General features: G+C 34.1%; 1 protein-coding gene across 1 annotated transcript; it reads left to right on the top strand.

The window, feature by feature from the left end:
* Positions 1–40,030: 40,030 nt before the first annotated feature.
* Positions 40,031–46,468, top strand: LOC139893368 (protein SGT1 homolog B-like). The gene is made up of 10 exons (XM_071876525.1): positions 40,031–40,273; positions 41,177–41,246; positions 42,257–42,381; positions 43,352–43,496; positions 44,063–44,159; positions 44,332–44,397; positions 44,906–45,044; positions 45,416–45,495; positions 45,584–45,688; positions 46,130–46,468. The coding sequence occupies exons 1-10, from the start codon at positions 40,114–40,116 to the stop codon at positions 46,235–46,237; spliced, it is 1,095 nt and encodes a 364-aa protein (XP_071732626.1). The 5' UTR covers positions 40,031–40,113; the 3' UTR covers positions 46,238–46,468.
* Positions 46,469–72,089: the final 25,621 nt, after the last annotated feature.

Raw genomic sequence — 72,089 nt, 5'->3', positions numbered from 1 at the left:
GTAAGATTTTCACTCGAAATAAGATTGTTATAGTTGTAGAAATTGAATCAAAGTTTGAATATGAATACTAACTTGAATTAGAAAGATAACCTACTGTAAATAACAAAGGTTCCTTGATCTTAGATGATTACTTGGAATGGATTAGAAAGCTTGGAAGTAGACTTGCAAACTTGGAAGTATTCTTGATTTTTATGAAACTATACTTATGGAATTTATGAAGAACACTTAGAACTTGAAGATGGAACTTGAGAGAGATCAATTAGATAAAGAAAATTGAAGAATGAAAGTTTTTGTAGGTATCTTTGGTAGTTGGTATATGGATTAGATATAAAGGATATGTAATTTTGTTTTCATGTAAATAAGTCATGAATGATTACTAATATTTTTGTAATTTTATGAGATATTTCATGCTAGTTGCCAAATGATGATTCCCACATGTGTTAGGTGATTCACATGGGCTGCTAAGAGCTGATCATTGGAGTGTATATACCAATAGTATATACATCTAAAAGCTGTGTATTGTACGAGTACGAATACTGGTGCATACGAGTAGAATTGTTGATGAAACTGAACGAGGATGAAATTGTAAGCATTTTTGTTAAGTAGAAGTACTTTGATATGTGTCTTGAGGTCTTTCAAAAGTGTAAGAATACATATCAAAACACAACATGTATATACATTCTAATGGAGTCGTTAAGTCTTCGTTAGTCGTTACATGTAAGTGTTGTTTTGAAACCTTTAAGTTAACGATCTCAATTAATGTTGTTAACCCAATGTTTATTATATCAAATGAGATGTTAAATTATTATATTATCATGATATTATGATGCATGAATATCTCTTAATATGATATATACATTAAAATATCGTTACAACGATAATCGTTACATATAAGTCTCGTTTCGTAATTCTTGAGTTAGTAGTCTTGTTTTTACATATGTAGTTCATTGTTAATACACTTAATGATATATTTAAATATCATTTTATCATGTTAAATATAGTGTATCAATATCTTAATATGATACATATATATTTAGTAGACGTTATCATAACGATAATCGTTATATATATCATTTCGAGTTTCTTAACTTAGTAATCTCATTTCTTATGTATATCACACATTGTTAATATACTTAGTGAGATACTTACTCATCATAATCTCATTTCAACCATATATATATGTCTATATATACCACAACATGTAGTTTTTACAATTTTGTAACGTTCGTGAATCGCCGGTCAACTTGGGTGATCAATTGTCTATATGAAACTTATTTCATTTAATCAAGTCTTAACAATTTTGATTGCTTAACACATTGGAAACATTTAGTCATGTAAATATCAATCTCAATTAATATATATAAACATGGAAAAGTTCGGGTCACTACAGTACCTACCCGTTAAATAAATTTCGTCCCGAAATTTTAAGCTGTTGAAGGTGTTGACGAATCTTCTGGAAATAGATGCGGGTATTTCTTCTTCATCTGATCTTCACACTCCCAGGTGAACTCGAGTCCTCTACGAGCATTCCATCAAACCTTAACAATCGGTATCTTGTTTTGCTTAAGTCTATTAACCTCATGATCCATTATTTTGACGGGTTCTTCAATGAATTGAAGTTTTTCATTGATTTGGATTTTGTCCAACGGAATAGTGAGATCTTCTTTAGCAAAATATTTCTTCAAATTCGAGACGTGGAAAGTGTTATGTACATCCGTGAGTTGTTGAGGTAGCTCCAGTTGGTAAGCTACTGGTCCGACACGATCTATAATCTTGAATGGTCCAATGTACCTTGAATTTAGTTTCCCCCGTTTACCAAATCGAATAACGCCTTTCCAAGGTGAAACCTTAAGCATGACCATTTCTCCAATTTCAAACTCTATATCTTTTCTTTTACTGTCCGCGTAGCTCTTTTGTCGACTCTGGGCGGTTTTCAATCGTTGTTGAATTTGGATGATTTTCTCGGTAGTTTCTTATATTATCTCCGAACCCGTAATCTGTCTATCCCCCACTTCATTCCAAAAAATCGAAGACCTGCACTTTCTACCATAAAGTGCCTCAAACAACGCCATCTCAATACTAGAATGATAACTGTTGTTGTAGGAAAATTTTGCTAACGGTAGGTGTCGATCCCAACTATTTCCGAAATCAATAACACATGCTCGTAGCATGTCTTCAAGCGTTTGTATCGTCCTTTCGCTCTGCCCATCAGTTTGTGGATGATAGGCAGTACTCATGTCTAGACGACTCCCCAATGCTTATTGCAACATCTTCCAGAACCTTGAAACAAATCTACCATCCCTATCAGAGATAATAGAGACGGGTATTCCATGTCTGGAGACAACCTCCTTCAAATACAATCGCGCCAACTTCTCCATTTTGTCATCTTCTCTCATTGGCAGGAAGTGTGCTAATGTCATAACCCGTCCTTAACCATAAGAACGCGTTAGATAACGTATGATTTCATTGCGAGGTATTGACCTCTATATGAGACATTTTTGAAAGAAAACTGCATATATTATACATTACAAACCATAACCATTATTTTTGTTACAAGCTTAAGACAATAAAAAGAAAATTAACGTTTAGCGATAATCTTCGACTTACAAACTTTACAAATGATGACAACAACACGGTTTCTAGCATATTTTACAATACAACATCTCGGATATGCAGTTTTATTTTTGACACAAACATGCGTACGCAAGATCCTGGTTAGATCCAACATGATGCAGCGGAAGCTTTAGAAATCACCTGAGAATAGACATGTTTTAAAAAGGTCAACATAAAGTTGGTGAGATATAGGTTTAATGCCGGCAGCAATATATATATAGACCACAAGATTTCGTATATAAACAGTTTAATAAAAGTATTCTAAGTGGTTGAGCACTTGGTAACCATACTTAACATTTTCACGTCGCATATTCCCTTTAATATGAAATCTTACTACACCGTACCAAGTGTAGTCACAAAACGAAGTACTGTGCAACCGTTGAATACTGGTCGTCCAGTCCGGTTGGGGTTGTCAGGCCCGATAGATCTATCAACAGGATTCGCGTTTACAATACCGCTGTAAATATTAGTTACCAAGCTACAGGGAAGTATGCCAGTGGTACAACTCAACGTAGAACATATTTTTCAGTTACTTGTGTCCATATCGTAAAACATAAAATACATGTATTCTCATCCCGAAATATTTAGAGTTTAAAAGTGGGACTATATACTCACCCTTGTCTTGATGATATATATATTTTGACTCGGTCTTCCGGTTGATATCACGAACCTATCCATATATAATATATCAATATGTTTTCATTTTAAAACAAACGTTATATATATATATACTTGTTATACTTTTAATATTTTGAATATTTCCTTAGTCCGTAGTTAGCATTCCGATGTTAGTAATTCAATTTTAATGGTTCATTTTTAGATGTTTAATATACCCGCAATAAACAAAACCCCCAACGAAATAAATAAAACCCCATCGTATATGTATTGGTCGAGATTAATCTTGACCCACGGTACCGGTGTTGTCAAATGACGTATTGCGTACATAAAGTACCGGTGTTGTCAAATGACGTATTGCGTACAAACATGGGATCTTATGATTAATCTTCTCGTGTTGCTTACGGGTGATCCTGAACCATATGAAATTGAATTATGAGTACATATATATAAAATATCATGTTATCTTAGAAGTATGTGATTTTATGTAAATTTTTCCAATGAATCCCGAAGTTGAAAATGTCTAGGATAGCCAATTTTGTTTCGGTCATAGTTTCTTCGTTACAAGTCCGTTTTCGTTGATTCAAATTGCCATCTTCTTGGATCGAGTTCTTCTTTAAGACTATGAACTGTAAATACCTTGGTTTGTATTCAAAATCATACGGCATAAGTGAAAGTTTAGTGAAACATATGAAGTTAAACATTTTGTTACAACAAAATCATTTAATGACCATTTTTCCAAAAATACTTATACTTTGAAAAACCAAGTTTTACCTTGTTAAATTAACATATAAATAAGTTATGTTACATGTCTTGAAGTATTTTAAAAGTTAAGTTAGAAGGATCTATTTAGTTTGCAAACAAGTTTGAAAACATTCAAACTATGTTCTTGTTGTTAAACTTTTGTACCACAAAATAAGATAGCTATATATATATGAATCGAATAAGGTTATGAACATAGATTCTACCTCAAGTTCCTTGGATAAGTTTGCTGTAAAAGAGGAGTAAGAAGCTAGAATCAAAAGGGTGATAGAAGTGGATGAAAGTTTGGAAGTAAGTTGGTGTTCTTGGAGGGTTTTCTTGAAGTGTTTTTGTATGGTTTTCTTATGGTGTTTTAGTATGGTTTTTGAAGCTAGATCTTCAAGGTTTCTTGCTGGATGATTATGGAGGTTAAGAGTGAAGAGAGAGTGTGTGTTTATCTTAAGAAATTTGGAGTTAAAATGAAAGAAAATGGTGATACATATATAGCAAAAAAAACGTGAATGGGGGGGGTATGGAGACAAAAATTCAAGCTATCATTTTATGTATCTAGTCTTATTTGCATCCAAGTTCAATTACCTAGCTCTAAGGGCAGTAACAAGAGTAGGTTTGGTGGTGATTTGATGTGTATTTACTATTAGTAAATACGTATAAAAGCTAGGTATGATACGAGTATAAATACTCTAGGTATACGTATAGAAATTTTGTGAAAAATGGAATGAGGATTCAAATATAGCTATCTTTTGTGAATACACTTATATGGTTTTATGTATTTAAGTCTTTAAAAGTGATTAAATACATTACTTATACAATATATGTATAAACATTATATGTCTTAAGTATTTATGTCAAATAACGTTACGTATAGTTATCGTTTTGAAAACTTAAGTTAGTAGTTTCAAAATACACATATAACTTGTTGTTATTAATATAAAATGAGGTATTAAAACATTCTTTAATCATGTTAAATATGTATATATACATATATATACACAAACGTATAATTATCATATATTGTATAGTTCGTGATATCATCGGTCAAACTAGACGGTCAAACGTTGTGTAAAACTCTTTTCGGAAATATAAGTCTCGACAATTTGGATTGCTTATCATGTTGGCAAGGTTTAATTTATGTAAATATTAATCTTATAAGTATAGAATGATCGAAAAAGTGCGGGTCGTTACATTACCTCCCCGTTAAATAAATTTCGTCCCGAAATTTTAAAATTGTACCTATTTTGCGTCATCGAGAAACAAATGCGGATACTTTCGTTTCATCTGATCCTCTCGTTCCCAAGTAAACTCGGGACCTCTTCTAGCATTCCAACGAACCTTAACAATCGGTATATTGCTCTGTTTGAGCTGTTTAACTTCACGGTCCATGATTTCAATTGGTTCTTCGACGAATTGTAGTTTCTCGTCGACATGGATTTCTTCAAGAGGAATGGTGAGGTCTTCCTTTGCAAGACACTTCTTAAGGTTTGAGACGTGAAAGGTATTATGTACTCCGGCGAGTTGTTGCGGTAACTCGAGTCGATAAGCTACCGGTCCAATGCGTTCGATGATCTTGAACGGGCCTACGTACCTTGGGTTTAGTTTACCCCTTTTGCCGAAACGTATCATACCTTTCCAAGGTGACACCTTTAGCATAACCATGTCCCCGACCTGAAACTCTAATGGTTTCCTTCGGACATCGGCGTAGCTCTTTTGGCGACTACGGGCTGTTTTCAATCTCTCCTTGATTTGTACTATCTTCTCGGTCGTTTCGTGTATGATCTCGGGACCAGTTAAATGTCGATCTCCTACTTCATTCCAACAGATAGGAGATCTACACTTCCTTCCGTACAATGCTTCGAATGGCGCAGCTCCAATGCTCGCATGATAACTATTATTATACGAGAATTCTGCTAACGGTAGATATTTATCCCATCCGTTTCCAAAATCGATCACACATGCCCTGAGCATGTCTTCGAGAGTCTGAATCGTTCTCTCACTCTGTCCATCGGTTTGTGGATGATATGCGGTACTCATATCCAAACGAGTTCCTAGTGCCTCCTGTAGTGATTGCCAAAACTTTGAGGTAAATCTACTATCACGATCGGATATAATGGAAATAGGTATCCCATGCCTTGAAACAACTTCCTTTATATACAATCGTAATAGTTTCTCCATTCTATCCGTTTCCTTTATAGGCAAGAAATGTGCAGACTTGGTGAGACGATCAACAATCACCCAAATGGTGTCGTATCCCCAGGCAGTCTTTGGTAACTTCGTGATGAAATCCATGGTAATACCATCCCATTTCCATTCTGGGATTTCTGGTTGTTGAAGTAACCCTGACGGCTTTTGGTGTTCTGCTTTAACCTTGGAACAAGTTAAACACTCCCCAACATATGTTACAACGTCTGTTTTTAAATTAGGCCACCAATAACGTGTCTTAAGATCTTGATACATCTTTCCAACTCCAGGATGTATCGAGTATCTTGTCTTATGTGCCTCGTTCAATATCAACTTCCTTAATCCACCCAACTTCGGTACCCAAATACGATTTGCAAAATACCGAATTCCATCTTCCCGTACAACAAGTTGTTTCTCGTACTTTTTCATTATTTCATTCTTTATGTTTTCTTCATTGAGTGCTTCTCGTTGAACTTCTTTGATTTGTGAGTTGAGATTCATACGAATTTTTATGTTCATTGCTCGAACTCGAATTGGTTCTCGTTCTTTTCTGCTTAAAGCATCAGCCACCACGTTTGCCTTCCCGGGATGATAACGAATTTCACAATCATAGTCGTTTATTAACTCGACCCACCTACGTTGCCTCATGTTCAATTGTTTCTGATCAAAAATATGTTGAAGGCTTTTATGATCAGTAAACACAGTGAATTTAACCCCATACAAGTAGTGTCTCCACATCTTCAATGCAAACACGACTGCTCCCAATTCTAGATCATGCGTCGTATAATTTCGCTCGTGAATCTTCAATTGTCGGGATGCGAATGCAATAACTTTCTTCCGTTGCATAAGAACACAACCAAAACCTTGTCGCGAAGCGTCACAATATATTTCAAAATCATCGTTCCCTTCTGGTAACGATAAAATAGGCGCCGTAGTTAACTTCTTCTTCAGTATTTGAAATGCGTTCTCCTGCTCCGAGGTCCATTCATATTTCTTCCCTTTTTGCGTTAACGCTGTCAACGGCTTAGCTATTCGGGAAAAATCTTGAATAAACCTTCTATAATAACCGGCTAAACCCAAAAATTGGCGTATCTGCGTTGGTGTCTTAGGAGTCTCCCATTTTTCAATAGCTTCAGTTTTTGCTGGATCAACCTGAATTCCTTCGTTATTAACAACGTGACCAAGAAATTGCACTTCTTTCAACCAGAAAGCACACTTAGAAAATTTAGCATAAAGTTGTTCTTTTCTCAACAACTCCAGTATCAACCTTAAATGCTCTTCATGCTCTTGCTCACTCTTGGAATAGATAAGAATATCATCAATGAAAACGATAACAAACTTATCTAAATACGGACTACAAACTCGATTCATGAGGTCCATGAATACAGCTGGCGCATTCGTCAATCCAAACGGCATAACCAAAAATTCGTAATGACCATAACGTGTCCGAAAAGCAGTTTTCGGAATGTCCTCTTCTTTGACGCGTAGTTGATGATAGCCCGATCTTAAGTCGATTTTTGAATAAACACATGATCCTTGCAATTGATCAAATAAGTCATCAATTCTCGGTAGTGGATACCGATTCTTGATAGTTAACTTATTTAATTCACGATAGTCTATACACATCCTAAAAGATCCATCTTTCTTCTTAACAAACAAAATTGGAGCTCCCCACGGTGAAGTACTCGGTCGTATGAATCCATGGTCCAGTAATTCTTTTAACTGACTTTGAAGTTCTTTTAACTCGGACGGTGCAAGTCTATATGGAGCACGAGCCACTGGTGCAGCTCCTGGTACTAAATCTATTTGAAATTCTACCGATCTAAATGGAGGTAATCCCGGCAATTCTTCCTGAAAAACTTCAGGAAAATCTCTTGCCACAGGCACGTCGTTGATGCACTTTTCTTTCTTTTCGACTTTATTAACATGTGCTAAAATAGCGTAACATCCCTTTTCTAAACACTTCTTGGCTTTCAAACAGCTAATGAGTTTTAGCTTTGAATTACCCTTCTCTCCATAAATCATCACCGGTATTTTATCCTTACCAGGAATACGAATTGCCTTCTTGGCACAAACAACTTCCGCTCCTATTTTGGACATCCAGTCCATGCCGACTATTACATCAAAACCTCCTAATTCTACGGGTATTAAGTCGATTTTAAACGTTTCTCCGGCTAGATTTATTTCACAATCACGACAAATTTTATCGGCTTTAATTAGTTTACCATTAGCTAACTCAATCAAGTACTTAGCATCTAGAGGTAATGATGAACAATTCAATTTAGTGTAAAAATTTATACACACGTAACTTCTATCGGCGCCAGTATCAAATAAAATAGATGCTGATAAGTTATTAATGGTAAACATACCCGTAACAAGCTCCGGGTCTTCTCGTGCCTCTCTAGCATTAATAACAAACGCTCTTCCACGTGCAGGTCCGCCATTCTGATTCGGGCACTGGCTCTTATAGTGACCTTGTTTTCCACACCCAAAACAAGTAATGTTAGCCAAAGCAGTTCTATTTGCGTTGGTGGCAGGAGTCTTGTTACCATTTGCATTTGTAACGAGAGCCTTACAATCTTCAGCAAGATGTCCCTGTCTATTGCATTTAGTGCACAACACACTACAGTAACCAAAATGATGTTTGTGACAACGGTTGCATAAAGGACTTTGTCCTTTGTAACCAAAGCCTGAACCGCTACCCGCACCTTTCGGGGTTTCTGGTTTCTTAAAAGATTGCTGTTGGTAACCTCGATCATAATTTCCGTTCCACTTCCTTTTGTTACTCGATACCTTCACCTCAGTAGTGAATGCTTTCTTATCCAGAATGACCTGATCCATTAACTCGTTCGCCATGGTTATAGCTTCATGAATTGTCTTAGGTTTCGACGCCGTAACATTTGCCTTGACCTTGCTGGGCAAACCACCTTTGTACATTTCAATCTTCCGTGCTTCGGTTGGAACCAATTCAGGACATAGTAAAACCAATTCCATGAATCGCTGATTGTAGTTGGTGATTTCAGTACCAACCACCTTCAAACTTCGTAACTCATCTTCTAACTTAATAACCTCATTCCTTGGACAATACTCGGTGATTATCATTGCTTTGAATTCTTCCCATGGAGTATCATAAGCTACATCTCCTCCTACCGCCTTCACATAATTCTTCCACCATGTGAGTGCACTATCTTGTAAAGTGCACGATGCAAACTTGGTCATGTCTTTTTCATCACAACCACTGATTTTAAACACCGTCTCCATCTTTTCTATCCATCGGGTTAAACCGATCGGTCCTTCCGTTCCACTGAATGATGATGGCTTGCAAGCTTGGAACGTCTTGTAGGAGCATCCTACACTAGGATTTGGATTAACTGCAGCAGCTCTTGCAGCCTCAACCCATAACATTCTGTCGTTCACTCGCTGGTTGATGAGTTCCTCGAGTTCTTGTTCCGTCATTCGATTCAATCGCGCCATTTCCTAATGAAAGAAAATAATTATTCACATGGAATATTATAGATGTAGTGTGTATTTATAGTACATTTATAGCTTGTTAATAATATGAACCAGGTATTATTATAAAAGCCTTTTCTTCTTATTAGCGTTTTATAATTATATCTTGGGTAGTACCTACCCGTTAATGTTCATACTTAATAGCTTAGTACAGAATCAATTACTACAATCTAAATAATACTTAACCATGGAAAATTATTGCATTTCATACTTCGCTATTTTACATATGCTTACATCAAACTTTAAACAAACCACACTAATAATATTATACAAAACATTATGTGATTCCATGGTTTAATACGGTAGCGCATCATTTGGTCTATTTCCCAAAACATTTATGTCCAGGGAATCCCCCAACGCGAATCCTAGCTGTCTCCCTACGTTTTGGCTGAGGTGCCGAAGAACTAGATGCGGGGATAGCACTAATAGGAATAGCGGGGATAGGGGTGGTAGTGTTGAGTGGAATTGGTGCCACATCATTCTCATTAAACTCGGGATTTGGATTTTCTAATTCACTAGCTTTTCGTTTCTTTCCTTGATTATATTTTTCTTTCGTAATTTCCTCGGGTTCACTTTCCTCTTCGGGTTCACTTTCCTCCTCGGGTTCACTTTCCGATATTTCTATAGTTGGTTCATCCGGAATTTGTGAGTCTTCCCCAAAAATACCACTTTCGTCATCGGATATGTTAATGACTGAAACACAATCTGAAGGTTCTGATTCGGAGTCGCTGAATGTGATAATAAGTTTCGAGCCCGACATCTATCACACAACAACTAACCCATTAGTACTTACATAATATTTACACATAAATTTTAACCAACAGTGATAAGCAATGGTTTTTTTTTTTTTTTTTAAATCAGACCCGGTCAAAGTCCAGACTTTACTAATGTATCCTAACGACTTCTCGGTTAGACACACTAATGCAAACCTGGTTCGCTAAGACCAACGCTCTGATACCACATGTCATAACCCGTCCTTAACCATAAGAACGCGTTAGATAACGTATGATTTCATTGCGAGGTATTGACCTCTATATGAGACATTTTTGAAAGAAAACTGCATATATTATACATTACAAACCATAACCATTATTTTTGTTACAAGCTTAAGACAATAAAAAGAAAATTAACGTTTAGCGATAATCTTCGACTTACAAACTTTACAAATGATGACAACAACACGGTTTCTAGCATATTTTACAATACAACATCTCGGATATGCAGTTTTATTTTTGACACAAACATGCGTACGCAAGATCCTGGTTAGATCCAACATGATGCAGCGGAAGCTTTAGAAATCACCTGAGGATAGACATGTTTTAAAAAGGTCAACATAAAGTTGGTGAGATATAGGTTTAATGCCGGCAGCAATATATATATAGACCACAAGATTTCGTATATAAACAGTTTAATAAAAGTATTCTAAGTGGTTGAGCACTTGGTAACCATACTTAACATTTTCACGTCGCATATTCCCTTTAATATGAAATCTTACTACACCGTACCAAGTGTAGTCACAAAACGAAGTACTGTGCAACCGTTGAATACTGGTCGTCCAGTCCGGTTGGGGTTGTCAGGCCCGATAGATCTATCAACAGGATTCGCGTTTACAATACCGCTGTAAATATTAGTTACCAAGCTACAGGGAAGTATGCCAGTGGTACAACTCAACGTAGAACATATTTTTCAGTTACTTGTGTCCATATCGTAAAACATAAAATACATGTATTCTCATCCCGAAATATTTAGAGTTTAAAAGTGGGACTATATACTCACCCTTGTCTTGATGATATATATATTTTGACTCGGTCTTCCGGTTGATATCACGAACCTATCCATATATAATATATCAATATGTTTTCATTTTAAAACAAACGTTATATATATATATATACTTGTTATACTTTTAATATTTTGAATATTTCCTTAGTCCGTAGTTAGCATTCCGATGTTAGTAATTCAATTTTAATGGTTCATTTTTAGATGTTTAATATACCCGCAATAAACAAAACCCCCAACGAAATAAATAAAACCCCATCGTATATGTATTGGTCGAGATTAATCTTGACCCACGGTACCGGTGTTGTCAAATGACGTATTGCGTACATAAAGTACCGGTGTTGTCAAATGACGTATTGCGTACAAACATGGGATCTTATGATTAATCTTCTCGTGTTGCTTACGGGTGATCCTGAACCATATGAAATTGAATTATGAGTACATATATATAAAATATCATGTTATCTTAGAAGTATGTGATTTTATGTAAATTTTTCCAATGAATCCCGAAGTTGAAAATGTCTAGGATAGCCAATTTTGTTTCGGTCATAGTTTCTTCGTTACAAGTCCGTTTTCGTTGATTCAAATTGCCATCTTCTTGGATCGAGTTCTTCTTTAAGACTATGAACTGTAAATACCTTGGTTTGTATTCAAAATCATACGGCATAAGTGAAAGTTTAGTGAAACATATGAAGTTAAACATTTTGTTACAACAAAATCATTTAATGACCATTTTTCCAAAAATACTTATACTTTGAAAAACCAAGTTTTACCTTGTTAAATTAACATATAAATAAGTTATGTTACATGTCTTGAAGTATTTTAAAAGTTAAGTTAGAAGGATCTATTTAGTTTGCAAACAAGTTTGAAAACATTCAAACTATGTTCTTGTTGTTAAACTTTTGTACCACAAAATAAGATAGCTATATATATATGAATCGAATAAGGTTATGAACATAGATTCTACCTCAAGTTCCTTGGATAAGTTTGCTGTAAAAGAGGAGTAAGAAGCTAGAATCAAAAGGGTGATAGAAGTGGATGAAAGTTTGGAAGTAAGTTGGTGTTCTTGGAGGGTTTTCTTGAAGTGTTTTTGTATGGTTTTCTTATGGTGTTTTAGTATGGTTTTTGAAGCTAGATCTTCAAGGTTTCTTGCTGGATGATTATAGAGGTTAAGAGTGAAGAGAGAGTGTGTGTTTATCTTAAGAAATTTGGAGTTAAAATGAAAGAAAATGGTGATACATATATAGCAAAAAAAACGTGAATGGGGGGGGTATGGAGACAAAAATTCAAGCTATCATTTTATGTATCTAGTCTTATTTGCATCCAAGTTCAATTACCTAGCTCTAAGGGCAGTAACAAGAGTAGGTTTGGTGGTGATTTGATGTGTATTTACTATTAGTAAATACGTATAAAAGCTAGGTATGATACGAGTATAAATACTCTAGGTATACGTATAGAAATTTTGTGAAAAATGGAATGAGGATTCAAATATAGCTATCTTTTGTGAATACACTTATATGGTTTTATGTATTTAAGTCTTTAAAAGTGATTAAATACATTACTTATACAATATATGTATAAACATTATATGTCTTAAGTATTTATGTCAAATAACGTTACGTATAGTTATCGTTTTGAAAACTTAAGTTAGTAGTTTCAAAATACACATATAACTTGTTGTTATTAATATAAAATGAGGTATTAAAACATTCTTTAATCATGTTAAATATGTATATATACATATATATACACAAACGTATAATTATCATATATTGTATAGTTCGTGATATCATCGGTCAAACTAGACGGTCAAACGTTGTGTAAAACTCTTTTCGGAAATATAAGTCTCGACAATTTGGATTGCTTATCATGTTGGCAAGGTTTAATTTATGTAAATATTAATCTTATAAGTATAGAATGATCGAAAAAGTGCGGGTCGTTACAGCTAACTTGGTGAGACGATCAACTATTACCCAAATAGTATCATAACCACTTGAAGTCCTTGGCAATTTAGTAATAAAATCCATGGTAATGTTTTCCCATTTCCATTCCAGGATTTCAGGTTGTTGTAGTAGACCTGATGGTTTCTGATGTTCAGCTTTGACCTTAGAACACGTCAAACATTCTCCTACATATTTAGCAATATCGGCTTTCATACCCGGCCACCAAAAGTGTTTCTTGAGATCTTTATACATCTTCCCCGCTCCGGGATGTATTGAATATCTGGTTTTATGTGCTTCTTTAAGTACCATTTCTCTTACATCTCCAAACCTTGGTACCCAAATTCTATCAGCCCTATATCGGGTTCTGTCTTCCTGAATATTAAGATGTTTCTCTGATCCTTTGGGTATGTCATTCTTCAACTTTCCTTCTTTTACAACCCCCTGTTGCGCCTCCTTTATTTGAGTAGTAAGGTTAGTACGAATAATTATATTCATAGCTTTTACCCGTATAGGTTCTCTATCCTTTCTACTCAAAGCGTCGGCTACCACATTCGCCTTCCCCGGGTGGTATCGAATATCAAAATCATAATCATTCAACAGTTCAATCCACCTGCGTTGTCTCATATTCAGTTGCTTCTGATTAAATATATGTTGGAGACTTTTGTGGTCGGTATATATAATACTTTTGACTCCATATAAATAATGCCTCCAAGTCTTTAATGCAAAAACAACAGCACCCAATTCCAAATCGTGAGTTGTATAATTTTGCTCGTGAATCTTCAATTGTCTAGACGCATAAGTAATCACCTTCGTTCGTTGCATTAATACACAACTGAGACCTTGCTTTGATGCGTCACAATAAATCACAAAATCATCATTCCCTTCAGGCAATGACAATATAGGTGTCGTAGTTAGCTTTTTCTTCAATAACTGAAACGCCTTCTCTTGTTCATCCTTCCATTCAAATTTCTTCCCTTTATGCGTTAATGCAGTCAAGGGTTTTGCTATTTTGGAGAAATCTTGGATGAAGAATCTTCTGTAGAAACCAGCCAATCCTAAAAATTGACGTATATGCTTCGGAGTTTTTGGGGTTTTCCACTTTTCAACGGTTTCGATCTTTGCCGGGTCCACCTGGATACCTTCTTTGTTCACTATGTGACCGAGGAATTGAAATTCTTCCAACCAAAATGCACACTTTAAAAGCTTAGCGCACAGTTTTTCTTTCCTCAATACTTCTAGCACTTTTCTCAAATGTTCTTCGTGCTCTTGATCATTCTTTGAGTAAATAAGTATGTCATCGATGAAAACAATGACAAACTTGTCAAGATATGGCCCACACACTCGGTTCATAAGGTCCATGAACACAGCTGGTGTAACGTCCTCCCAATAGGGTCTGGAAGGAACGTCACTATTATCAAAACATACCAACATATTATAATAAACGAGAACAATACTAAATGATGAATTTAACTTTAATGAGTACGCAGCGGAAAATGAAATGTCGTTTCAATGACAGGAATAACAATATCGTAAATGTTCACATGCAGAAGTAATAAATGCGATATCTCTTGATCCTATGTCCAAGTAGCATCACATAAGCAGTAAGTATAAGAGCTTGAATCAAACAGCACCTGAGACAAAACATGCTAAACTGTCAACCAAAAAGGTTGAGTGAAGTTCATAGGTTTGACAAAAAGTTTGTCGTTGTTTTAGACCACAAGATTTAGTTTGTAAAGTTGATCTCCCACAGGATCAAAAAGTTATGCCAATGCGTGATATTTAGACTAAACGTTTAAGTTTGCCCCATGATAAGTTGTGTCTGTCCTTGTCGGTTTAATTTCATTATTAAGTAATACAAAGACTTAGTCAAATGTATCGGGGACGTTACTCCCGATAGGCCTACCCCCAATAATTAAGCATGCCGCAGCAATTAAAAATATCACTGTAGGGACTTAGTCGGACATAGCCGGGTATAGCATAGTTTAACAGTTTGGTACTTGTGTCTAAAGTGTAAAAAGTAAAAACAGCATGTGTCTCACCCCAAGTAAAAGTAAGTAAGTTTGCTAGCAATTAAAGAGGGGCTATGAATTCACCTTAGTAAGTAGAGAGAGAGAGTTATTCCTCGGAATAAAGAGTTGAACGAGTGAGCAGGAAAGTCAACCTATTGACATTTAAGAGTAGTTAAGTGTTTTGCCCATGTTTAAGTTTAAGTATGTGTTTAAGTATAGTTTGTTTTACTAAGTTTCTATTCCTAGTAAGTTACTATTTTTATAAAGTTTCCATTTTTATAAAGTTTCTTATTTTACTAAGTTCCTATGACTAGAGAGTTTCTACTTTTATCAGTGTTTTCCATTTTAGGATACTTGCCGTATTAGATAAGCTTCCAATCACCCCTTTCCCTTCGAATGGCTAATTTAGATCTAGGGGCTTGAGCCATAGGACCCTTTAAATCGGAAATCCAAACCCTCTGCCTAGAATCTCATAGAAACCATTCGTCAAGAAAGTTCGAAGATCTATACATCTCTAATACATATCCCAAAATGTTTTTATGTTACAATATAAGTAGTAGGTTATAGGTGCTAGTAATAGTAATAGTGTATACATGTTATTTATTTTATTTTTAATTGCATATAATTTATAACATTATTTACATATTTCGGTAAAAATAATAACCGAAGTAAAAAGTAAAAAGTAAAAAGTAAAAAAAATAAAAAGTAAGAAAAGAATACTTACTAGTAGTAATTCTTCAAAGAGAGAATGGGAGAAATTTTGGTGTGAGTTTGAATGAGAAATGAGGGGTATTTATACTTGAAAAAATTAGGTAAAAAGAATAAAATAATTAAAAGAAAAAGAAATATTTAATTCTTAATGGGATTTTAAAATTAAAAAGTATTAAATGTTAGGTCATGGGATAATGCACAAAATAAAATAATAAAAGTAGTTTTTCCATTAAAATTTTTAATTAAAAAGTAATTTATTTATTTATTTATTTATTTATTTATTTTTTATTTATTTTAAGGATTTTTTTTATGTAAATAAACAAATTTATTTAATGTTTTTCCAAGAATATTTGTCAATAATATTTTTTTTTATTTTTTTTTTATTTTTGTTTTATTTAATTAATAAATACAAATTTTGCATAAAAATAATAAATAATTCGGTATTTTGTATTTTTAATAATAATTATGATTTTAATTATTAACTATAGTTTTAGTAAGTTTGTAAATATTATTACATTTATATATAATTGGATTTATTATATAGTTAAATATATAATACATTAACTAAATAATAAAAGTGATACAAAGTTTATATACTTAGTTAAATTATGTCAAATTATATAAATTAATAATATATTATTTATTTAAGCGTACATTGTTGACTAAAATTACTATTCGGTCAATATTTAATTGTATATAACAACCCTTAATACATATAGTCAGACATATAACCCTAGGGTTAATTCAGTAATTTAGAAGTCGAAAAGTGAGGTTGTTACAGTACCTCCCCGTTAATAAAAACTTCGTCTCGAAGTTTTAGGTAGACTTCTCGGATGCATCAGCGGTTGAGAAGAGATGGGGATATTTCTGTTTCATTTGGTCTTCACGTTCCCAGGTATGTTCGGGGCCTTGCGTGTTTTCCAAAGGATAGAATATTGTTTTGTTTCAAGCGTTTAAGTCATACAAACCATAATCTCTATAGGTTCTTCTACGAAGTGCATTTTATCATTAATGCAGAGATCATTCAAAATGATGATGTTATGCAAGTCATTTCAGTAAATTGGATACATGAAATGTGTTATGAATAATATTGAGCTCATTTAAAACCTTGAGCGTTTATGCTGCAATATTAGGCAGACAAAACAGAGAGGAGTTCATGAAAATCATAGTCATGAAATTTGATAGAGATCGTCATTCTTTATAACAAGAATGATGAATTAGAGTTTTATCGACATTAAATAATATGGATAAAGTAATTCGATTATAGAAAGAGTATAAACGAAGCTATCGTAAAAGAGTAAATGAGAAAATTAAATGTTTGCCTTAACTTTTGATGTAGTTACGATTGATTTTCGGATTTCAAGGAATTAAAGAAATCTTCGAAATCTTTATAAGATTTGATTTTCCGGTAATTACAGAAATTAGGATTTTCTTTAATTAAAGGCGGTGAATTGCCTCGATTGCTGTGTCTGGAATTTTTGCAATAAATTAGCTTCTTCCGTTTCATTATCTTCACCACTTATATACTTTCTTTCTCAATTCATATTTCCAAAAGTTTTGTTAATATGCTCAATCCAGTTCTTGTCTTTGACATTATATTGGTTATCGCCACAATCATCCTTCTTTTCCAACTCCCACCAGAGGAGTCTGTTTACTTCTACTATGCTCTAGAATTTATTGTGTTTTTAGTTCTCCCGTGTCTTTATATTGCTATACGCATTGATATACACGGTTTGTAATTTCAGTGTTGTTATCGGGATTTATATTTTCCCTTATATGTCGAAGCTTCATGCTTTTGTAAAGCAAGTAACGGTCCAGAATTCGTAGGTATGAAGTTTCGAATGATCATGATATTCAAAGCAGAAGGAAAGGTAATAGCACGATTTGATTTGTCATATTACCAGAATATCCGGAAAAGACCGAATTATCAAGAAAAATATTTTCTTGATATGTTTAGAGTTTAAATAGATAAGAGTCGTGTAACATGGCAAATGATGATTATAAAGTCTATGAATCATCATCTTCCATTAAAAATTTAGCATGACTTACTGTAATATAATCACGTTGGCCTGACGTCATTATATTATACTAACTCATGCTTCAATTCCCAACACTACTTCAAATCATTCATAATTTAAACTTGAACTTTACAGAATATAGAAACTAAAACAGTTTCCTTTATGATGTGATAAAGATATCGCAAAGAGATAATTAATTGCTGACAAGAATCGTTATAAAGATATCTTCAGAAATATAGAGGATATTTATAACGAAATATACAGTGATATCTCAGAATTTCTAAGTTCCAATGACGAGAAAAATTCTTTTGTTTCCTCTGCATTTAATGCTACCATATCTGAATCATTGGTTATCAATCCGAGATGGTTTCAAGAAATTTTATTTTTTTTAGATGATTAAACGCTGATTGTAATCGTCAACGGATCTAATGGTTAACGAATAGGCATTGTTGATGATAATTTCGGTGGTTTGATGTGATAATTCATCATAGAATACGAATGAATATAATTCATGAATGTAGTGATCTTTAGGAAGATAACACCTGCTAAAGCTTTACTTGAATTCTGGTTTGTTAATTTCAGAATGTGTAATTAAATTTGTATGAAAATGATTGTGTATCACAGTGAAGGCAGTGAGTATAATTAATGATTTATGAATCGAAATTGAATAATGTACAGTGTATTTATGTGAGATGTAAATATTTCTCGGGTATTACCTACCCGTTAAAATATTTTCACAATTAACATTTTTTACAATCTTTATGAAGATATACGTTCATATATGTATTCTTCAGATATAATCATGGATTTAATGAGTTAATATATATTAAACTCATTTGATTTGCGGTTTGGAACGAGAGTAAATAATCTCCAAAATCTTAGAGATTTCATAATTGTTGCGAAATATTTCGTTAATGAAGTTATGAATCAATACATTCATCGTTATACTTGATTTATTATGAAATGGAGTTTATTGTGCTGAAGCAGTGATTAACAATTTTTAAGTCATTAGCGAAGGGTGTACATCATAGCATATTAGTGATATGAATTAACCAAGTAGTACATACTAGTTGAGATTCTCACGTAATTGCTTAGTACGACAAGATTTATTATTGTTCCAAATCATATATATATATATAAGGTATACATATATAATTCTTCACGAAGAATGAGTCAATACATCTTAACTCTTTATTGCTAATATTCCTTGGTATCTATGGGGCGTATCATGTTGATCTTTGAGGTACTGAGTGTGTTGTTGAGGTGGGGGATGTGAATGTTGTTGTTGATGAAGCTGATGCTATTAGTGGTGATGTTGATGGTACTGGTGGTGATGCTGGTTATGCTGCTGGTGCTGCTGCTGGTGTTCGTAGGTTTCGCACCAGATTTTCCAGAGCCACTACTCGAGCGCGAAGCTCGTTGACTTCTTCTATTATTTTGGGATGATTGGTGGTTGGAACAAGGGGGTGAATATGATCTAGAATCTTCGATATTATATATTCGTGACGGGATACCCTGGAAAGAAGAGAGAAAATGGTGTTTCGGACTGGTTCACCGGTAAGCGCTTCAGGTTCTTCGCCAAGAGGTGAATTCGGTTGGTGGAAGGGATCACCTTCTTCTTGTCTCCATTGATTGAGTTGGCTACGAACCCATCCCCAATTCATCCAGAATAGATGATGGTTGATTGGTTCGTTTGTTCCGGTTACGCTGCCATGGGAGCTTGAAGAGTTTGAGAAATTCATATTATATGTTTGGAATAGGGTTTGATATGAAATGGGTATTGAATACCGAATGATATATTCGTCTCCTTGAATACGTATTTATAGCAAAAAGATTTCCGTAATTTACGGAGGAAATTTAGGATAAGTGGTAGACAAAGTTTATAGACATGATAATATATGATAAGATATGATGTGTCATCCATTTATGTAATAATGGTGGTATGACGTGTTGAGATTTGTAACCAGATATTGATTAAAGAATTTCAATTCGTATACTGTGATAACCCAATAATATTTTCCGGTTCGCAAACCGATGCATAAAGGCATAAGATATGTGAGTGTTTGAAGTAGTAGCAGGAGCTTGTGGACGAACCGTTATCTTCAATAACATATAGAAGTTTGATAAACTTGATAGGTCATAAGTTTGAAAAAAAAATTAAGTGGAATAAAGATGAATATGATATAAACGAAACACTTTATTTTATTAAGAACAAGGCTTTAAACAAGCCTTCTTATTACACGATTCGGGGATAGAAATAGTTTAAGGCATAGCCTTTACATAGACAAGGAATTGGAAAAATAATCTAGGAAATATTAAGATTGAAGTAATCTTCATATTTCTTCTTCTCATCCTCCACCTTCTTCATAAACTCACCAACTTTCTCGTTCCTCGCCTTTTGTTTCTCATGCAGGAACTCGAGATTATCATAAAGGTTAGAAACTTCATTGTTGATTACATGGTACTTGTGGTCCCTTATAGAAAGTTGATTATTCACGCGGTTTTCCTCCATCTTCAATCTAAGGTGAACATCTTCTCTTAGGCAAGAGAGAGATTGCTTCCCCCATCGGGTATTTCTATCACCTTCATACTTCACCAACTTTATCTCTTTCTTTAGTTCAGCATTTTTTTCCATGAGCTTCTTGATCGCTAGGTCTTTTTCCTTCATTTGAAAATCGATCCTTGCAATATGGCGAATTAGGTCATCGGTAGTTTTTCGCAGATTCATGAGCTCGTACTTGGCATCAACTTCATCGTAGAAAGAAGATCGGGATCTTTTCTTTGACGGCCCAGTTTCTTCAAAATATTTCCTCTTGTCTTTATTCCTCGGGGTTGGATAGTATTCAGGAGACCCATGTAACTTTAGAGTAGTATTTGGGCTATAATTTGGTGAGGGAGGACCACCAAAGCCATAAGGTGGACTTTGGACTGGTCTTTCTGTGGAATACCTTTCAGTATCTTTTTCGGTTGGCTTGAAAAGATTCATTTTGGTCGTTTGATGATAATTAGACATCCTAACATTAGGAAGGATATTTTGATTAGAATCTTTAAGTCAAGTTTATTAAAGCATAATCGTTAAGATTATGGGGCAATCCTAAGTGCTTTAATTCTAAGGCAGGAAAGGTTATGGTTTCCTAGATTGCTAAGGCACCCTAGCTAACAAGTAAGGCACACATAAAAATGCAATCCTGGTTCTCTATAACAGCCTGGTTATGCTCTGATACCAATCTGTAACGTCCTCCCAATAGGGTCTGGAAGGAACGTCACTATTATCAAAACATACCAACATATTATAATAAACGAGAACAATACTAAATGATGAATTTAACTTTAATGAGTACGCAGCGGAAAATGAAATGTCGTTACAATGACAGGAATAACAATATCGTAAATGTTCACATGTAGAAGTAATAAATGCGATATCTCTTGATCCTATGTCCAAGTAGCATCACATAAGCAGTAAGTATAAGAGCTTGAATCAAACAGCACCTGAGACAAAACATGCTAAACTGTCAACCAAAAAGGTTGAGTGAAGTTCATAGGTTTAACAAAAAGTTTGTCGTTGTTTTAGACCACAAGATTTAGTTTGTAAAGTTGATCTCCCGCAGGATCAAAAAGTTATGCCAATGCGTGATATTTAGACTAAACGTTTAAGTTTGCCCCATGACAAGTTGTGTCTCTCCTTGTCGGTTTAATTTCATTATTAAGTAATACAAAGACTTAGTCAAATGTATCGGGGACGTTACTCCCGATAGGCCTACCCCCAATAATTAAGCATGCCGCAGCAATTAAAAATATCACTGTAGGGACTTAGTCGGACATAGCCGGGTATAGCATAGTTTAACAGTTTGGTACTTGTGTCTAAAGTGTAAAAAGTAAAAACAGCATGTGTCTCACCCCAAGTAAAAGTAAGTAAGTTTGCTAGCAATTAAAGAGGGGCTATGAATTCACCTTAGTAAGTAGAGAGAGAGTTATTCCTCGGAATAAAGAGTTGAACGAGTGAGCAGGAAAGTCAACCTATTGACATTTAAGAGTAGTTAAGTGTTTTGCCCATGTTTAAGTTTAAGTATGTGTTTAAGTATAGTTTGTTTTACTAAGTTTCTATTCCTAGTAAGTTACTATTTTTATAAAGTTTCCATTTTTAGAAAGTTTCTTATTTTACTAAGTTCCTATGACTAGAGAGTTTCTACTTTTATCAGTGTTTTCCATTTTAGGATACTTGCCGTATTAGATAAGCTTCCAATCACCCCTTTCCCTTCGAATGGCTAATTTAGATCTAGGGGCTTGAGCCATAGGACCCTTTAAATCGGAAATCCAAACCCTCTGCCTAGAATCTCATAGAAACCATTCGTCAAGAAAGTTCGAAGATCTATACATCTCTAATACATATCCCAAAATGTTTTTATGTTACAATATAAGTAGTAGGTTATAGGTGCTAGTAATAGTAATAGTGTATACATGTTATTTATTTTATTTTTAATTGCATATAATTTATAACATTATTTACATATTTCGGTAAAAATAATAACCGAAGTAAAAAGTAAAAAGTAAAAAGTAAAAAGTAAAAAAAAATAAAAAGTAAGAAAAGAATACTTACTAGTAGTAATTCTTCAAAGAGAGAATGAGAGAAATTTTGGTGTGAGTTTGAATGAGAAATGAGGGGTATTTATACTTGAAAAAATTAGGTAAAAAGAATAAAATAATTAAAAGAAAAAGAAATATTTAATTCTTAATGGGATTTTAAAATTAAAAAGTATTAAATGTTAGGTCATGGGATAATGCACAAAATAAAATAATAAAAGTAGTTTTTCCATTAAAATTTTTAATTAAAAAGTAATTTATTTATTTATTTATTTATTATTTATTTTAAGGATTTTTTTTATGTAAGTAAACAAATTTATTTAATATTTTTCCAAGAATATTTGTCAATAATATTTTATTTTTATTTTTTTTTATTTTTGTTTTATTTAATTAATAAATACAAATTTTGCATAAAAATAATAAATAATTCGGTATTTTGTATTTTTAATAATAATTATGATTTTAATTATTAAACTATAGTTTTAGTAAGTTTGTAAATATTATTACATTTATATATAATTGGATTTATTATATAGTTAAATATATAATACATTAACTAAATAATAAAAGTGATACAAAGTTTATATACTTAGTTAAATTATGTCAAATTATATAAATTAATAATATATTATTTATTTAAGCGTACATTGTTGACTAAAAATTACTATTCGGTCAATATTTAATTGTATATAACAACCCTTAATACATATAGTCAGACATATAACCCTAGGGTTAATTCAGTAATTTAGAAGTCGAAAAGTGAGGGTTGTTACAGCTGGTGTGTTAGTCAATCCAAACGGCATAACCATAAACTCGTAATGACCATAACGCGTCCTAAAAGCAGTTTTTGGAATATCATCCTCCTTTACTCGCATTTGATGATATCCAGAACGTAAATCAATTTTCGAATAAACCGACGAGCCTTGTAGTTGATCAAATAAGTCATCAATTCTCGGCAGTGGATAACGGTTTTTGATGGTAAGTTTATTCAACTCTTTGTAGTTAATACACAACCTAAATGTACCATTCTTCTTCTTGACAAACAAAACAGGAGCTCCCCATGGTGATGTGCTTGGTCGAATGAAACCACGTTCTAATAGTTCTTGCAGTTGGCTTTGCAGTTCTTACATCTCACTGGGTGCGAGTCTGTAAGGAGCACGAGCTATTGGTGCAGCTCCTGGTACAAGATCTATTTGAAATTCAACAGATCGATGTGGAGGTAGTCCCGGTAATTCTTTTGAAAATACATCGGGAAATTCTTTTGCGACGGGAACATCATTGATGCTCTTTTCTTCAGTTTGTACTTTCTCGACGTGTGCTAGAACAGCATAGCAACCTTTTCTTATTAGTTTTTGTGCCTTCAAATTACTAATAAGATGTAGCTTCGTGTTGCCCTTTTCTCCGTACACCATTAAGGGTTCTCCTTCTTCTCGTACAATGCAAATTGCATTTTTGTAACATACGATCTCTGCTCTCATCTCCTTCAGCCAGTCCATGCCAACTATTACATCAAAACTCCCTAACTCTACTGGTATCAAATCAATCTTAAATATTTCGCTACCCAGTTTAATTTCTCGATTCCGGCATATATAATCTACTGAAATTAATTTACCATTTGCTAATTCGAGTAAAAATTTACTATCCAACGGCGTCAATGGACAACTTAATTTAGCACAAAAATCTCTACTCATATAGCTTCTATCCGCACCCGAATCAAATAAAACGTAAGCAGATTTATTGTCAATAAGAAACGTACCCGTAACAAGCTCCGGGTCTTCCTGTGCCTCTGCCGCATTAATATTGAAAACTCTTTCGCGGCCTTGTCCATTCGTGTTCTCCTGGTTCGGGCAATTTCTAATAATGTGGCCTGGTTTTCCACATTTATAACAAACTACATTGGCATAACTTGCTCCGACACTACTTGCTCCGCCATTACTCGTTCCGACACCATTTGTTCCTTTCGTTCTGTTAACCCCTGGTCTGTAGACCTCACACTTCGCCGCGCTATGACCATTTCTTTTACACTTGTTGCAAAATTTGGTGCAGAACCCCGAGTGATACTTTTCACACATTTGGCATAGCTGCTTCTGATTGTTGTTTTGTTACGGTTGTTATTGTTGTTGGCATGATTGTTGTAGTTGTTGTTGTTGTTGTTGTGCCGTTTGTTGTAGTTGCGATTGATGTTGCGATTGTTGGGATAGTTTTTGTTGTTTTGGTGACTCTTATCACCATTTTCCTCCCACTTTCTTTTGACTAGCTTCACGTTGGCCTCTTCGGCCGCATGTTCTTTAATTCTTCCCTCAATCTGGTTCACTAGTTTGTGAGCCATTCTACATGCCTTTTGTATGGAGGCAGGCTCATGTGAACTTATATCTTCTTGGATTCTCTCCGGCAACCCTTTCACAAACGCGTCGATCTTCTCTTCCTCATCTTCGAACGCTCTCGGACACAATAGGCACAATTCTGTGAATCGTCTTTCGTACGAAGTAATATCGAATCCCTGTGTTTGTAACCCTCTAAGTTCTGACTTGAGCTTATTGACCTCGGTTCTGGGACGGTACTTCTCATTCATCAAGTGCTTGAATGCTGACCACGGTAGCGTGTAAGTAGCATCTTGTCCCACTTGCCCTAGATAGGTATTCCACTATGTTAACGCAATACCTGTGAAGGTATGCGTAGCGTACTTTACTTTGTCTCCTTCAGCACACTTACTTATGGCAAACACCGATTCAACTTTCTCGGTCCACCGTTTCAATCCGATTGGTCCTTAGGTCCCATCAAATTCTGAAGGTTTGCAGGCAGTGAATTCCTTGTAGGAGCATCCTACACGATTTCTTGCGCCGTTAGCTGTATTGCTAGATTCAGAGTTATTGTTGGTATGTAGCACGGCCTGTACTGCGACTATGTTTGAAGCAAGAAAGGCACGAAATTCCTCTTCGCTTATATTCAAGGTGTGTCGAGTAGTCGGTGCCATTTCCTTCAAAATAGTCAAATGAAACAAGTTAATCATACAGAATATTAAGAGTAGTCAATAGTATCTCGTAGCATAATATGAACTCATTTATAAAAGCTTTTTCATCATATTAGCGTTTTATAAGTTTAAATTCGGGTACTACCTACCCGTTAAGTTCATACTTAGTAGCTAATATACAATTCAACTACTACAATTCCATATAAAAAACTGATTATAATAATATATCACATACAAATATTCTTCAAACTTACAACTTCGCTATATTACATATAACATGAAATATAGTACACTATGATACAGGACAGTTTTGAAGATACATCTAGTTAATACGCAAGTTGTTCAGCAAAGGAAATAAAGACACGTAATTCATAAGTCCAGAAACAAGTCATGCATTCTGATTTTACTAAGACGACTTCCCATCCTTGGTCTTGTGAAAAATAACCGTTATGACCATTGGCTAGGCAGCATGTTGTAATGTCGTCAAAAGGACGAGGGTTTCGTAATGTCCAACAGCCCCGTAATAATCTAAAAACCTTGTTTCTCACCCCAACTACTGAATCCGTCACTTGTAGGAAAGTTTTATTTAAAAGCTGCAATCCGATGTTCTTTTTCTCACTTTGGTAAGAAGCGAACATCACTAACCCGTAAGCATAACATGCTTCTTTATGTTGCATGTTAGAAGCTCTTTCTAATTCACGAAATCCTATGTTAGGATATGTTGAGTCAAAATAGGTTCTTAACCCGTAGCGTAAAATTTCATTTGGGTTCCCCGCATTTAACGCTTTAAAGAAAACACGGCGTAACTTAAAGTCTCCCCAATGTGATATACCCCACCTATCAAAGGAAAGCCTTTTATAAACTAAGGCATTTCTGGAAAGTCTTTCAAATGTTTGACAAGTTAATTTCGCCATAACTAAATGTGCTGATGAATTCTGACCGACTCTAGACAAGATTTCCTCAATCATATCTTCTGGCAGGTCTTCTAAAATATTCGGTTGTCTACCCTTAACGTCCATTTTGTTTTTATACTGTAAAATAGACAAGGATTAGATTCATAATAACAAACAATACAAGCAATTTTTACATAAAACATAAAAGTACAAGCACACTACAATACATTTATTACACAACATGCTCACACCCCTCTAATCTGAATCACTGGTTTCTACTTCTTCGGACTTGGTTCTTTTTCCTAATCTTCTAGGGATATATGATGTTCCTCTAATACGAGTCGTTGTTTTCCACATTCGTTTAGAAAAACCTGGTGGTTTAGAGGTTCCTGGGTTATTGTCACGATATTGAAAATACGGATGTTGACGGTACATATAAAGTTCATCGGGGTCGGAATCAGATTTCTCTATTTTGATGTCTTTTCCCTTATTATTTTTTTTTGCCTCATTAAATTGGGTCGGGGTAATTTCTATAACATCATCGGAATCCTCATCAGGATCCGATTCAATGGAAAATTGGTAATTTTCCCAATATTTTGCTTCCTTAGCGGAAACACCATTGACCATTATTAACTTTGGTCCATTGGTTAAGGATTTTCTTTTATTTGACCGGTTTTCTGTGGTTCCTACTATTCCCCCCTCCGGAACCTCTTCTTCTTCTTCCAGTTCCTCTTCTTTTGGTTCCTCTTCTTCTGGTTCCTCTTCTTCCAGTTCCGTTTTCTCTTCTTCCGGTTCTTCGGGAACTTGTGAATCTTGCCAATATATATTCGACTCTTCGTTATTATTAGGTGAGTCAATGGGATTTGTGCTAGAGGTAGACATCTATCACACAATATCAAACATGTTAAAAGATTAATATATCACATAATATTTACATGTTAATAATATATAGTTTTCAACAAAAATGTTAAGCAATCATTTTTAAAGAAAACACGGTCGAAGTCCAGACTCACTAATGCATCCTAACAAACTCGATAAGACACACTAATGCAAATTTTCTGATTCTCTAAGACCAACGCTCGGATACCAACTAAAATGTCCCGTTCATATTGATTATAAACGTTCCATATTAATTGATTTCGTTGCGAGGTTTTGACCTCTATATGAGACGTTTTTCAAAGACTGCATTCATTTTTAAAACAACCATAACCTGTATTTTATCAATAAAGGTTTTAAAAACATTACGTAGATTATCAAATAATGATAATCTAAAATATACTGTTTACACACGACCATTACATAATGGTTTACAATAGAAATAAATTACATCGACATATGTTTAATGAATGCAGTTTTTACACAATATCATACAAACATGGACTCCAAATCTTGTCCTTATTTTAGTATGCAACAGCGGAAGCTCTTAGTATTCACCTGAGAATAAACATGCTTTAAACGTCAACAAAAATGTTGGTGAGTTATAGGTTTAACCTATATATATCAAATCGTAACAATAGACCACAAGATTTCATATTTCAATACACATCCCATACATAGAGAAAAAAATCATTCATATGGTGAACACCTGGTAACCGACATTAACAAGATGCATATATAAGAATATCCCCATCATTCCGGGACACCCTTCGAATATGATATAAATTTCGAAGTACTAAAGCATCCAGTACTTTGGATGGGGTTTGTTAGGCCCAATAGATCTATCTTTAGGATTCGCGTCAATTAGGGTGTCTGTTCCCTAATTCTTAGATTACCAGACTTAATAAAAAGGGGCATATTCGATTTCGATAATTCAACCATAGAATGTAGTTTCACATACTTGTGTCTATTTTGTAAATCATTTATAAAACCTGCATGTATTCTCATCCCAAAAATATTAGATTTTAAAAGTGGGACTATAACTCACTTTCACAGATATTTCCTTCCTCGGAAATTAGACTTGGCCACGGATCGATTCACGAACCTATACAAATACGCACATATATATCAAAGTATGATCAAAATATAATTACAACCATTTTTATTATGTTTTAAAGATTTGAGTGTATTAAGTCAGCTGTCCTCGTTAGTAACCTACAACTAGTTGTCCACAGTTAGATGTACAGAAATAAATCGATATATATATTATCTTGAATCAATCCACAACCCAGTGTATACACGTCTCAGGCTAAATCACAACTCAAAGTATATATATTTTTGGAATCAACCTCAACCCTGTATAGCTAACTCCAACATTACTGCATATAGAGTGTCTATGGTTGTTCCAAATAATATATATACATGGGTCGATATGATATGTCAAAACATTTGCATACGTGTTTATGGTATCCCAAGATTACATAATATATTAGAATACATGTATAATACAATATAAGTTAGCTAGGATATGATTTGTATAGATTTGTTAAACATTTCCCGTAGCTAAAAAGATCAAAAATATCCAATCTTGTTTTACCCATAACTTCTTCATTTTAAATCCGTTTTGAGTGAATCAAATTGCTATGGTTTCATATTGAACTCTAATTTAAGAATCCAAACAGAAAAAGTATAGGTTTATAGTCGGAAATTTAAGTTACATGTCAATTACTAAAGAGGTAGTCATTTCTGTCGAAAGAACGACATCTTGATGACCATTTTGAAAAACATACTTTCACTTTGAGTTTAACCAAGATTTTTGGATATAGTTTCATGTTCATATGAAAAATCATTTTCCCATAAGAACAACTTTTAAATCAAAGTTTATCATAGTTTTTAATTATCCAAACCAAAACAGCCCCCGGTTTCACTACGACGGCGTATATCCGATTTTATGGTGTTCATCATGTTTCCAGGTTTTAAATCATTAAGTTAGCATATAATATAGATATAGAACATGTGTTTAGTTGATTTTAAAATTCAAGTTATAAGGATTAACTTTTGTTTGCGAACAAGTTTAGAATTAACTAAACTATGTTCTAGTGATTACAAGTTTAAACCTTCGAATAAGATAGCTTTATATGTATGAATCGAATGATGTTATGAACATCATTACTACCTCAAGTTTTCTGGATAAAACTACTGGAAATGAGAAAAATGGATCTAGCTTCAAAGGATCCTTGGATGGCTTGAAAGTTCTTGAAGCAGAATCATGACACGAAAACAGTTCAAGTAAGATTTTCACTCAAAATAAGATTGTTATAGTTGTAGAAATTGAATCAAAGTTTGAATATGAATATTACCTTGAATTAGAAAGATAACCTACTATAAATAACAAAGGTTCCTTGATCTTAGATGATTACTTGGAATGGATTAGAAAGCTTGGAAGTAGACTTGCAAACTTGGAAGTATTCTTGATTTTTATGAAACTATACTTATGGAATTTATGAAGAACACTTAGAAATTGAAGATGGAACTTGAGAGAGATCAATTAGATGAAGAAAATTGAAGAATGAAAGTGTTTGTAGGTGTTTTTGGTCGTTGGTATATGGATTAGATATAAAGGATATGTAATTTTGTTTTCATGTAAATAAGTCATGAATGATTACTAATATTTTTGTAATTTTATGAGATATTTCATGCTAGTTGCCAAATGATGGTTTCCACATGTTTTAGGTGACTCACATGGGCTGCTAAGAGCTGATCATTGGAGTGTATATACCAATAGTACATACATCTAAAAGCTGTGTATTGTACGAGTACGAATACAGATGCATACGAGTAGAATTGTTGATGAAACTAAACGAGGATGTAATTGTAAACATTTTTATTAAGTGGAAGTACTTTGATATATGTCTTGAAGTCTTTCAAAAGTGTCAGAATACATATCAAAACACAACATGTATATACATTCTAATGGAGTCGTTAAGTCTTCGTTAGTCGTTACATGTAAGTGTTGTTTTGAAACCTTTAAGTTAACGATCTCAATTAATGTTGTTAACCCAATGTTTATTATATCAAATAAGATGTTAAATTATTATATTATCATGATATTATAATGTATGAATATCTCTTAATATGATATATACATTAAAATATCGTTACAACGATAATAGTTACATATAAGTCTCGTTTCGTAATTCTTGAGTTAGTAGTCTTGTTTTTACATATGTAGTTCATTGTTAACACACTTAATGATATATTTAAATATCATTTTATCATGTTAAATATAGTGTATCAATATCTTAATATGATACATATATATTTAGTAGACGTTATCATAACGATAATCGTTATATATATCATTTCCAGTTTCTTAACTTAGTAATCTCATTTCTTATATATATCACACATTGTTAATATACTTAGTGAGATACTTATCATAATCTCATGTCAACCATATATATATGTCTATATATACCACAACATGTAGTTTTTACAATTTTGTAACGTTCGTGAATCGTCGGTCAACTTGGGTGATCAATTGTCTATATGAAACTTATTTCATTTAATCAAGTCTTAATAAGTTTGATTGCTTAACACGTTGGAAACATTTAGTCATGTAAATATCAATCTCAATTATATATATAAACATGGAAAAGTTCGGGTCACTACAGGTGCGGTGGTTAACTTCTTTTTCAAGGTTTGAAATGTTGATTCCTGTTCGGGTTCCCAAATGAACTTCTTCCCTTTGTGAGTCAGTGTCAAAGGACGCGCAATTAGAAAGAAACCTTCAATAAATCTTCGGTAGTAACCGGCGAGGCCTAAAAATTGGTGGATATGAGTCAGAGTAGTGGGGGTTTCCCACTTGCTGATAGCTTCGATCTTTGCGGGGTCAACTTTGATACCCTGGTCGCTCACAACATGACCCAGAAATTGGACTTCCTTCAACCAAAATTCACACTTGGAGAATTTAGCGTAAAGTTGCTCTTGTCTCAAGAGTTCAAGCACTAGTCGAAGATGTTGTTCATGTTCTTCTTCGCTTTTGGAGTAGATGAGGATATCATCTATGAAGACGATAACGAACTTATCCAGGTATGGCTTGCATACACGGTTCACGAGGTCCATGAATATGGCAGGTGCATTGGTTAAACCGAATGGCATCACGAGAAACTCATAATGACCATAACGAGTTCTGAATGCAGTCTTCATCACATCGCACTCTTTCACCCTCAACTGGTGATAACCGGATCGCAAATCGATCTTAGAGTAAACACTCGATCCTTGTAGTTGATCAAAAATATCGTCAATTCGGGGAAGAGGATACCGATTCTTAATCGTCAATCTGTTGAGTTCACGGTAGTCAATACACATGCGGAATGATCCGTCCTTCTTTTTCACAAATAAAACAGGTGGACCCCAAGGCGAGAAACTTGGTTGGATAAATCCACGGTCTAGCAGTTCTTGTAATTAACTCTGCAACTCTTGCATTTCGGAAGGTGCGAGTCGATAAGGTGCGCAAGCTACAGGTGCAGCTCATGGAACTAAATCGATCTGAAACTCTACTGCTCTCGGTGGCGATAATCCAGGAAATTCTTCCGGAAAGACATCGGAAAATTCGTTCACAATTCGTACCTCATTCACGCTCTTCACCTCAGTTTCTAACGTTTTCACATGTGCTAGAACAGCAAGACGTCCTTTCTTCATGATCTTTTGGGCTTTCATGCAACTAATGAGATTCAGTTTCGAGCTACATCTCTCTCCGTAAATAATCAGTGGCTCACCATCTCCGTGTGGTATACGAAGAGCTTTATCTCCATAGATAATGTCAGCCCTTATCTTGGTCAACCAGTCCATACCGACAATAACATCAAAGCTTCCCAATTTAATGGGTATCAAGTCAATCTCGAAATCTACACCAGCTATGTTGATAATAGCTCCTCGGCTAACTTGGTCAACTTTCTCAAGTATTCCATTGGCTACCTCTATAAGCATACTCTCTTTTAAAGGAACTAACGACCAATTTATCTTAAAGCAAAAGTGTCTACATACATAACTCCTATCGGCACCAGTATCAAATAGGACAGAAGATAATAGATTGTTGATAGTGAATATACCTGTGACCAAGTCGGGGTTCTCACGGGTATCCCTTGCGTTTACGTTGAAAGCTATGTCACGCGGTGGTCCGCCGTCCTTTCGCTTGTTGGGACACTCATTTTTGAAGTGGCCCAGTTGTCCACACTCATAGCACTTTCTCAGTCCTGTGGGGTTTGTCTTCACATTCATGGTGGTGATCTTGCAGTCTTTGCCAATATGCCCAGTCCTTTTACATTTTTTGCAGACCACGTTGCAGTACCCGGTGTGATGCTTGTAGCATCTCTTGCACTGCGGCAGACTACCCTTATAGTTAGAGTTCGAGCTAGGGTTCGGGTTGGGGTTCCTTCCGTCGTTGTGCCTCTTAGCAGGGTTTTGTTCAAAGACTCTCCCCTTGTTGTTGTCCCACTTACGCTTTTCACTGCTGGCCCCTGATTCGGATTTAGCCTTTACTGGTTCTTGGCTGGTGATTTGGTTCATCAGGGTATGCGCCATGTGCATAGCTTCCGGGACGTTAGCTGGTTTTGAAGATGTGACATTTCCTTGGATGGACTTGGGAAGTCCCCACAAATACCGTTCCATGCGCTTAAATTCCGGGATAACCATCGTGGGACACATCAAAGCTAATTACAGGTACCTACGGTTATAACCGTCGAGATCGGTTCCCACAACCTTCAAATACCAAAACTCAACTTCCATTTTCTGTATCTCTGTCCTGGGGCAATACTCTTCAATCATGGCCCCCTTAAATTCCTCCCACAGGGTAGCATACACCTCATCAATACCCTTAACTTGAGCAAGTGTGTTCCACCAGGTTAGGGCGCCGTCCGACAGTGTACAGGAGGCATACTTAGTCTTGTTCATTTCTGAACAGTTGCTTACACGGAAAACAGCTTCCAATTTCTCAAACCACCTTGTAAGTCCAACTGGCCCCTCAGTATCACTAAAATTTTGGGGCTTGCAGCTTTGGAATTCCTTGTATGTGCACCCGTTATGATTGTGCTGGATAACCGGTGGAGCTTGGGGGTTCATTTCTGCTATAGCTGTGGTTACCCGTTCGGCTATCATTTCTTCAATCTATGCTACTGTGGGCGTTGATCTTCCGTTGGCCATTGATCTTCTAAACAAAAATTTTGACTCAAGTCAAAATCCAGCATTCAAATAATAATAATACAGTATATGGTAACCAACATGGAATCAACACAACACATGTTAATTAAGTAACGCAAATAGATTCAGATACCACAAAATCATCATACAGTAACGTAACTAGAATACCGTACAAAGATTAAACAACACTAAGTTCCATTCATTAATAAAAGTTGCATACATTCGCATAAGATTCGTACAATACATGAGTGAAACATGAAACTACAAACGGGATTACATAAAGAAACCTAATACAAAAGCCCTATGGTGACGGTGGGTAAAGGATGTCCATCATGTGGGACACCTGGTCCTCGAGCTCAATTACCCGAGCACGGAGGATATCCACCTCCCTCGTCAGTTCCTCGACAGAGGGAGAGGCTGGTGGAGCAGGCGGTGCTGATGGTGCAGGTGGTGCCGGTGGTGCAGATGATGCTGGTGGAGCTGGTGGTGCAGACGGTCCAGCACCAGAAGTAGATGCTGCGTAACGGGGAGCCTTATGTATGAATGGATCAGCAGGATATGGCACAAGCCGCTTACGGGCGGTAACTCTAACCTTCAGTCCATGTGTGTTAACGAACGATCTACCCCCGTTAACCCCTGGAATAACAGTACCATCAAAACGATACCGCTTCTTCGGCGGGGTAGAGGGTGGCTGCACGGGTGCCTCCTCAGGGTCCTCTTCGGAATCATCGACGGAATCCTCGTCGCTGGAATCGTCGGATGACGAGTCGTCGGAATCATTAGAAGGTGGATGTGCTCGGCCAGTAGTCATCAGTCGGTATCTGCCGGGTGGAATCGGCACAACACGTCCATCAGAAAGGCGTCTAGCCCAATCACCATGCTCATTCCGGAAAGGAACGTCCCCATATTCCCCAGGAATCACATCACCACCGGAATGGTGCTGTGGCTCCGAGGGTCCTGGGATGAGTGGAGCTGGAATCTCTGGTGGATCCTCATGTCCGTTCGAGATGATCACTGGGTCGGGTGCATGGCTACTGTCTCCAGAGGACGAAGCGCCAGAGTCGCTGGAGGGTAAAGAGGACGGGATCTGTGAATCGGTAACAATGACAGGCGATGTGGCAGATGAGTCTGAGTCGCTCTCCAAAATGATAACGGGCGGGACATCCGACATCTGAACAAGGAAAAATAACTTTTTCCATGTCAGTAAGTCATAAAGCAAGCACATATTAGGCAAAGTAACTACGACAATCTAGATCATCTATAGCAGTAAGTAGCATGGCAATAACGACAAGTATCATGCAATCTAAAGCAGATAATAGCATGCAGTAGTGAAAGCAAGTAACAGTATACGGCATATAGCAGTAAAAGTAAGCAGCAGCATGCAGCAAGTTCCACAGAAACAAGTAAACTAGCAAGTTGTAGATTAGTCCTATTAGTGAATCCTACTCGGTCCTGTCTAGACTCACTAATGCAACCTGATTTCCTACAACCAATGCTCTGATACCAAATGTGACGCCCCGTACAAAATCAACGTGTACGGATCATCAACAACAGGATCATTACAAGGTCAAACACTCTATGCTGTTTCAAAAGAAGTTTGCATTCATAAGAAAAGGTGATGTCTTAACCAACATCAAATGTTTTACAACGATAGTATGCTTCTATGAATAGAAGCAATTAATAATATTACGTGACCCAATGGTCGTTACGAATACATTGTTCAAAAGTAATAAAGTTTGAATGCAAAATAAACGTTTCATGCGAAGACATCTCTAATAAGCGCAGCGGGAGTCTACAAAGCATGGCAACTACAGCGGAAGCAATCAAACCTTAAGTACCTGAGAAAAACATGCTTAAAAACGTCAACACAAAGGTTGGTGAGCTATAGTTTAAGTATAACAGTAATGTAAGGTAGGCCACGAGATTTCAGTGTTTCAAAATAGTATGAAAAGTATATGTTCAACCGTGGGCACTTGGTAACTAACTTAACGTAAATAACACCCCCTAAAAGTACACTTGGCGAGTGCGTAAGTTTACGAAGTATTAAACACCCGTTAAATGCTAGCGCTACTAGCCCGAGTGGGGATGTCAAACCCTATGGATCCATATCTAAGATTCGCATTCACCGGTTCAAAGACCAATGACTAAACGTTACCGAGCTAAGGGGGAAAGTTTATACCGTTGTATAACCCACACATATATAAAGTTTAAGTACTCGTGCCTAGTATGTAAAACGTAAAACGCTCATGTATTCTCAGTTCCCAAAATAGTTAAAGTAAAAAGGATGCTATAACTCACAGTGAAAAGTAGTAAAGTTGATTCGGGAAAGTAAGCAAGTAGTTGGTCCGGAAGGTCCTCAACCTAAGTCAAAAGTTACTAAGCCAGTAAATCGTTTCCAAAGGTTTAAAAGTATGTAAATTAGGTCTTAAGTATCATCATCATTCATCATTAATCAAAAAGGGTAAAGTAAGTTTCAATTAAGAATAGAGTTTGAAATAAAGGCTGACTTCGTTCAGTCTCCACGACCTATATACAAACTGAAATGAGGTGAGACCAGTGGCCATGGCTCCGTATATGAGTCCCCTAGAGGCTGACCAATTTCCAGAACCAAACTCATCTTCGTTTGACCGTGGAGACGGTTTAAGTGCGAGTAGGTCAGAAATTTAGCACAACGTTAAAAGGGTGTAGTGACTTTCGGATGGCCATAAATCCTAAACCGTAACTCGGATTAAGACGAGGTCTAAACGGAAAATCATCTACTCGAACCGAACTAGCTGGAAATAAACTTTTCCAGTAGCCCAGGTTATTGATAAGTTCCAAAAAACAGTAAGTAAGGTGCTCCGGTGGGTTCTTGGTGCTTGATGCTCATCACGGTTCTCATCCTTGATGCGTATAGCTTCAAGTGTATAACTAGTTGATGTGTTTGCATCATCTTAACCAAGTTTTGACCATCATAACACCAGTGTAAGTCTAAGATATGTAGCACAACTCAATTAAGGGTTGTAAGTAGTTTGATGAACCAAAGTTACATCAAGATCTTAGATCCGACACATACATGAGTTCTACTAGTAATATTAAGCTACAAACTTAAAAGTAAACTAAATAAACAAGATCTTAAGTTGTAGAACTTAGATCTTAGCTAGATCTTAAAGATCCTAGACTAGAAAGTCTAGATCTAGTGTTCCTAAGTTAGATCCTAAGTTGTAGAACTTGGATCTTCACTTTAATGAAACCATAAGTTATGAAACTTAGATTTTCATCTTGTAAAATGTATGTAAGCTTATAAGCTTTTATTTACAACAAAATTAGAAGACCATAAGCTATATAAACTTAGATCCAACATAAGTGTTTGAAGTTATAACTAGAAAGTTATACTTCCATGTTCTTGAACTTATAAAGTTAACTTTAGTTTCAAGAAATATGAGATCAAGTTTAACTAGTAATACTTGACCAAATTAACAACATCACAACTTTAAAGTACTTACAAAAGAAAGAAATAAACTAAAGTTACAAGTATTATGTTCATGTTTGTTTCACACTTAAGAAGATTCAAGTCAAGCTTGGATCTTAAGAATTTAAGTCTACAAAACATGAACACAAGTATGATTATAAAGTTTATGAACTTTAAATCTTATAACATTTAAGTGTAGAACCATAAACTAACAAGTTTAGATTCTTGTTCTTGGTTCTTCATCAAACAAAGATGGAAGTAACTAAGATTACATGAAGATACAAGCTAGATAACTTGATCTTTAACAACAACAAACAACAAGTAAGTAAACAACAAACAAAGAACAAGTAAATGATGATGATTGTGGCGGTTTTAGAACAAGAAGAAGAAAAAGTCTTGAAAGAACTCACAATTTGAGAGAAAACTTGGAGTAAGAAAGTAGAGAAATATGTGTGTGTGAAAAGTGAAGTAAAACACTTGTGAATAAGTAACAAAATTTGAAAAATGGAACTCCTCCCACCTCCTAGTTGGTCGACGGTTTTCAAGCACCAAAGGGGAAAGGTCAAAAGTAATCTTTCAAATGTTGGGAGATGGTGTGAGCTCAAAATGGTATTAAAGTTAAATGGCATGAGAAAGAGGTGTAAGTATGCTAGTAACAAGTCTCCTCATATCACTAATTAATCTTGTTTTATCTTAATGAAATACTTGCATAATAATGGGTTAATTAGTCCATTAAGAAAGTAGGGTGGGCTTCCAAGTCCATGTTCATTAATAAAAGCCCAAGTATGTAACAAATTAAATAAATAAGCTCAAGTAATTAACTACTAACATTAGTTAATTAAAAATGATTAATAATAATTAATCATGAATGTAAATAACATTCAAAATATTATTTGTGAAAATTACGTGTGTCACAAAGACAAGTCGGGCCATGAAAAGTCAAATACGGTAACAAGTAAGATGTATGAAAATACATTTATTAAAACGCAAGCATTAATAATAAATTATTAATAATAAAAGTTGGAAAATCCATGGTCGTTACAGATTCGTGCCTAAATTCTGCCTCGGTGTCGGTTTTAGTTAACGATTCTCCGACCAAAGAATTCATGTTTAAGAGAGGGGTTAGACAAGGAGATCCTTTATCTCCTTACCTTTTTATTTTAGCCACGGAGGGGTTAAGTGTATAACAAAATGTGCCATTGACAATGGGCTTTACAAAGGGTGGAGATTGGTTTGGATAAAATAGTGGTGTCGCATCTTCAATATGCGGATGACACCATTTTCTTCGGCGAATGGAATAAACGGAACTTAAGGAATCTCATGAAAATATTAAAGTGTTTTGAAAAGATTTCAGGGCTACAAGTTAATCTTAAAAAAAGTTGTTTATATGCAGTAGGTGTCTCAAAGGTAAGTACTGAGGAGTATGCTTTGAACATCGGTTGTAGTGCGGGTGCCTTCCAATGACCTACCTTGGTCTTCCGATCGGACAAAGGATGAAAAAAAATCAAAGAATGGGAACCCTACGTTGAAAAAATTCGGGGTAGGTTGTCGGAATAGAAATCAAAATCGATGTCATTTGGTGGTCGAATCACACTCATAAAGTCGGTGCTTAATAGCCTTCCGTTGTATGCTTTCTCCCTATTCTGTGCTCCATCGGACGTCATCAACTCGCTTGAAGGTACACGTCGTAATTTTTTTTGGGCCGGGTCGGGTGATAATAATAAATTGGCTTGGGTTAGTTGGGACACTATTCTTTCTCCTTAAGAACGGGGCGGGTTCAACATTGGTTCCCTTAAAACAAAAAACCTAGCTTTATTGGGAAAATGGTGGTGGCGATTCTTTAACGAAAAAAAGTTTTTTGGGTCGCTATCAAAAGTATCTACGGTCGGGATGGGGGGTTGGGGCCAAATCGTACCCAATCTCTTCCAAGCACGGGTTCTATTTGGCAAGGAATACAACAAATCGATGTGCTTTTAAGAAAATGGAATATCAACTTTGCAAACTCTTTTGTAAAAGTTGTTAGCGCGGGTGATGATCACTCCTTCCTGAATTCTGCTACTTTAACAAACAACCTGATTCCTCAAAAGCTAAGTGTTTTTGTGTGGCGTACGATGTTAAAGAGACTTCCGGTTCGTGTTGAATTGGACAAACGAGGTATTGACGTGGATTCGGTCCGGTGTCCCATTTGTGATGGTGACACTGAATCGGTTCAACATATAATTCTCTCTTGTCCGAAAGTAAAGGATATTTGGAATCGAATTTTCAGGTGGTACAATTTGGGATAGGTAGATGATTTGTATTCGAATGTTGATGACATGTTCAAAGGCAAAGTTATACCCTCCGATCTAAACTCCTTCTCAAAAATATGGCAAGCCACCGAATGGGTCACGGGGTATTTGATTTGGAGGAACCGAAATCTAAAAACTTTTGAAAACAAGGATTGGAGTGCTCCAATGAATGTAAATGAAATCCAAGCAAAAAGCTTTCTGTGGATATCTTCGCGTTCGAAAAAGGTCAAGATTGAATGGAACCAATGGCTTTTAAACCCGAGAGTGTTCGACGATCACGGTTGAAGCATCCACTGCTGCGTCCCATCTTCTGCCCCCTACAAGATCGAGCTTCTTTCCTGCTGCAAACAAAATTTCCTGTAGCTTCGTATTGTTTTTAGGCTCTTCCTATGATTTCTGTTGTTTGTAATATGTAATATGCACGTGCTCTATGCATAAAGCCTCAAGCTGTATATTCTCTCCTGTTTCTTTTACTTTAATGAAATTGCTCTTGCTTTTCAAAATAAAAATATTGAATTAAATTTCCATATATTTACCAAAGTCAAGTTTCACTCGTTTTAGGATTTGATTAAATTGATTGAAAAAAAGTTATATGTGGGCCTTATTTTAATTCTGCCCACTTGACGATAAAACCCTCAAGTCAAGAATCGATCTTCTCTCATTACTCATCCATCTTCTTCATCAACACAAAAAACACACATCCTTCATCGCAATTCAATGGCTTCTGATCTCATCGCAAAAGCTAAAGAAGCTTTCATTGACGACCACTTTGAACTCGCACATGACTTCTATTCTCAGGCCATCGCCATTAACCCTAACAACGCCGACCTATTTTCCGACCGTGCTCAGGTCAACATTAAACTCGGAAACTTCACCGGTACAATCTACATAAACCCTAGCTCATTCTATTCTATTAATTATTATTCAGATCTTGAATACGCATAATGAACATGATCAATATTTAGGTTTTTTATATTGCATTAGGTTTTCGGATTTGTGATTACGTTGAATTAATGTATTAGTCTATTAGGTTTTATTTATTGATAATATATATTGTTTAGTGGACACATGTTGCGGTTATGAGAACTACTAGACTACAAGTAGGGTTGTTTATCGGTTTTCGGTATATTCGATTAGGTTAGTTCTGATTTGAAATTTTTTGGAGGCAAGACCGAAACCCAAAACTGAATTCAAATTCAAACCGAAGTGGAACTGAAAACCGGAATTCGGGTCGTTTAAAACCGACAAACCAAAGAAGTCATAAATTAACCAAAATAATTGTAACAAAAACTGATTTCAATCTGGTTTGGTTCTTTCAGTTTTTCATTCGGTTCGGTTTTCAGGTTAATTTGTTTGAAACCAAATATTGAACTCCCCTACCTACAAGTAACCTACTATTTTATAATACAAGTTGTGGAATACTAGAATGTGTATTTAAAGATGTACGGAGTATATGGTATACCTTTAGCTAAGTAAACGTGTGTAGGATAACTACAGTTTGATTTTTTAGTTACTCGGTTGTTGCTCTTAAAGCATATATTTTATTATGTTGAATGGATTTGTTTGAACTTATATCATGGTATGCCTTTTCTTTTCATTGTGTGATGTACTAATGATAGGATACCTACGCATCTCATAACGTATTAGAATTTGTTATGATTCTCCACGGATTCCATTCTTCTTAATTATTGGTTGTTATTACCATGCTGTTAAATTTTCCTTGTTGAGTTAATTCTTTTGAAATCAAATATTCACATTCTTGACATTTGTGTTGGAGCAGAAGCGGTTTCTGATGCAAACAAAGCAATAGAGTTGGACCCTTCGATTTCAAAGCCATATCTGCGCAAAGGGTAAGCGACTCATTTTAATAACTTTGATAAATCAGCTGGTTAGTATTCTTTATATATGTCGTGTTTCATTATTATTTAAAATGCGTAATGAAACCAAAAACCATTTGATTCTTATCCAATTTATGACGGGTTCACGTTTTGGGCCAAAAAGGAACCCTGTTCCAGAATGTTAAGAAATACGTTCTAGAATGTGATTAATATTGATTGCAATAATTTATTGACTCACTTTAGCGCGTCTGGAAGTGTATTCTAAAAAACTCTGAACTAAAGATTTGAGTATTTTGAAAGTCAATTACTAAGACAGTAGCCAACAGTAGCGTCGTTGGCCCCGTCATTTTTCAAAAATAAAAAACGGTATAGGGAGTGTTGCATCGTTTTTCGTTGACGGAAAGAAAAAGGTAACTCGTCGCCTGCATGATACTTAAAGACGTGGCATTAATTAATTGGGTGACTCATGCATCCCCATTTGTTTTATATTATTATTTTATTATAATTTATAGTTAGATTAGAAGTGTTAATTATTAATTACTATTTAATAACTGATAATAAAGAATAAGTGGGTATAGCGTTCAGTCTTTCTAAGGAAAGGAAACGCTGACGAAGTCCTGTTTTTTTTAAAGAAGCGTATTATTGTTGGGAGTGGTCTTAAGCATCTTAAAGTCACAATCAAGTTAATATTTGTTTACTACTCCGTATTAAACATTAATAGCTCTTTACAACTGTTTGACACTGTATATACAAATAGGACTTTCTTTAATCTTCATTCAACCATATTACTGAACTGTGCTGGACAGCTAACTGAAATGAACCTATACCCCAATCTGCGTTCCCGTATCATAGTGAACTCCGTTTCTGGAAATTGTGGGGGTGATAGTGTTTTTGTTGGTACATGACTTTGTTAGAATTAATTTCTCAAGATTGTTATTAAGTAATCGTCAGATACTAAGGATTATATTTATAATTTAGCTTTTCTTTATAGTAAATAAATGTTACCCGTGTCTGCTTAACAGCACTGCATGTTTCAAACTTGAAGAGTATCACACTGCTAAAACAGCCTTTGAAGCTGGTTCTTCTTTAGTTCCAGAAGATACACGATTCAGAGACTGGATAAATAAGTGTGACAAGTTGATTGCAGGTAAATCTCTCTCTCTCTCTCTCTCTCTCTCTCTCTCTCTCTCTCTCTCTCTCTCTCTCTTGGTATAAATTGATGATATTCTAGTTTTTTTATTGTTTCTGTAGATCACTGGCTTCAATTTTTTTTTCCATAGCTTAGTGTATATGATTTTTTATCTGTCACATTGTTACCATACCATATTTAAGCATTGCTACTTTGTTAGTTTACAAAGAACATCTATGCTATAAGTAGACTGCAACATGCATCCGATCTTTATATATATATTTTTAGGATTATTGATTTTTGTTATAACATATAGTCTCTCACCTTTGATTTTCTTTTGTGTGCATGTGTACTTCAAAAATATTTAACCACCACCATATAAACAAATATATTTTTACTCCTATATATTGATACACCTATAGAGGTGGGAAAATGGGTAGTATGGACGGGTTGTGCAACTGGTCAAAGTGTGTAACAGTGTTTATTAATGAGGGTTGTTTTCTGCAAGCATTTTACTGAAATAAATATTGTATGTAAACAATTACATGTCAAATAGGATTTTGTATGTTTTCAGTATATATCTATTTTTTCTAAAAGATGTGCGAGATTTTATCCATAGAAATTGTACTTTGCATGACTTTTTACTCGTTTTAATCTATTTGATCCATTTGTCTTTTAGTCTATATTTTACACGATATATAGTAATTGTATCCCATGTTGACCCTCTCCTTGGTATATGGGTCGAAGTTGCCATCTCTACATATACACCACACTTTCCCTTCTGGACTATTTTTGCCTTCATTTTGAATCCTAGTTATTATTATTATATTACATACGTAAATAGACGTTGCAAAGATGAATTTGTTTCACATCATATACACACCATCTTATATAAAGGCATCTTGCGTTGTGTATTCGTGACTTGTCTATCAACACTACGAAGTATTGAAGGCATTAGACTTAATGAGTTTTGTGTATTCTGAAACAGAGGAAAATGGTGAGCTACCAACACAATCAATTGATGCAACTTCATCTGAGATTGTCACTAAACATGACACAACTTCAAAAGATGCCCAACAAGTAAATGCGTCTAATGAGGTGGCAACCGCAATGCCAGCTAAACGAAAATACAGGTCAAAAACCTTTTAGAGATTGCATCCAAAACTGTTCCTCGTACTTTCTTTTACGTTTCATTTTTATACTTTGATTTTTACATAGATGTTTATTACCTTTACAGCGAGGTGGGAAATATGTGGGCTAGGTTTGACATGTTGTTGAAGCAATCTATTATTTTCACAAGGGAAAATCTCGGATACTTAAAATTTTAAAAATTTTGTTACAATTAGTAAATTGTTATAATTATTTTGTTCTGAAAAGAATTTTTTTTTTTTTTTGACATTCGATATTCTTTGATTGGGCTTCTTCTGAAGACCTTTTGTCTGTTTTTTCAAATGTCGTTCATCGTTGAAGCTTAAATGAAAACTTAAGGGAATGTTTTAGACTTTATTATTGTAGTTATGGCTAGTAGTAAGATTGATTGTTTAATAACCATCTCTACCTTGATCAAAGTTGAATCATTAGGGGCTTTGCTTGTAAATTATTAAACTTGAGCTTATTTGGCAAAGTATCTCATCAATGGTATATTTTTTTTTGAGCTCTTTTACATCTAAATTATATCTGACAAACAATGTATTTTTAGGGATGAATTCTATCAGAAACCAGAGGAGGCAGTTGTGACTATTTTTGCAAAGGGCATACCAGCTGATAGTGTATCAGTTAACTTCGGGGAACAAATAGTATGTTAGCGTTTTAATTCTCTTTTTTAATCCTATTTATCCATGTATGTTGTTTCTTTCTAGATGTGGCACTTTTGACCCATTTACTTATGAATGGGCCGAGGTGGGTCATGTCTATTCTACAAGAAAAGCTTGCTGACTTGTCAGACTCCCTTGATTGTTTTGATTTCAGCTAAGTGTTACCATTGACGTGCCTGGGGAAGAGCCATATATATTCCAACCTCGCTTATTTGGAAAGGTACTGTACTTAACCCATGTAACATTAAAATGCTAAACAAAGTAGTTTTAATCTATGTTTTGCTTAATGGACGGTGATAATATCAGGGTTTTTATCCTATATTCTTATTTTGTGTCTTATTTTATGTTTGTATCAACTTGGATTAAACGTGTGTACTCTAGAATTTTTATTGTGTGCGTCCTTTTATAATTTACATGTCCATGTGTAAATGTACCATATATGGGGAATATTACTATTTAAGAGTTATTATCAACATAAAGTCATAGACTTTGAATGGAGGTACGGGGACTGAATCATCAAGTAAAATAAGGTCACAATTATAAACATTAGCCTCAGAGTTCAATCATGCTATTGTCATCCTGGCATTTAATTTAATATTGACTTGATAATAAGGTCTTCAATCTTTTAAGGATCCACATTTCATGAATAATTGAATATGTCAGTTATCGTTTGTAATTATGGTGTCCCTAATCATATCAATAAACATTAACATACTTGGGTTCAACAGATTGTCCCTGCAAAGTGCAAATATGTTGTTCTCTCTACCAAAATAGAAATTCGTCTCGCAAAAGTGGAACCAATACACTGGACATCTCTTGAATATAGCAAAGACAATATGGTTGTGCGAACTAGCAATGTCTCATCAGGTACGTTGATCATCATCCAAGTATTTAAAATCAGTTTCGTCTTCAGCAATCATTACTTATTATATTATCCTTAGAGTTATTCTTTTTAAATTCTATTTATGCATCTCATCTGTTTTGGTTTTTTATATCAAGTAGTCGTGTTTCCTACTTACCCCCATTTGTTTTGGTTATACTAGAACTTAAACCATCGATAATATTATGTAATGAGTAATGACAACTGATGGTTGAAGACAATTTTGGGATGAAACTTCTAGTTAATTTGGATAGTTTTGCATTTTTTTATGAGGCATTATGCATTCTAGTCAAATATATTGTGTCAATAAAAGTTTATTTTAATTTTCATTTTTTCTACTTGATGTTTCTGATTGTAGTAAGCAACCAAAGACCTACATACCCTTCCTCAAAACCAACAAAAGACTGGGATAAACTTGAGGCGCTCGTGAAAAAGGAGGTATATCTTTTTTTGATTAAATAAAGGACTTGGGAGAAATGCAATGCTAGTTTAGGTTTCAAGTCTAACTGATGTTACGTTTTTCCAGGAAAAAGATGAAAAGCTAGATGGTGATGCTGCATTGAACAAGTTTTTCCGTGACATATATTCAGATGCCGACGAGGATACAAGAAGGGCCATGAGAAAATCTTTTGTAAGATCATCTTTTCTCCATAGTTATTTTAAGTACCATAGTTATTTTAAAAAGTGTCGACAAATATTATAATTATTATTTTATTAATACTATTTTGTGTAAGTGATGGAAATAAATGATAAATGATCATATTTGAAATTTGAATACTCAATAATATAAAGAACGCCTCTTTTGTCATTTATGCGTTGGCTTCCTAAACCAACCATCGATTAGCCTTTATATTATATTGTGAAAAAAACAGTGTTCATCCAAACACTTCTGATTTTAATGGAGTTACTTGCTTATCTGAATATATTTATATACGAATATCACATATGATTATTTGCAACTCATATTCGAACACCCCCATAACTGAGAAAAAGTATAAACTGGATCATTATGGCAGTGCATCTTTTTTGTGTGAATAATTGAACTGATGTCGTTGACTTTTTTGACCTTTAGGTGGAGTCGAATGGAACAGTGCTGTCGACAAACTGGAAAGAAGTGGGATCGAAGGAAGTTGAGGGAACGGCTCCAGATGGTATGGAACTGAGGAAATGGGAATATTGAAATTTTAGCCAAAAACCTTGTTTCTTTTAATGCCTTATTTGTGGCTGACTTGTTCTACTTTGGGTTGGATAGTCATCTTTTAAAAATGTCTATAGTCTTGCATGAAGCCAAACTGAGATACCTATTTTTTTTTTTTCATTTCGTTTCTACTCGTTTTTGTGTCTGCACTATGTAAAAAAGTTTCTAGAGTTTTTTGGTATTTGAATGTCAAAATGTTGTTTTTTTGATACAGTATTCTTGTCCATGTTATGGTGATCTTATTTATGTTTCGGAGTCACTAAAGAGCCATTTGCTGGATCTTTTTGCATTTGAAGTGCAAAAAAGAATGCAGATTTGTTCAACTTAAGACTGTCTTTAGACGAAAAATATTGCATCTCACATGGCGCCTGCATAGAGTACCTGTACAATTCTCTAAAGAAACTGTATATATGTAGTTAGCTAAATCTTACTCTGATGTTTTTAGAACCCAAGAGATTAAAAAAACAATGAGGGACATGCCAGGTCTTTAGTAGGGCTCAACATAGATAAATAAATATTAGTTGAGTAAGTAATCTCATTTCATTTTCATTATTTGAACTATTGCACTATTTTATTGCATCTTCAAGACTCCAATTAATTACAGGGACTCTATATGTAAGCAAATTTTTAGTTGGGGGGGTTGTGGTGGGGGTGGGGGTTGGGGGGTTGGGGTTCAGTTCATGGTTTGTTCGATTAACTCAACCCTAATCGTAAAATTTTCTAAGATTCTGAAACAGTCCGATATCTTATTAATTCGGTTTTGACGAAATAACTTTCGAGTCAAACTTGATAAGTTTTGGTTAATATGGCTTTCGACCGAAACTTCATTCGACACCAAGAACATTGTTTCTTTCATTTTAGGTTGACGTTTGTTAATTTAGATAACCATCACAAGATAATCTAGTAGTTGTCGTCCATATATTTTCACAAGCCCTTGGTTCAAATTTCAATAAAAGCATATCTACAGTGGCCAACGAAGGGTTGAAAACGTTCACGAAATAATCTTGTTAGATCACGTACATCTGAATAAAAATGCTCGTCATTTCTGAGTAACCTGAACATAAAAGATATTATATGTTTACCCACTTTAGATACATGATTCGGACGGTTTTGTGTGGTTTTGATACGTGTTTCGTACGGTTTTTCGAGGTTGGAGTTCTTGATGGCAATTCGGTGGTTTTTGGTCCTTTTCAAGTGGTTTCGACAGATGCTTTAAGGCGGGGTCTAGTAGTTTTGGGTACGGTAGTGGTAAGTGGCTTCAAGTAAAAAAGTTTTAGTCAACTTTATGTGGCTTAAGATGGTTCCGATGAGTGGTTTAAGAAGGTTTTTGTTTGCGAAAGCAGTTCGGTGGTTTCAAGTTGTTTCGACGCTTGCTTGTAGGTGCGATTTTTAGGTTATTTTGGTCTTGGTTTCTTGTAGGCGGTTTTTGGCTTTTGTTAGTTAGTGGTTTCAAGGTTAAAGTAGTGGTTATTGGTTGTGGTATTAATGCCGTAGCTTCTTTCTCTACTAACATCCCCAAATTTTATGGTTCCACCACTCAATCAAAATGCGTGCTCGAAGTTGTTTGCTTTACAATTTTAGCTAATTTTGTCTCTATTGTCGTGGTTGACCGGTTATCGTTGATTTTTTACCTCTTTACATGCTATGTATTGAGTGATTGTCCATAAGTGGTCATGTGTGATGTTGAGCCGCTTCTTTAATTGTTAGATTGTGTTGGAAAAATTGGTAAAAAATAAATATGTTTTCACCAACTTTGGACACTAATTAATATATGATAAATTGATATGTATTAATAAACATTTAGTGGGTTTGTAGTCCTTAACGAGGTCTTTACAATGAACTAAAGTGTGTTCAAAACGGATTAAAGGTGAATGAGATATCGAATTTCAAAGTAGCTTGTTTGATGCGAGATCTATAAGGTTTGACAGTTGTCCCACATCGGAAGTAAGAGCAAACCTAAGGCTTTCATTTCCACTATAAATAAAGGCCTATATGGTTTGTAGAAAAATACACCAAAAATCATATAAACATTCTTATATGATTAGAGTTTCCTCTCAGCCGCAACAAGGTCTCCCCGTTATGGTTACCTTTCAGGCAAGTGTTCAAGTCCGGCAGTACGCTGCTTCGGACCGGTGTAACCTAGGAACATACGTCGAATCTGTTTAAGGGAATTGTGTCAAACATAAGCCCGCTTCAACCTAATATCGGTTAGATCGTTTTAATCTTCTCTTTTTGATTATTTATTACAAATCTGATTGTTATTTTGGTGATAACATGTTTAGTTATTTCAGTTTCGTATTCATATTTACCTATAGATTGTAGTCTTAATGGATATCATTTGACGATGGTGTATTTTGAACTATGTTGTAAGGTCGTGTTGGAATTGCGTGAACATGATAATTGTTTGGATTTTTTATCGAAATTAATTTTTAAGAACGTTGTAGGTTTTAGAGTCGTGTTGGTTGGAATTAATATTAATATTAATATTAATATTAATATTAATATTAATACTAATACTTATATCTAATAGACAAAAACTATGAATAGTAACCAGGAGCAATTTCGTCCTTTCCCTTTTTTTTACGTTTCCTTCCAACTTTTTTTTTACAAAAAGCTCCCTCACTTTGTTGAATAATTAAAATCGACCCCCCAACCAGGGGGTAAAATGTCACATAACCATTTTCATAAAAAATCATAAAAAAACTCCACCCAAATATTCAACGGGTCATATCTTCTCGCTCGCATCCAGTTAAATTTTTCCGACACCATCGTTAAACTCGAAATAATTTTAGGAACACAATGTCACTAACTATACGCAATACAGATGCTTTATAAAAAACGCTAAATATTTGAGGTACCTTTCATACACGTTGATTTTGCGTTAAATTTTTAAAAGTCGACAATTTCATAGCGAAACGCGGAGATGCACATATATTTTTAATTTAAAATAACATTTAAATCTTTCACGGATTATACCTTTTAGTTCGATTTGAGTTGTGCTTCAACGACATCATCGTTAGCCACGAAATAATTTTACAAACTAAACGCAATAAAATACATTGAAAACCGAACCCCCGGTGCGAAGCGAGAGTTCAAAAACTAGTTGAGTTTCTAAACCAGAGTTTTTGGTGGTAATAATTTTGTATAATGTGAAGAGAATGGCTGAAGAATAAAAAGGAGTTAACTTTTTGCCATTAAACATTCATGTACTTTTTGCCATTTAAACATTCATGTATTTACCCATACAAATAGCATATTTTTATAATTATTAGCTTCTTTTTACTTTTCTTTATTTTTTTAAATTTAATTTAATATTGTTGTGTTGATTGTTGATTATAAAAAGATAAATTAATAAAAATGGTCTCTTACATTTTTGTATTTGTTATAATTCAGTAGGCTTATAACTACCTTTAATGGTTATAAGAACAAAGAGAGAAGAAGGAGAGAAGAAATATTGATATTGATATTTCAAGAGAAATGGTGCACCTTAAATGGTTACCATACATATCTATTTATAGTATAAAATATTACTATGCAAGAAATATAATAATAATAAAATTAACATCCAATCTAGATATTTTATAACACAATCTAGATATTTTATAACACTCCCCCTTGGATGACAATTTTATTAGAGAATAACTAGTACTGCCTCGTTAAAAACCTTGCTAAAGAAAACTCATTGGGATAAAACTTTAGCTAAGGGAAAAAGAGTGCAGCATAAAGTTGACTCCCCCTCAAGTAGGCAACGCCTGAGTTGTTACATCTTCTGAACATGCCTCATGCCAATATTATGAACGTGTGTTCTGAAAATAGCAGTTAGCAGTGCTTTGGTATAAAGATCAGCAGAGTTGTTGATTGAACGTATCTCATTTTAATCTGGTTGTCTTTTACGATATCATGAGTATATGAGAAAAATCTGAGGTTTTCATCTGAAACTGTATCATCTAAATCTTTTATGTACAAGTTTGGCCCTCGTGATTTGTCTACAGTCTCCTTCATGGTTTGTTCAAACCGTTGTTTCAGTTCCTATTCCCTTTCAGTCTTTTTCTGAGCCTTACCAATATACCATTCTTTTCCATCAAACTTATGACCGTTAAGACCGTTTATAGCTTTAGCGCCTCGTCAGCATTTATGTTTTGTTCTGTCATTTTTGATACTCTTCTTTCATTTGTATTATGTAAGCTGTATTATCTTCATAGATAGTTGTTACGCTTTTATAGCGTTCTAGTCCACAAGAATCAATAATGATTTGTATCATTGATCTTAACTAAAATCATTCCCGAGTAGCTTCATGTAATGCAATCACTTCGGCATGATTTGATGATGTTGCAACAAGTGTTTGTTTTGAGAACGTCATGATATTGCGGTGCCTCCATTTAGGAATACATATCCAGTTTGAGATTTAGCTTTATGTAGATCGGATAAATAATCTGCATCTGTATAACCAAACAAATCTTGTTTCGAGTTTTTAGAATAAAATAATTATAAATCAGTAGTTCCCCGAAGGTATCAAACTATTTGTTTGATCCCATTCCAATGTCTTTTGGTAGGGGCTGAGCTGAACCTTGTCAACAAATTAACTGCAAAAGAAATGTCAGATCTTGTATAATCTATAAGATACATAAGAACCTCAATTGCACTAAAATATAGAACTTCCGATCTGTTAAAATTTTCATGATCTTCGCAGGGATGAAATAGATCAGTGTCAATATTGAGTGATCTAACAACAATGAGTTTGTCTTAAAAAAAAAATGTTTTAAAATCTTTTCGGTATAAGTTGTTTGATGTACAAGTAAACCATTAGGCATATGCTCAATTTGCAATCCAAGGTAATACTTGGTTTTTTCAAGATCTTTCATTTCAAAATAATTCTTTAGAAGTTGAATGATTTCATAGATCTCTTTATTTGTTCATATGATGTTAAGAACATTGACATAAACAACTACGATCTCATATCTGAACATTGTTTTTATAAAACATACGTGCAAAATAAGTTTATATTTATACCCTTTTTTTTATCAAGTAGTCATTTAATCGGTTATACCACATACGTCCCGTTTGTATAAACCCACTTAGAAATCTTTGTGATTTAATGGAATATATTCCCTTGGGTTTTACATTAGATGCTTATGATACCTTAACCCTTTAGGTATATTCATATATATCACTATTAAGTGATCCATACAGATAAGTAGTAACAACATTCATGAGATGCATTTAAATAACTACCAGGTTGATTAAGTATCTAATAAGTAATTGTATCCATTACAGGAGGATAATTTTTCCTCCTAATTCATTTCTGGTCTTTGTGGGAAATATTGAGTTACAAGTCTAGTTTTGCCTTGTAACTTCATTTGCACATTTATTTTCGGATAAAAATTCATTTGTATCTCATATGTTTCACATCTTTAAAAGTGATAACGATTGATCCGAAAACTTTTCTTTTATCGAGCGATTCTAATTCAGCTCTTATTGCTCCTTTCCATTGAGCTCAATCATGTCCATTTTGTATATTCAATGACAGATTTTAGTTCCAGATCATCATCTTTATTCATGATGTCATTGTAACATTATATGAAAATATCTCATAGAGATTTTAGTTTCATTTCGGTTCCATAATATTGCATAATTTATCGCAATTTTAGTATTTACATTTATCAATATCCTCTGCAGAAGGAATATTGATTTGTGGTTCTTCTTGAACACTTTCTCTTACCTCATTATCAGCTGATTTTCTTTTTCGAGGATTTTTATCTTCGGAACCAATTGATCTTCCACGTTTGATGCGTGGCAAAGACTCAACAGTGACATTATTGCCAGCTTTTGGAATTTCAGTTCGAGCTGGAGCATTTATCGCTGGTATATATGATTTAGTCACTTTTTTATATCTGTAAATGCATAAAGTAATTAATTTGCAAATTCTTGCATATGCATTATTTTTGAACTTTCGTTTCACATTCTTTTGTGCGAGTTCAATATACCTTAATTGATGTTCACATCATGAAGCATCATTTTATTTTTTATTTTTATTTCTCCCCCTAATCTAGGGAACAATGTTTTATTAAAATGACAATCAGCAAAACGTGCTGTAAAAACATCACCCATCATGGGTTCAATATATCTTATGATTGAAGATGTTTTATATTCAAAATATATTATCATCTTTCTTTGAAGAACCATTTTATTGTGTTGTGGTGATACAATTAGAACATACACTGCACAACCAATGTTTCAAGGTAGAAAATATTTGGCTCTTGGCCAAAATCAAGTATTAAGTGAAAATATTTACGACTTCCACATGGTATAATGCGAATTAATGTCGCAGCATGTAAATTTACATGTCCACATATAAATATTGAGAGATTTGTACTCATTATCAATTGTCTAGTTATTAGCTGTAAGCGTTTATCTATTGATTCAGCTAAACCAATTTTGTGTATGCACATGAGCAACTGGATGTTCAACAACAATCCCTGTAGATATATAATGATCATTAAATGCTTGAGATGTTAACTCACCAGCATTATCAAGTCTCATCCTTTTAATGGTGTAATCAGAATAATGTGTTCTCAATTTAATAATTTGTGCAAGAAACTTTGCAAATGCCATATTACGGCTTGATAACATACAAATATGAGACCATCTGCTAGATGCGTCTATTAGAACCATGAAATATCAAAATGGTTCACATGATGGATGAATTGGTTCATATATCTTACCTTGAATTCTTTCAAGAAACATTTGTGATTCTTTTTCACAATATACTTTTCATTAATCACCATATGTGCTTTCCATTAATCACCATATGTGTTTTTTTTTTTTTTATAAATCACCATATGTGTTTTTTTTTTTATCATATATCCTTTTCACCATATACGCTTTTAATCATATGCGCTGTGTTTTTTACCATATGCGCTTTTAATCATATGCGATTTTCATCATATGCGTTGTGCTTTTCATCATATTAGCTTTTTATCATATGCGCTTATCATATGCGATGCGCTTTTTATCATATGCGCTTTTTTATGTGAATAGTAAATTAATTAATTTCGTTTTACTATTCATATGAATTAATTTAGATTTACTATTTTGTTAATTGAGTAATATATATATATATACATCATATACTTGTGACTCCGAAGGCTCAAATGAATTTGACCATATAGTTATACGTTGTACCTTGCACATTAATTTTTAGTAGAAGCTTTAGATGCATATTATTTTCAGTAGAAGCTTTAGATGCACTTTTTTTTTAATCACCAAATACCACAAACACTTTGTTTGCGTTTGTTCATAGTCATCAATGAAAACCATTTTCTTTAATTTTATTTTATACAATAAAATTAACGCATCATTATTCTTTTCAAAAACAATAATCTATTGTTATTGTTCACTTGTGCCATGTTTAACAATAAAAGTCAACAACATCTGTCTTGTTTGTTGTGGCAACCAAAAACAACCTTTGCTTTTGTTACCGAGAATCCAAGACCAAAAAACAATTAATTTTTAATTAATCTTTTATCAAAACCATAAATGATTTTATTGATCTACGTTGATATGGCCATAAAGAATTGACGGCTGACCTACTTTTGTAAGTGTATTTCGGCTATCATCCCGAAAACGCACAACGACCTTTTTTTTTTTTTTATGAACTATTTGTTTCATATCTAGCTTAGGCAATTATTGTGAACATTTGGTCCCTATAAGAGCATTTATTTTTTTAGACTTTTAGTTGATTTGTACTTTTCACAATTAGGGATAGCACCCGCGGGTCGTGGATGCGGATCCATTGGATCCATCACCCGTACCCGCGGATTTTTTTTAAGAGACATCCAATTGAACCCTTGTTCGTTGAAACAATTTGACTATATTTTTACTCCCCATTATTAAACGGGCCATTTTGATGCACACTCTTAAAAAAATAATTTGTTTTTTAAGTTTTATTATTCAACCTCCTTTTTTCAACGGTCACGTTTTTAACAAAATATTTGACAAGTTTGGAAAAAAGTTTTTTATTGATTATCATCAAAAGTTTTCTATTGTCACTCTACTGGATGGAATTATGGCATACAACCAAAATTGCAACCCAACACTACATAAGAACAAAAAAGGTTGTTTTTAATTAACATATGTATATGTGTTAAACTCGGAATAATAATAACTTATTTTAGAAAATTAACATAAGACATGTTGAAATATTTTTGTCACATTTAGCTCATCAAGTCTAATACTTATCATTGATAGATTTTATCACGTCTAGGAGATGTTTACTTTTTTCTTGTATTAAGTCCTACTTTCATTTACCTTTGTTTGGAAAAAAGTTTTTTTTTTACTTTGCTTTCTCCCTTTCTGTAAAACTCATTTAAACACTTTCTTTGTTTTTTTTTTTTAAAAAAAACTTCCTTTTTTTTACGTTACCCGTAAATTATAAATATATAAAAAAAAACTTTTTGTTTAAATTTTTTTTCTAGTTTTTAAAAGGCCACTTGACCAATTTTTTAATTCTTTCACAACACCTGATATCGTGATCGTGACCTTTCACCAAAGCAAGAGATATTCTTGATAAACTAAACACGGACTCGTGTTTGAAATTGTCGGCCACAAAAAAATTCATTTGATAAAAGTATATATTTTTTTTTTAGTTATAGAAGGAGACCACTTCATTTTCAATACTTCATTTTTGACAAAAAACTATTCCATTTTACCATCCCATTTTTTTTCTTACTTTAACTTTTAAGATATACTTTTAATAAAAATACAAACTACTTTTTCTTATTTTAACTTTTAAGATTTACTTTTAATAAAAATACAAACTACTTTTTGTATTTTAACTTTTAAGATTTACTTTTAATAAAAGTACAAACTACTTTTTCTTATTTTAACTTTTAAGATTTACTTTTAATAAAAATACAAACTATTTTTTTTTATTTTAACTTTTAAAATTATAAATTTAAGAATAAACATTAGTATGCATGAAATAAATAATGATTAATTACATAAGTAATCATAAATGTTAGATAACATATAAAGACCCCGTCGTATTCGTATTGATCGGAATTAATCTCGACCCATGGTACCGTGTTGTCAAATGATGTGTTGCGTACATAAAGTACCGTGTTGTCAAATGACGTGTTGCGTACAATCATGAGGTCTTATTAACATAAATATAAATGTTAGTGAAGTTAATAAGAGTTAGATTACAGAAAATATAATTCAGGTGGTATAACCGACCATATATAACTTAAATAACATAAATATAAATGTTAGTGAAGTTAGTAAAAGTTAGATTACAGAAATATAATTCAGGTGGTATAACCGACCATATATAACTTAAATAACATAAATATAAATGTTAGTAGTCCAAAATTTGATATATTCGAGTCTGAAAATTATTAATAATTTCATACCTTGATTAGTGATTCGTGATCGTTTGAGATATCTTTTAATTACACTAAGCTTTTCGTGCTGATAACGTGTTATAATTCAGTAGGCTTATAACTACCTTTAATGGTTATAAGAACAAAGAGAGAAAAAGAGAGAAGAAGGAGAGAAGAAATATTGATATTGATATTTCAAGAGAAATGGTGCACCTTAAATGGTTACCATACATATCTATTTATAGTATAAAATATTACTATGCAAGAAATATAATAATAATAAAATTAACATCCAATCTAGATATTTTATAACACAATCTAGATATTTTATAACAGTATTGCACTAATACTTCAACCTTTTTTATATGTAGTTAATCCTAAAGGTCATTAGGGTATGTTTGGATAAAATTAGCTGGAGCTAATAGTTTGAGATGAAACTTATTAATTTTTATCACTCTTTGACAAACTAGTCTAAGCTTATTTTCAAATTCATAAGCTCTATTTTTTTTCTTCCATAAACTATTATGAGAAGATTATTTTGTAAGACTTGAAGATTATTTTCATAAGCTCTACTTTTTATGTCTACCAAACGAAACTTATGACTTGGAGTTTATTAAAATCATAAGTTAAAATTTCTATAAACACCCATAAGTTCTAAGAAGCTGGTGCGCCAAACACACCCTTAGTTAAAGTCTCAATGATAATAAACATTGCGAGATATAAGATAAAATGGTTAGAAACGATCACAGATTAATAAACTACATATATCTAAGTAAAAGAAATGTACTCTTCTTTACTGGGTAAACTGAACATAAAAACTTTATTTTTATCCAGATAAGCCTTAAAGTATTTGGAGATACCGTTCATTGATCGCTAGAAATTGCTAAATTACCCTAACATTTTTTGTTAAATCACAATAATATTACGTAGCAATGATACACCTCAGATTACATGGGTGGTCCCTGTATTTCTTTGAAGCGGTTAGTCACTTTTGTTTGCAAAAGTTATGTCGGTGGTCTCTGTGACTAATGATCGTTGAAATATCTTCTTATTTTTTGAAACGTGCTATGCACGTGAGGGTATTTCTGGTAGTCTATCTATCTCTAACGATTCTCTTATCCTTTCATCTTTTCTCCACTAAGGTTCATACTTCAACCGTCCAAACCCTAAATTATATAACCGGAATTCAAAGTTCCCATTATACATCATGTAACTTAAAAACCCCAAATCAAATGCTTATTAAAACAAAAATAAAAAATTAAAGATCATATAGGATGTTGGGATTTAGATTTGGCAGAAAACAAATAAAGATCATGAAAAGGTACAATCTACTAACTTTTACCTAAACAAACATATATGAGCTCAACCAGTACAGTAGCCCATTGGTCGCCACCGACATCTTCAACCACCACCACCCCGTAAACAGATTCGAGTCAGTACAATTGGTTCAACTATAAACGACGAACCCAATTTTAGGTCTTTCAAACTCATACACATACCTGGCAAACGGGTCGAGATGGGTCGGGTTGGGTCAAAGATCAAATGGGTTTGGGTCGAAACGGGTCATGGGTCGAAACGGGTCATGGATCGAAACGGGTCAGAATTAAAATGGGTCAAACGGGTTGGGTCGAGACCAGGGTCGGGTTGGGTCAAGACCGGGTAGGTTGGGTCGGGCTAGTAAAATTGTTCTTAATTGTATTTTTTGATGTGTGTCTTCCGAAGACGCGCCTTTTTGGGACCCCTTTTTTTATGTATTTTTTGGACCCCATTTTTTGACCCCGTTTTTGCAACGAAAACACGCGTCGAAAACGCGCCTCGAAAAGGCGTGTCGAAAACACACGTAAAGAACGGGCGTCGAAAAACGCGTCGAAAGCGCAGGCCGAAAACACGCTGAAATCGCAGGCCGAAAACGCGCCTCGAAACCGGGCGTCGAAAACGCGCGTCGAATACAAGTGTACAAAACGCGCGTCGAAATCGCGCATCCAAAACGCGGTTCAAACCCAACGAGCCAAAACCGGGCGCTGTGATGACCCGGGAATTTCCGACCAAATTTAAACTTAATCTTACTATGATTTCGACACGATAAGCAAAGTCTGTAATGTTGGGTCACAAAAATTTTGAACTGTTTTATATATTCGTTTGACTTTCGACCATTCCCAACGATTCACGAACAACTATTCGTAAATAGATAACATATATATTTAAATAGGTGTTTATAATTTGAATTTGAAATATAATTTAGAATATTATATAATATGATTATTAGGATTTATATTGTAAAATAAATAAAAATAAAATGCGATGTAATTGAAACTATATTTAGGGATATATGGATGTATATAAATATGTATATAAATATTACTAGTAAGTATATAAAGTTATAATAAATCTATCTGTTTAAAAATATATAATATATTTTAGTAATTAAATTTGTTATTTTAAAACTGTTTATATATGGAAAGGGAATATAAATGATTTCGAGCTTAATTAGTAAACATCAGTAATACTCGGTTGACATTTCGATAGCATTCATATAGATTTAATATAAGTTTATGAAGGATTAAAATAAAAGTTGAACTGTAAATCGAATACGAAGATTTTAGATTTGTTAAAAGTATTTTTACCTTTTTAAGTCTAAATATTAGTACTCCGTACATATAAATCGGAACAGAAAATAAATAATTTTCAAATCTTTTTGATCAGATTTCAAGCAGGTAATGACTGAAATAAATAAACGAACTTAATTTTAAAATATGGAATTTTTCTGAATTATATTATACGTTAACTGTTTAGCAACGGGCACGATATAGTACTGCGTGGGAAAAACGTCGGTAGAATACTCCAAAAATTAAATGGCTGCTTCACTATACATAGAGAGTATGATTGGTTACTGTTTCTCTTTTTGACAAATTTATTCATATATAATATCTATATATTAATGCACACATAGACATATATACATGATATATTACATATATGATATGATGATCAATCGGGAAACACATCATCATCCTCAACACCCGTCACTTTGCACCACCAAGCCATCCACACCGCCACCACCGGTTACAACCGTACAACCACCACTACAACATCACCGCCACCTTCACCATCAAAATTGTTAACTCGAAGTGTTTCTGTATTATTCAAACCACCACCGAGACCTACACCCGTCACCATACCATGATCATAAACCACAACCAACACCCATAATCACCTCGCCATTCCACCATGAATCACCACCGTAACTCCATTTTTTTTCCTTTTCTCTCTCTTCTCTCTCTCCTAACCTCAACAGAGAACCATCACCGTTGTTGCTTTGATTTTTAAACGAACCACCTACGTTTTCCTGTCTAATTCCTATCCGACAATCACAACCACAACCTGCACATTTTTTTATGTGTCCGTCATATTACCTTACGGCTACGCTAACGAAAAAGATGATCTCAAGAAAGATGATAGCGAAGATAATACAATAAATGATGATGAAGAAAACGTGAATGATGAAGATGGGAAGAAGACTACGAATAGTAACTTGAATGATGATGATATATGTAATTATGTGATGCTACTAACATTAGGTGATGATCTTTGATGGAAACGATTGATTTATTCTAGTCGACTAATTTAATGAAGAAGATGACAGCTAGATATCGCTTATACTTGTTTATTTGGGGTATAAACCAAAGAAAAGCCGAAATGGTGTAATGGTTAGGGGTATTGGCATTAACCGAGAGGTCACGAGTTCGAAACTCGGCCTAGGCGAACTATATTTTTTTTTATGAGAGCTGGGCAGGTTTCAAAGTGAGGTGTTGGACTAAGTAATTGGACTAAGTATTCTGTTGGGCCGTGATTAATTACTTGGGCCACTTGATTTCGGTTTATGTGTTGGGCTAGTATCAAATTTATATGTGGGAAATGATTTGATGATGATGACTGTTAGTTAAGAAGAAGAAGTCAGACCAGTTTATGGGTTAAATAAATTTAATCCGAGAACTTATCTAGAAAGCAACAGACGGACTAATGGTATAGGTGTGTTTGTGTATTCGAGAGGTCATGGGTTCGAGCCCGTGCAAGGACGTTTATATTTTTTAAAGCTTGTTACACTAAGGTAGCATTCCTACAATCTTATTATTATTATTGATATTATTATTATGATTAATATTATTAGTGTTACAACTATTATTATTATTATTATTATTATTATTATTATTATTATTATTATTATTATTATTATTATTATTATTATTATTATTATTATTATTATTATTATTATTATTATTATTATTATTATTATTAAATAGAACAACTTACAAACAAAACTTAAATTTATTAACTGCAAATGGTAGAAATTGAAATGACAGCACCCGTGCACACGAACAATAATACCCGTACAATATTGAAACTAACCTATTACATTTGAAATTAAAATTGGTACAGAATGAAAGTTGAAATAATTGGTACGGAGTATTTTTGAAATTGAATTTGGACAGTGTTGAGACTATATTTTTGTTATGTTCTAGCTTTCTGACTTGCTACTGCCTACAATCATAAACTAAAACTAACTACTACCCCCCTTTGTTTTCCTTCTGCCTTTCGATTAAATAGAATATGTAGTAGGTAGTTTCAAGTTATTTTCCATATTAAATTGAAGTAGTATGGAATGTGACTGTAAAGTGATGAAAGTTGATGAAAAATTATAATAAAATTAAAAGCAACCGTCACATGGTCTTAAAGTTGGTCAAGTAGGCACATGTCCCATTTGCTTTTGGAATCTAGAGCTGGTCGGAAAACTACGCGTTTCGCGTAGATAGGTACGCGTTTCGCGTAAGATGTCTTCTTGAAAGTTGTAGATTTTTGAGTTACGGACGTCTAGACACCTGATTCGCCTTTTTCGAGTCAGTATGATTTAGTTATGATTTTTTTCGTGCAGACGCGCAGATTTCGTGATTTCGCTCGTTTTAACTTGTAGTCTTGAAGCGCGATGTTGTAGTCTTTTGTTACTCATTAGAAATCTTCATTTTATCTTCATTTTGATCTTTATATCAATGAAAATCCATAATAACACTTCATTCGACGCTTTGGACATTTTAACCAATTACAAACCTGAAAACTACTCGAATACACATAAAATCATAACATTTGGGACTGATATTGCGACTAAGAATATGCATGAATTGAGCAATATCACTACGCATGTGGCCAAACGGGTCATTTTAGGAATGAAAGCCCAAAGAAGAAAATCAACCCCAACGCACGCGACTTCAACATTAACACCGAGGAAGCCCGAGATGACAACTAGTCACGGGTATGTTTCTTCTCGAAATTCTCATGTTTCATGTTTATTCGATTCGGATGTCGATAAATGTTTTGTATCCAAGGCTAGGAACCTACTCTTTGCACTCCACCATTTTCCCTAGGTACTACTTACGCCATTTAAGTGACCAACGAAAAATTTTTGTGTATCGATAAATTTTATCGGAGGATGTACGTTAAACTTATTGGGTGGATAATTTAAATTTTGACTTGACACCTATAGAACTAAGGAGCTCAAAACCTATTCGTTAAGGAGAAACGTTTCCCTGCAATTATGTATAGATTATTGCGAACTAAGTAATTTCTGGTTAAGAACCGATATCCTTTTCCCCGTATCAATAACCTCTTAAACCGTTACAAGGATCTTGCGTGTATTCCAAAATCGACCTTCATTCTGGTTATCATCAATTGAGGGTTAAGGGAGACGATGTCTCACAAATCGCTTTCCGAACTCGCTACGATAGTTATAAATTTCTTTTAGTGCCGTTCAGTTTATCTAAGGCTCCGTCTGTATTCATAGACCTCCGGCACCGCGTATGCAAACTTATCTAGACAAATCTATTATCGTATTTATATACAATGTCTAAACCTATTCAAGTAAAGAAGAAAACGAACAACGTCCCCGTCTTACGCTCGAACTCTTGAGAAAAGAGCAACTCTATACCGAATTCTCCAAGTGAGAATTTTGGTTAAACGAAGTCAAATTTCTAGACTATGTTGTTAGTGGTCAAGGCATTACAACACATCTCGCAATCGGAGCCACACGTAATCGGGAAACCCTCACGACTCTGACTTGTATTCGTAAAATCTTAGATCTCGCCGGTTATTACCGCAGATTCATTTTCGACTTTTTCTCGTGTTACTCGTCCTTTAACCCCGTTAACTCCCCCAGGAAAGGACTAAACCTCTCCGTGTCCGAAATTTTAACGCGATTATTCACACCAACCTTACTAGCTAAATTCATGTAACACAATGGAATTCAAATATGGAAATATTTCTACTTGAACGCCCGAAAGGCATACTCTCTCGACTCGAAATCAAGGAAATTGAAATTCGTTATTTTTGCACGAACGATTGGAATACTTAATTATGGATCCGATCAATCTTCTCATCACCACGTACCACGTTACATAACACTGTTATTTCACTATGACCGTCTGATATTACTGGGACCCAAGATACCACACAATCCAAGGATACTTCCTTTCTCTTTGACTTATCGTCCTCATGCTCCTGATACGGACAACTACTACTCAACCCCGAACTATACAACTACGTGTACTATCTCGTTTCCCACCCAGTCTCAACATTAGACCACTAGATGCGCGATATGGCTACCTCAAGGTATAAACTCATCCTGTTTTAAGTCCTCATTTCACTCCTATCCTTTTCGCTCGTACTTTCGTATAAGGAAATCTTTTATTCTAAATTCTCCATGGAGGGAGAGACTCTTCACGTTACAATGGTATTCGCCATAAGGGTGAATAGTCATAACGAACATTTCCGAACCCTAACTAACTTGTTCGAGCATATCTTAAGAAATTCTACTCCAACACGGTGTACCATTGTCAACTACCTCGGATCGAAATACTCGTTTCACTTCTAGTGTTACAAGGAGCCTTAGGGATACGTTTAAACATGAGTACCGCGTATCATCCACAAACTGACGGAACAAGCAAACACACGATTCAAATCTTGGAGAGAAAGGTTACCAACTCGTATTTTCGCTTTTAGTTGATTCCTCTTACTACAGTAGTTACCATTCGTGTATTAAAGCCGCACTACCGAAACCCTATATGATCGCAAATGTCATACCCCTATTCGTTGGACCAAAGCATGTGGCAAGTAAATCACCGAATCCGAACTCATACAAGAAACAATAGTCAAGATCGTTCAAGTCCGAGAAGGGCTCGAGACGACCCATAGTCACCAAAAGAATCATACTAATATTAGATGAAAACCTCATGAAATCCCAGTGTGTAACCGCGTAATATTGGGAAACCGCACCCTGGAAAGGTGTAATCCGTTTCGAAAAAATCGAGGAAAGTTACCTTCGCAATATTGATCCTTTCGAAATCTTGGGGCGTATTGGAACTGCTCCCTATCGTTTAGAACTTCAGACTCCATTAAGTATCCGATCACCCTACGCTCCATGTAACAAACTTAGAGACGTGCCCTGCGGAACAGGGACGTGCTACTCTCCTAGATAAGCTTACTGTTGATGACAAACTTCTCTTCGTAGAAAGACCGGTTGAAATTATGGATCGTGAAACCAAACCTTAATACTACGTAACACCCCGACTATCCAGATTCGTGGAATACCCAAGAAAGTACCTTCACTCATTCGTAGAGTTAACAACACTAGGTCTCGAGTAAGAGACATCAACTATTACTTCCAACTAAATTTCGGGACGAAATTTCTTTTAAGGTGTGGGTAATGTAACATCCCGCATTTTTCCGTTAAATTATTTTAACGCCCGTCTTTTTATTTTAATAATGTCCTTCGTATCTAGATTCGTATCCTCCGTTAACTAACATCCTTAATATTTTCGTTATGGGATTATAACGTCTCCCGCACTCCCGTGTAATTCAAAATATTCGTTCGGCTAATTTACGCACCCGCTTATAAACTAGAGGGACTAGACTTGCCAAAAGACCAAACCTTTGACTAGGTCAAAGTGGTCAACACGCACCTCTTTCTTTCATTTTCCATTTCATTTTCCTTTTTCTTCAACACTTTCACAATTTTCTCTCAACTTCCCAATCCTTAATTCATCATCTAAATTCGATTTTGGAGGCTAACATCAAAACAAATTACATATTTGGAATCCTCTCTTCATCCTCTACAACTTGATACCAATTTCATCTCATTTGGGTAACTTTCTAAAATCACTAGATTTTGTGTTCTTGATGTTTTTGAATTATAAAAGTGATAATTAGTGTCTATGGCTCATGTCTAACATGAATATATGATTTGTATGCTCGAATTGTTGTTTTGGAGTAACTAGCATGAACTTGAAAATGTGTTTGCTTAATCTTTGATTTTGGATGAGTTAATGTTGTTAAATTGTTTAAGTTCATGTTTTAATTGTGTTACTAGTATCACTAGCTTCATTTTGATGTGTAGGTTGATTTTTAAAACTTCAAAAACATGATTAATGATTTTGTGATTCTTGATTTGGGTTTGATAGTTCTTGAGATGGACTTTTTGATGTTTGAATGCCATGAAATGTTAATTGTAAGTGTATGGTTGTAATGTATGATTCATTACCTTCAAAACGGCATATCATATGTACGAATTGGATTCCCGAAACTTAAAATGCATTTTGTAAATTTGAAACTTTGGAGATGGACTATTAATGATCACATGACGAGAAATCGGTTATTGCAAATGATGTTTTTGTTTGATGAAACATATTTAGTTGTGTTCCTTGTCAAAAGAGCTTTCCAACGATATAAGATACGCATTTTAAGTGTTTACGATTTGTGTTTTGCGTTTGTTTGAATTTTGGCTAAGTCTTGAACAAGTGAAACAGACCAGGTACCAGGCCACGCCTGTTGGCGCGGCGCGACAACCTGGGCCGCGGCGCGGCATTTGCCTGGTCCAGGTTCTGTCCCACTTGTTCATTTCACGTGAAATGTTTGGCATGCTATGGACCTCCAATTCACATGCAACTTGTTCTAACATGCTTATATATGAATAATTAGCACAGAAAAATAGTTCGGGACCCGACCCGAACGTGTTGACTTTTTCGTTGACTTTGACCCGACCCAAGTTTGACTTTTTGTCAAACTTAATCAAATGATTATGCAATCTTTCTAACATGATTCTTTACTTGTATCTTGCATGAAACTTGACAATGTGATTCACATGCTATATATAATCGAGTCGTAACGAGCCATAGGACTAATTGAACATCTTTGACCGTTTGTGTTTACCGTTATTGATACAACCTATATGTTTAGGTCAAGACTAGCTTTGTCTTTGCACGCGTTTACTTGTTGAAGTACTTTATTAACTCTTGCACTCAAGGTGAGATCATAGTCCCACTTTTACTCTTTTGAACTTACATTTGGGATGAGAAAACATAAACATTTCTTTTTAACTAAGTGAACACAAGTAGAGGAAAACAAACATTCTATATACGAGTTTAGAACAAAATTCTCAATTCAATTATCATTAGTTACTCTTGCAGTGTGTAAGTGTAGGCGTGAACTTATGTTGTATGGCCATATGAGTTTGACAAATCCTCATCTCGGACGGTTCGCTACCGTCTACGGATGAAATATATTTTCGAGAAACAGTGTTGTTCTAGCACTATTATGATGGGGTATCAACGGACGGAATGTTAAGCCTTGATAATTGGGTGCTCGTGAATATTAACTTTTAGAATATACTACTATTTTATCAATGTTGCAAATCTTATGGTTCGACATACTTTACTCACTTACTTATTTAAACCTATGATTTCACCAACGTTTTTGTTGACAGATTTCTATGTTTTTCTCAGGTCTTTGAACGATATGTGAAACATGCTTCCGCTTATTATTTTGATACTTGCATTGGATGTCGAGTATATGTGCATACATGGAGCGTCTTTTGACTTTCTTTAAAACTGTGTCGCATAGGTTTCACTTGTACTTATAACTTTGTAACGAAACTTTTGGATGAACAATTTCTGTAAACTTTGAACCAATCTTTACTTTTGAAATAATGCGACATACCTTTGGTCAAACGTTATTTTAAAGACCTACGACCACGTAACGGGACCTAAGTAGCCGACGCCGTCAATGACGATTTGACGGGGTCGCCACAACCTTCACCATCAAAATTGTTAACTCGAAGTGTTTCTGTATTATTCAAACCACCACCGAGACCTACACCCGTCACCATACCATGATCATAAACCACAACCAACACCCATAATCACCTCGCCATTCCACCATGAATCACCACCGTAACTCCATTATTTTTTTCCTTTTCTCTCTCTTCTCTCTCTCCTAACCTCAACAGAGAACCATCACCGATGTTGCTTTGATTTTTAAACGAACCACCTACGTTTTCCTGTCTAATTCCTGTCCGACAATCACAACCACAACCTGCACATTTTTTTTATGTGTCCGTCATATTACCTTACGGCTACGCTAACGAAAAAGATGATCTCAAGAAAGATGATAGCGAAGATAATACAATAAATGATGATGAAGAAAACGTGAATGATGAAGATGGGAAGAAGACTACGAATAGTAACTTGAATGATGATGATATATGTAATTATGTGATGCTACTAACATTAGGTGATGATCTTTGATGGAAACGATTGATTTATTCTAGTCGACTAATTTAATGAAGAAGATGACAGCTAGATATCGCTTATACTTGTTTATTTGGGGTATAAACCAAAGAAAAGCCGAAATGGTGTAATGGTTAGGGGTATTGGCATTAACCGAGAGGTCACAAGTTCGAAACTCGGCCTAGGCGAACTATATTTTTTTTATGAGAGCTGTGCAGGTTTCAAAGTGAGGTGTTGGACTAAGTAATTGGACTAAGTATTCTGTTGGGCCGTGATTAATTACTTGGGCCACTTGATTTCGGTTTATGTGTTGGGCTAGTATCAAATTTATATGTGGGAAATGATTTGATGATGATGACTGTTAGTTAAGAAGAAGAAGTCAGACCAGTTTATGGGTTAAATAAATTTAATCCGAGAACCTATCTAGAAAGCAATAGACGAACTAATGGTATAGGTGTGTTTGTGTATTCGAGAGGTCATGGGTTCGAGCCCGTGCAAGGACGTTTATATTTTTTAAAGCTTGTTACACTAAGGTAGCATTCCTACAATCTTATTATTATTATTGATATTATTATTATTAATATTATTAGTGTTACAACTATTATTACTGTCATTATTATTATTATTATTATTATTATTATTATTATTATTATTATTATTATTATTATTATTATTATTATTATTATTAGAATTATTATTATTATCATTACTAATAAAAAAATATTAGTTATCACTTAATATTAGTAATATCTAAAAACTACAATTATGATTACTAGTATTATTGTTGAGTTAAGTAATATTATTACTATCATATTAAAATTTATTAGTATTTTCATTAAAATTTATACTTGTATCAGTTTATAATTAATTATATTAACTTTATCATTACTAGTATTATAATTATTATTAGTATTATAATTATCATTATAAGTATTATTATTTATATTATCATGGGTAGTATTATTATGTAATTACTAAAATCCTTATCATAATAATCATTAAATGTAAAAATTAATATTATTTTAGTATTGTTATAATTACTATTTTAACAAACAGATGATATATGTATACATATATACAAAAACACTTATTATATATGACATAACATAATTGATGTTTTTATATACAAAATAAATATATAAAACATATACATATTGATAAAAAGATATAACTAATAAATTTATATATGGATATATATTTGTTCGATTACAATTATGTATATTAATAAATATACAAATGATATAGGTTCGTGAATTCGAGGCCAACCCTGCATTGTTCAATATAGTCATATGTATTTTTACTACAAAATACATTAGGTGAGTTTCATTATTCCCTTTTTAAATGCTTTCGCAATATATATTTTTGGGACTGAGAATACATGCGCTGTTTTTATAACTGTTTTATGAAATAGACACAAGTAATTAAAACTACATTATATGGTTGAATGATCGAAATCGAATATGCCCCTTTTAGTCTGGTAATCTAAGAATTAGGGAACAGACATCCTAATTGACGCGAATCCTAAAGATAGATCTATCGGGCCCAACAATCCTCATCCAAAGTACCGGATGCTTTAGTACTTCAAAATTTATATCATGTCCGATGGAGGATCCCGGAATGATGGGGATATTCTTATATGCATCTTGTTAATGTCGGTTACCAGGTGTTCAATCCATATGAATGATATTTTTGTCTCTATGCATGGGACGTATGTTTATGAGAAATGGAAATATGAAATCTTGTGGTCTATTAAAATTATGAAATGATTATTTATGTTAAACTAATGAACTCACCAACCTTTTGGTTGACACTTGAAAGCATGTTTATTATCAGGTTTGAAAGAAATCTTCCGCTGTGCATTTGCTCATTTAAAGATATTACTTGGAGTCATTCATGACATATTTCAAAAGACGTTGCATTCGCGTCATCGAGTTCATCAAGATCATTATTAAGTCAATTATAGTTGGATGTATTATGAAATGGTATGCATGTCGTCAACTTTCCATGAAATGAAAGTTTGTCTTTTAAAATGAATGCAATGTTTGTAAAATATATCATTTAGAGGTCAAGTACCTCGCAATGTAACCCACTATTGTGAATCGTTTATAATCGAGATGGACTTCGTCCGGATGGATTAGGACGGGTCACTACAGTTGGTATCAGAGCGGTGGTCTTAGCGAACCAGGTCCGCATTAGTATGTATAACTGATAAGTCGTTAGGATACATTAATGAGTCTGGACTTCGACCGTGTCTGCATGTCAAAATTTTGCTTATCATCTTTGTCGAAAATCATCAGTTTATCATCCTTAGGAAATTACCTGCTTATCATTCTTAGTCTAGACACATCTTACTGCAATGATTGCATCAATAGTGTATAGACAAAATCCATATCTTAGCGTATCTGTCTCTGTAGACCTTATCTGACACGTTTCCTTAATTCTCTCCGTAATTCACGGGATCTTTGGAAGTATGTATAGATATTCTATATATAATTAGAATATCATTCGATATTCAAAAATCATTTCATATCAAAACCCTTTAACTGATCGTGAGAGATGGATCCTACACCTAGCTTGGATTCCATTAGTTCCGGAAGCGATTTCGAGATGTATATTGAAGCAGACTCCGAAGTCAATGAACCAGAAGTGCCTCAACCATTTAGTTATTTTTCTTTCTGGAGGAGATGGGGGTGGGTCGGAGACTTACTCACTCGATGGAGAAATGAAGAAGGCGAGCCCTACCGCAAACCAAACTTACCTCCTAACATCGGAGAAAATGATGTACTCACCGGTGAACCTATGCGCAACACTGTATTCACCCTTCTTGCTAAAATATTCTGCCTCGAAGGTCGCATTACTGCAATCTCAGAAAATATTCAACCTCTACTTCCGAATACCAATCAAAGGGGAATATTAGAAGAAGTTAGGGAACTTCGAATTGATAATCAAGATCTATCGAATCAGATGAGTGGATGGATAGAAATGATAGAGGGTAGGATAGAAAACCTGACAAGAATGGTGCGTGATCTACAAGCTATACTTACTACACCAACATCATCATCAACCTCAGCACCAACAACACTTGTAGCACCGACAGCAATAGTACCACCATCAGCAGCACCGGCAGCATAACCAGTACCAACAAAAACATCATCACACGTCTCAACCTCTCAATCTATACCTCAAGCATAATCATCGTTCTACGAATCGTTCTACATAAACTATCTCCGTCCTTTATGGCAATTATGTAATCTCTAATATTTTAGAGATTATGTACTCTAGTTCTAGCCGTAAATATGATGAGTTTAATATCACATTGACTCATTAAATCTATGATTTCGTCTGAAGAAAATATATATGTATATATGTTTTCATAAAGATTGTAATTAAAAGTTTTATTGTACAAACTGTTAATGGTGAAAATAATTTAACGGGTAGGTAATACCCGAGGAATATTTAGATTTCACATTAACAAGTTACACTGTACATTCTTCGAATCTGATTCAACGGTCAATTACCATCCTACTTACATCCACAGATATACGAATCTGATTCACCACAGAATAACCATTTTCATTCCATTTCATATTTGAATTTTAATCTATCAGAATCCAACAAGTGGCATAGTGAAGAACACATTTGACGAAATAAAAATTTGATAGAAAAAAACAAATTAACTATGAGAAATTTTGTTAAGAATCCACGCTAACTGTTCCTAGCTAACTGTTAATTCCGTATTACCTTTTATTTATCGCAGTTTATTTATCGTAATTTATATTCTCACAATTTTATTTATCGTCATTTAATTTCTGTTATTTATTTTATGCACTTTAAATATCGGGACACGTATACAACGTTTTGACATATCATATCGACCCATCTATATATATTATTTGGAATAACCATAGACACTCTATATGCAGTAATGCGGGAGTTAGCTATATAGGGTTGAGGTTGATTCTATAATAATATATATACTTTGAGTTGTGATCGAGTCTGAGACGTATACGGGTCACGATACGTATTAATTAATTCGAATATTATATATTAAACTATATATGAATTATTAGACTGTTGCTGTGGACTATCAACTGTGGACTACCAACACTGGACAATTAAAATGAATTAAAATATTGATTATAACATATGAAACTAAACAATTCTTCAAGTTTACCACTTGATTTCATTTTAAACCCCATTCGTATCATCACGATTACATTCTGCGTTCAAACCTTTCATGATTCTTGAAAACACCTCAATCTAGAGGATGAACCAACCGCACTTCATCTACGGAAGGAAAGATTGATGCATATAGTTATGCACCTGAAAACACTCGGAACCTGGGTAAACATTTAACACGTATCTGTACTAGCTCCTTTGTGACGACCCGGAAATTTCCAACCAAACTTAAACTTAATCTTTATATGATTTCGACACGATAAGCAACGTCTGTAATGTTGAGTCTCAAAAAGTCTGAACTGTTTTCATACATGCAATTACCCTGCAACTATTTCTGACGATTCACGAACAACTATTTGTAAATAGGTATGGATATATTTAAATAAATATATATATGATTTGAAATATAATTTATGATGTAATTGTTAGAAAATAATTATGTAAAAATAATAATAATTATTTAAAATATATCTCTATATATAAATAAAGTTTATTAAAAATAAATATTAAATAATTGTAGTACTCATTTGATGTTTCGATTGATATTAAGGAAGTTAAATTCAAACTATTGTAATTTTAAAATAAAAGGAAATACGAAAATGAGTTCTATAAATTTTAGGCTCACTAAAATTATATTTAGGAGCTAGTTATTAAATTTCAACACTTTTTATATTATACCCATAAATGGGAGGGACAGTTGATGTAATATTTATTTTTAAATGTATTATTAGTATTATCTTATAAATAATATTATGATTATTATTATTATTATTAATTTAATTATTATTATTGTTAGGATTATTATTACACTTATTAATTATTAATACTAAATAATTATAATAATGAATCAAATATAAACAAATTGATAGATATCAAATCTGTGAATCGTACAATCCATGTTACATCCCATTCAACTTTTACTTATTATATATATATTTTTTTTGTATTTTCCTTCTGATGGATTTGCTTGTCGACTTTAAACACTACAAAACAAACGTTGATCAATCCGTGACATAGCATAAATTCATTCACTGGTATTCAATAAAACCTACTGCCTTTATTCGATCATAAAACAGAAAAATTAAAAAAAAAGAAAAAGAAAACCCGTTCTCTGTTCTTAATTTTTTTTAGCAAAATTTCAATTTCGAAAGAGTTATCAAAATCCATAAATGCCATCGTGTTAGGAATCAACCATTCGAACTATCTGTAAGTTTTCAGACTCTAATTCGTTCGATTAATTTCAAATTTCGAAGTCAATGTTGTTTTTTTAAAAAAGTCAACAGAATCGTTCTTGAGGAAATTCGAACTCGTTTTGATGATTCAAGTCCAATTGACAATACCACTAGTTTCTATAAACAATTTACAAACTAATTCGTGTTACAACCTTTATCTAAATCGTAACCAATTGCAAAAATCATTTTTTTTTCTTCTTTTCCAAACAACGATGGACACTAACTTGGTTTTATATATATTTCTTTATTTTTTTTTTCGATTGAGTCTAGTGATATTCAATTTAATTTTTTTTTTCTTTTTCCATTTCAATTATAGAAACAATATGCGATTGTTGTGATAATAGCTGGTCGATGTATTGTACTGATGAAGAAGAAAAGAGATAGAAAAATAGATATATGGTTTAAGTAGGTTAGAATCTAATTATATTCAGAAAAT

Source organism: Rutidosis leptorrhynchoides, chromosome 2 (assembly GCF_046630445.1).
Source record: "Rutidosis leptorrhynchoides isolate AG116_Rl617_1_P2 chromosome 2, CSIRO_AGI_Rlap_v1, whole genome shotgun sequence".
Lineage (NCBI taxonomy): Eukaryota > Viridiplantae > Streptophyta > Magnoliopsida > Asterales > Asteraceae > Rutidosis > Rutidosis leptorrhynchoides.
The sequence above is the reverse complement of the archived record's forward strand: the minus strand, read 5'-3'. Positions and strand labels throughout refer to the sequence as shown.

Coding starts and splice junctions, on each gene's coding strand:
- LOC139893368 (XM_071876525.1), top strand. CDS start 40,114: ATGGCTTCTGATCTCATCGCAAAAGCTAAAGAAGCTTTCATTGACGAC. Junction 43,497..44,062: donor CCAGCTAAACGAAAATACAG/GTCAAAAACCTT, acceptor ATGTATTTTTAG/GGATGAATTCTATCAGAAAC. Junction 45,689..46,129: donor GGGCCATGAGAAAATCTTTT/GTAAGATCATCT, acceptor TTTGACCTTTAG/GTGGAGTCGAATGGAACAGT.